The sequence below is a fragment of the Bos javanicus genome, chromosome 8, assembly GCF_032452875.1.
Source record: "Bos javanicus breed banteng chromosome 8, ARS-OSU_banteng_1.0, whole genome shotgun sequence".
Lineage (NCBI taxonomy): Eukaryota > Metazoa > Chordata > Mammalia > Artiodactyla > Bovidae > Bos > Bos javanicus.
The window spans coordinates 59072664-59144752 of NC_083875.1; positions in this window are offsets into that span (position 1 = coordinate 59072664).

Genomic DNA, 72089 nt, shown 5'->3' on the forward strand with positions numbered 1-72089 from the left:
CTCATTTGAAAAGACCCTGATGCTGGGAAAGATTGAGGGCAGGAGGACACAAGGACAACAGAGGATGAGATGGTTGGATGGCATCACTGACTGAATAGACATGGGTTTTGGTGGACTCTGGCAGTTGGTGATGGACAGGGAGGCCTGGCGTGCTGCGGTTCATGGGGTCACGAAGAGTCGGACACTACTGAGCAACTGAACTGAACATCAACATGGGAAATCCCAGATGTATTATCATTCATGGACTTTCAAACTGAGGTTGTTTGTTAGTAATTTAGTTAAAATTCCAAGTGTTTTCTTGTTGCTCTCTCTTCTGAGAGATCCCTCTGCAAATTCTGGGTAGGAGCTATTTCACCTATCCATCCAACAAATAGCAGATTTTCAAGTTGATGTTTAGTAAGCTGTGATTCCTTATTTCCAGGAAAACCTCTAAACCTTGATGAGGTGTGGTTCCATGTCTCATCAGTGTAGAAATAAGCCTTTCAGAGCATCTGCATCTCCCCAACATGTATGATCATTTCTTCATCTTCACTTTCAATAGTAGAAATTGAATTTATTACTTATGTTCACATGCAATGAATACAAATCATTGGTGCTAATGGGAGGTTGTGTTCAATTCAGATATAAAACTTGTTCAAGTATTAAACAAAATGGCTGGTTTATGAATATGTAGTAACTTATTTGAATATTTAACATTATGTCCCATTGGTGCTATCTCACTCATTCACACTGCTAGGTTTTGTTGTTTTTTTTTTTTTAATATAATTGGGTTCTTTCATCTTAGCACCAATCTATGGCAGTATCAGCAATCCTGAGGGCTGCCAATAGCACTTGAGTCACACTAGGGCATGCTAGTGAAGTTCACTCTGAAGAAAATGATTCTCACTTTTCCATGCATTCTGCATACTTTCTTTTGATTTCCACCTTGAGCCCACTGACTACAGAGTGTCCTTTCAGGATCACTTAGAAGACCAGAGAGACTCATCCATGTCCTGATTCCTTGACTTTGCTCCATGCTCAGCACTTATGTGAAATCTGTGGGGAGCTGACTAGAAGAAGCTCAGAAAGTGGCAGGGGGAGACAAGTGTCTGGTCTCCAGCCTTCTTTTCAGAATAATTACAAGGCCAAATGGAGACTGGGGAACTGGGTATCATCTTGCCAATGAGTCATCGTCTGAAAATGAGTACTCATATCCAGCATGGCAGACAAATGGCTCCAAAGAAAGCACTTTATATGGAGTGCTCATCTCTCTCTCCCATGCATGTCCAATCTTCACCATTTTGAAATTTCAGGCAACTGGACCCACACCAGAGTTAGAAGGTAAATAAGCTCCTGATCCACAGATTATTAAATTGTGTGAATACAAATGAGAGATCAAGGTGGGTGAAGATAGCTATCTTCATTTGCTTTCATCACTCATTCCTGATTGTAGTTTAAGATTTCCCCATGGAATGGATGAATGGCAGAAACCCTGCTGAGAAGAGCATTCAGGGTTCCAAAAGGATACAGAGTTTCACTAAGCTCCCCCAACTGCCTCTTCCTGCAGTCAGCATTGTTCTGATAATAAGGTCCAGGCGGTTTTTGTATCAGCTTGTAATTCAGGCCAGTACCTTAGAGTTCATGAGGTCAGTCTGAAGAACCATAGTCCTGCTGTCCTCTTTCCTTGGCCCATGTGGTTGATCCTATATTTGACCATGACACAGTGACAAATTGATTGCATGGTGGACCACAGTGACAAGGCATCCCAGGCTTTCTATCACCCATGACAGAGGGCTCACTGCCCAGTCAGCTGTCTCCAATTCAGCTTTGTAATTAATTTCACTTAATTGCTAAACACATTCCAAGTACTTTTACATCATTTAGTGTCCAGGCCGCGCTCAGATGATATAAGATCAAATGAACGAAATGCAAAAATTTAGATAAGTGGGAATTTATCATTCTGTGGGAGAAGCTCTTTGGTTATTTCATGGAATTCAGCAGTCCATTTTTACAAATTACTTTCTTTATCTCTTGAACCTAGCTAAGCATACCAATGTTTTCCAAGATGAAAGCTTTTTCTTGGGGCTAATGTCTTCAGACCACACATTTATATTGTTTATGTTGTCTCACCTGATTAGAGTTTTGCAAAGACGTAAGTTGAAAAGTAAGAATTCATAGGCATCTCCACCAAAGCTTCCTGGACTCCATGTAAGCACTTGCCACTGTTGGTAGAGCACTTCTCAAAGTATGCTGGGAGGCTCTTGTTGCACAGTTTTTCCAAAGACCAGGCAAGGGCCACATCATTTTAATAAGGGGAATGGTTCTTTTGAGCAAGTCCCAGATAAATTTAGTGATTTACGAAAGCTTTTATCAGTCTCCTGATGGCTTTTACAGAGTGGAACACTACATGACCCGTGTGATTTGTTTTCATTTACAAAGGTGCAGAAGCTTTGAATTTAAAAATGGAACGTTTTCTTCTTGTGCCAAATGTAAACAATTTAACATCCATTTCCCATCCAGCTATTTTACCAGTTCAAAAGAGTTTATATGAATCTTATCTGTATTATATTTCCTGCTGATTGGCAGTGCCTCCTACTTCAGCTGGGAAGCCAAAAATGTGCTGGCTCAGATTTGAACAGGAAAGGAATAACAAAGAAAACTGGGAAATAAATGTAATAAGTGGTTACGGGGTGCTGAAAACTATACTTATCGTTTCTTATTCTCACAGAGTTGGTGCTGCCATATTGATTTATGCCTGGGAAGTCTTTTATAGAAACACACAACAAAAGCTTCATATTATTTTGTCAACAAGAAAACACAGTTTACCTTATCTTCAAAGTCCCCATCTATTCCTGATTTGAACAGTTCCATACTCCTTGCTCACTGAGATCTCTGTGAGCCCTAGAGGAGATTTGCATTGGATACAGTAATTTACTGTAACAGATAAAAGTCCCCAGAATGTCACAAAGCTGGTTTTCAAGTCCAGTGGAATAATTCTGTGGGGACCACAAGGAGTCCAGAGAATGAAAAATATTGTGGCTCTTCCACACCAACTTAAAGTCAGTTTACTGAGCCTTTGAGACCTGCTTTTTTCTTTCCAGAATGTAAAAAACATTTATTTGGACTATTGTTTGAAAATCTTAACTCTCTCTTTCACATTCAAGGCCTGCACAATTGAAAAGGAGGGGAGGGAAAGAACAAAAATAGCTGTCTAGACTTTTCCTAGTGGAATATTATGTTTATATGTCCTAATAATACAATATGAACTGAGATAAAATGCTGGATCATAAACTTGGGGCCTATTGTAAGGAGGACAAGGCAAGAGTTATGGTTTTTGTTCAAATATTAAACATTAATTTTTTTCAAGATAATATGAGCAACAATTTCTATTAAAGGCCTTTCTCTAGCCACCCTTTCTAGAAATTTTCTCATTTGCCATTGGCTTTCCCACACCCACATTCCCTTATACTCCCCATCCTATACTCCACCCTCAATTTCTACTCTGTTCTCATGTCTCAATTTAACTGGACTTAACCAAATATGGGGGGAGTATGTTGTTTTTCATTAGTATCCTGACTTTCCTGTCAACATTGTGACTACCATCACTATCTAACAGTTGGATGCTCATATTAAAGATAAGACATAATGTAAGAAAATTTTGGTACTGAATAGAGAGACAGGGTTGTGCTTTCTGAGGCTCTCTAAGTAAGATGTACTTGATAGAAAGAGCATTACAGAAGTTCAGTTTCCAATCCTTGCATAAGATGTATAACCTCTCTGAGCCACTAATTTATTCATCATTCAAAAGAGAGCACAGAGCCTGGTAAACTGAAAAGTCCCTGATTCTTGAAGGTTTTTTTAAGCTTTTCATTTCCTAAAAGCTGACTACACCCCTAAAAATTACTTCCTGACATTAGATGGCTATTGCTATGAGAAACACAAAATATTTTACTAGAATACACATGTACTGATCTTCATATTGATATCTAACATTTGGTGAATGTTCTTGGTTTACCAAGCATTCACATACCAGCTAACTTCGCATTCATTAGCCAACATACAAATGACATGGGCATGCATCAGCTGCTACATGTGGTACAGTGACATTCTTAAGAGCAAATGGGATATTGCATATGATGACAAAATAACGGGTAAGCTAAAGCTCACCAATAATACATTAAAATTGGCATTTAACAGAAGTTTTCTAGTTCTTTTTTCTGGTTTTCTTTTCTTTATACACTGATACATGCCTTTTTTTTTTTTTCTCCAAACAAAGAATTACACTAATTTTGTGTTCCTGTATTTACATGTGTTTTCCATTTGAAAAGTCATCAGTTATTTGGACAATGATAACAAGATATTTCATTAAAAGTAATCTCCAAATATTGAACAACTCCAGAGGTGAAACTCTCATTAAGTTCATTTGATGATATGCCATGTATCCAGTTAAAACTGAAGGAGGAGACATGTCCTATCCCCAGACTCACAAACCCAGTCTCAGATAGAACACTTTGAGAAATGATTGTGTTTCAGAAAGGGATAAGTTTATTTAAAAGAATGTGTACATTTTGCTTCTTAGCAAGTCACCAGTGCTAGAGCAATAGTGTCTGGCTCAAATTAGATGCTCAAAGAATATTAAAGCAATGAATGGATTAATGAATAAGTTGCCTTTATATTAATATATGTTACACTGTGGTAACTGACTAATGAGTGGTGGCTGTTGGGTAGCTTACTTCACCAAAGATGGAGAAATAATATCAGTGGATCTCATAATATCTCTTTCTTTACCTGGTTGTTTTCTTCCTCAAGAGCAAGCCATTGGGCCTTTTAGGTACACACATTATTTAGACATATTTCAGACTTGAAACTATGCAAGATTCTGCCCTGAAGTGTCAATCCATTAGGTAGATAATCTAATGCCTTATTGACACCTGGTGGAGACAACTATTAGGTTCATTTACGCCAGACACTAGCCGGACTGGTGCCGTAGACACAGTTCAGTCACTCAGTCATGTCCAACTCTTTGCAACCCCATGGACTTCAGCAAACAGGTCTTCCGTGTCCTTCACCAATTCGGGGAGCTTGCTCAAACTCATGTGCATTGAGTCGGTGACGCTATCCAACCATCTCATCCTCCGTCATCCCCTTCTCCTCCTGCCTTCAATCTTTACCAGCATCAAGGTCTTTTCCAATGAATCAGTTCTTTGCATCAGGTGGCCAGAATATTGGAATTTCAGCCTCAGCATCAGTCTTTCCAATGAATATTCAGGACTGATTTCCTTTAGGATTGACTGGGTTGATCTCCTTGCAGTCCAAGGGACTCTCAAGAGTCTTCTACAACACCACAGTTCAAAAGCATCAATTCTTCAGCATTCAGCTTTCTTTATAGTCCAACTCTCACATCCATACATGACTACTGGAAAAACCATAGCTTTGACAAGATGGACCTTTGTCAGCAAAGTGATGTCTCTGCTTTTCAATATGCTGTCTAGGTTGGTCATAGCTGTTCTTCCAAGGAGCAAGCATATTTTAATTTCATGGCTGAAGTCACCATCTGCAGTGATTTTGGAGCCCAAGAAAGTAAAGTCTCACACTATTTCCATTGTTTCCCCATCTATTTCCCATGAAGTGATGGGACCATATGCCATGATTTTTGTTTTCTGAATGTTGAGTTTTAAGCCAACTTTTTCACTCTCCTCTTTCACTTTCATCAAGAGGCTTTTCAGTTCCTCTTCACTTTCTGCCATAAGGGTGGTGTCATCTGCATATCTGAGGTTATTGATATTTCTCCCAGCAATCTTGATTCCAGCTTGTGCTTCTTCCAGCCCAGCATTTCGCATGATGTACTCTGCATATAAGTTAAATAAGCAAGGTGACAATTAACCATAGACTAATTACTCAGCTTTTCTTGATATAAATGAAGAAATAGAGCCCACATGATCTCCAGGTTCCCTCGTGGCATTAATATCCTATAATTCTGCAAAAACAATAACTTTGCTCACAGAATGAACTTTGTTCACTGTAATAGACAATGGGTAACAGTGACAGCACTTCTCAGTGGTTATCTTTAAGTCATGGTATTACTGGTGGTTTTTAACGTAATAAAATTTTCTTTATCACATTTTTACAATGAACATACATTATTTGTAATCATATGAAACAATGTCCTTTCCATTTTGGAAAAAAATAATTCTAGAAAGGAAAATAAAATACAATAACAACAATAAAATATTAGTTTTTATATCCAGATCCAGAACCATGTTTTTCAGATGTTAGCCCACAGATTTATAGACCTCCCATCCTGGAGATTTCCTAACTCCATAACTCAGGTTGGAGCCTGCGAATTTGTTTTGACAAGCTTCAGTATCCCACTTTGAGGAACCTGGGTCTAACAGTGAAACATCGTATGAATATGCTTCATGGCTTATATTAAGTACTGAGTCAGTTCTACCAAAAATTATTCCTTATATTTGACTATCACAATTATAAGGTGGAATTTCTACACCAAAATCTATTTAACCTAAGAGGCATCTAGAACTAAAGAATTGTCCAAAAGCTCAGCTCCATTGAAAAGAAAAGTGTGGTTCTGCTGCAGATGGGACTTGAATGAACCCAAAATTATCAGCTCACCATCCGAGAGTTTAATACTTTTAAGCCCCTATCCCCCAGGGCCCTCCAAAACCATACACTGAGAAAATACAGACTGATATCTAAAGTCAGGGATGAATCAGTGGGGCAGTGGCTTGAAACAGGGTTTCTGTCTGGGTCTGTGGTGCTAGAATATGCTCTCAGTAATGACATTATAGGTCATCCCTTGGCAGTGGTTGAACTGGTTAGTGAACCAAACTACTTTATCACTGGATTTTATTTGAAATTTCAAAAAAGAAAAACTCACAGAGAAAGAGAAAGAAATGTCTCCTAAGAGCTCTCAATATTAACTTATCAAGGGTTAAATTCTGTGCAAATTATATGCATTATAACTAAAAGCATAATCTATCAAAATGAATACCAAAATTAATTATAATTTTATTTGATCACATTGCTTATGTTTAAATGATAGAAGAAAGTAAAATGAATCTTCCAATCACAGAATGCCTTAAATTTATGTCTTTATTCAAGAGGCTGCAAATAATACTAATATTTTTGAGTGTTTATTCAGTGCCTATTATGAACAGAAAGTTTGTGTCCCCCACAAAGTTCATACATTGAAGCCCTTAACCTCATCTGATGGTATGTGGAGATGGAACCTTTGGGCGGTAATTAGGGTTAGATTAGGTCATGAGGGGTAGATCCCTCGTGATGGGATTAATGGCCTTACAAGAAGAGAAAGAGATCAATTTCGTTCTCCACAAGCAGAAACCAAGCTGAAGAAAGACCATGTGAGGGCATAGGGAGAAGTCAGCCATCTGCAAGTCAGGCAGAGGGCTGTCTGTCATCAGGAACCTAATCAGACTGCAGCTTGCTCTTGGACTTTCCAGACTGCAGAACATTAATAAATTTCTGTCACTTAAGCCACCCAGTCTATGGTATTTTATAATGGCAGGCTAAGCAGACTAAGGCAGTGCTTAATTGCATTACCTGATTTAGCCAGCCCCACAGGGTCACTTTAAACAGGAGGCTCCAAAGCATCAAAATCTTGTTTTCAAGGTTAGTGTCACTTTGGCAAAAGCATCTTTTTATATTTTTCTGTGTGCTTACAGCTAGAGTTGACTCATTGGAAAAGACTCTGATGCTGGGAGGGATTGGGGGCAGGAGGAGAAGGGGACAACAGAGGATGAGATGGCTGGATGGCATCACTGACTCGATGGACGTGAGTCTCAGTGAACTCCGGGAGTTGGTGATGGACAGGGAGGCCTGGCGTGCTGCAATTCATGGGGTCACAAAGAGTCGGACACGACTGAGCGACTGATCTGATCTGATCTGAACAGCTAGAAAATTTTGTTAACATATTTCATGTGTGTGTGTGTGTGTACATACTTGTTAGCAAGCCCAAGCTTGTACTGCTTACTGACCACAGATCAGTAAATCAAGAGGTGAATTGTTGGGGCAAGAAATTGTGGCTATTAGGAATGCCAGCTGATGGAAAAGATGGTAGACTAGTATCAAACCTTCTTACCCAAGTTAGAACTCAGGCTTCTTTTATACTAAAAGGAGAAGGGGTGTGGTTGATCATTGCAGACCTTGGTGTCAGAATCCTTTGTTCTTGCACTGGTCCAAGGACAGGTCATGATGTTCCCGTAAACCTCCAACAGAGAAATGTTAGTCTCTGTTCTGCAACATTTAATCTCTATATGAATGGAAAATTGTTATATTTTAGAGGTCAGAGTCTTGAGAATGGGTTATCCTGTATATTTCAGGCTATAGGCAACAACTTGTAGCAAAAGCAATAGAATGCAAAGGTTAAAGTAAAAGAAAAAGATCCAATGTGAAGTCACACTCGTTCTTCCCTATTACATGCTCATCGAGGATATATAAGGGTGTGTTTGTAGGTATATGTGCCTGAGGACAGTAGACCCTTGGACCCAATACACTTAGTGGCTGCTGCTACTGCTAAGTCATTTCAGTCGTGTCCGACTCTGTGGGACCCCATAGATGGCAGCCCACCAGGGTCCACCGTCCCTGGGATTCTCCAGGCAAGAACACTGGAGTGGGTTGCCATTTCCTTCTCCAATGCATGAAAGCAAAAAGTGAAAGTGAAGTCACTCAGTCGTGTCCGACTCTTAGCGACCACATGGACTGCAGCCCACCAGGCTCCCCGTCCATGGGATTTTCCAGGCAAGAGTACTGGAGTGGGGTGCCATTGCCTTCTCCAATACTTAGTGGCTAATTTCCTCCATTTTTCTTTAAGGCACTCTCTGTCTCCTCATTATTCCAGAAGGGGAAAAAGAGAGATGAAGGAAGAGGGAGCAAGGAGGAAGAAAAAAGATAAGCAAGAATGAAAAGAGAGAAATAAAAGGAGAGAAAATTATGTGAAAGAGCAAACAGGGGTGTGGGATTTATAAAAGAAGAAAAGGAGGAGTGACTCTAAGATGCCCTGCTTTCCCCAGCTCTACCCTCTGCTCTTTTTCCAAATTCCCAGGCTGCAGCCAGACCAGTCCCCCATGCCTCTTCTATCCATTCCCTAACCCTGTGCATGAAAGCTGAAGCTTTCACCTCATTCTCTGAGTTCCACCCCCAGGACTCTAGCCAGAATCAGCAATAAAAGGAAATTTCCTGTTCTTTAGTATTGCACCAAGAGGCTAATTAAAGAAAACACAGAAATCTACAAGGAATTTCTGACACTTTCCAATTCTTTAAAACCATGGATGATGAGTGCATGGCTCCTTACAGCCCTTCATGAAGCGATCTACCACTTCTTCCCCCCTCCCAGCTCTGGAGACCTCCTTAAATTTATGCAGAATGGATAACAGCAGCCCCCTTCAAATTGAATTCAAAACTGCCCATTACATGTCACCCCATTATGCATTCCATTCTTTGCAAGGTTTTATTTTGAGGATGTACATTGCAGAGGAAAGAGAGGCCTTTAGGGTATAGTATATTTCAAAACACAATTAAAATAAACTCTTCAAGTGGAAATATAAAATGCATTTGTATTCTATTAAAGTCTTTGGCCTTATCAACTGGAGAGTGCTCCATATCAAGGTCATTAGTAACCAGCCTTACACAATGGGCAACAAGCATCAGCTGCACAAAATCAGACAGGGGCCCCAAACACCACAATAACTTCCTGTACCTGTTCTTGTTTGCTTGCTGAGCCTTCGAACAGTGGGAGTTGCTGCAATACATAAAAGTGTAACAGCCTAAGTCAATATTTGCCAGCCTAAGTGAGTGATTTTATTTAGTGAGATGACTGAACCCTTTTGAATGAACACTTTTCCTTGCAAGCATCCCAGGCAGGAACTGGAGGAAGGGTTCAGGGCAGAACCAATTCTGCTCTTGTGGTGGAGCTCAGGCTAGGGCTTAGAAGCTTCAGAAAATCTTTTTCTGGCCCCTTTCCTGCAATTCTCTGCATCCTTTGGCAAGGGATACAGTCCTAGTGGCATGAAGTCCAGTCTAGGGGCAAGGGAAAACTCTCACCTCTCGGCTGCTCTCTCTTATATCCATAGATATGTAGTCCTCATCACAGTCACCCAGAGGGCACTCATAGCCAGGCCCAGAGACTGACTGACTCAGTGTGTTTGGAATGGGGCCTGAGTCTATGTGTTTCTAATAAGTTCCCAGAGGATACTGAGGCTGCTGGTTCTGGGGCTACACTTTGAGAACCACTGGTCTAGACCAGCTCCGTCCAATAGAAATGTAACACTAACCACATATGTAATTTGAAATTTTCCAGTAGGCATGTTGAAAAAAAAATAAAAAAGAAACAGATGAAATTGTTTAATAATATATCCAAAATTATATTATTTCAAACTATAATCATATAAAAATTACTGAGATACTTCACATTAATTTTTTTTATACCAAGTCTTCAAGTTCCAGGATGTAATTTTCATTCACAGCACATCTCAATTCGGACTAGTTGCATTTCAAGGGCTCAGTAGCCACATGTGGCTAGTGGTTATTGCATTGCACAGCATGGTTGTAGACCATGCTCTGGGTGTACAGGACTCAGAGATCCCCCGACCTATACCATAAGCCACCTCTAGGGCCTGAGTGTCCCCACAAGTGTGCATCCTACTGTTGGAATCCAGCACATATCCCCAAGTTCAAGGGGACCCTGAAGAGAGCGAGATCGGGAGGTGAAGTGTATTGGAATAAACTTGAACATAAGAGCTGGGGTGTCCATGCATAGGAACATGAGGCACGTTGTGGTGTGGGGCAGAGTTGGGTGGGGAGAAAAATGGAGCAAAAGGGGCTATGTGTGTATAAAAGAGAGAAGATTGATTATATTCCAGACTCCTTTCAGTTAGAGGACAGTTCATTCCCTATATTATGCTTTCAATGGATTTTGCAGAAAGTTCTGGCTGCCACTGCATTTTCACTTTCTCACCTGTCTTCAGGACAATTAGCTTTGGGGTTTGGAGCTCTCCCAGGGCACTACTCATAAAAGGAGATGCTTCATATGCCTTCCTGCTGTAGGGCTCTCCTTCCTGGCGTTTTTCCTTTCTTTTATAAGTGACTTGGGGTCTGGCTTCAAGGAGTGATCATAAAGAGAATGATTACTTTACACTGGCTGCTATGAGGAAAGGATTCTGTGAGGAGGGATTTATACATGGAAATCAATAACCACATTGGAAGGCATCACCTTTTGCCCACATAAGTGCTGCCCACAGGGTCAATAGCTGGAATTAACCTGGATCCCTTTTTTATTATTATTATTTTTAATAAAGCTGCTTTATGATAGACTCTGATGTGAGCTCCCATGCTGCAACTGCACCAACATGAAGGGAAAGAACACACAGTTTCATTTAAGAATTGTTTTTCGTCCCAGTGGGTACCACTTCCTCACTCCCACCTCCCTCACCCTCCTAGTCTCCAGAGAGCCAGAGAGAAAAGAGCAAAATTAAGCCTTTTATGAACATAAACTGATACCAATATAAAAGAGAATGAGCTCATTGCCCTGGTTTTATAGGTTGTTTAATTTGTGAGATACAATAATGAAAATCAGGTTTTGTAGGAATGGCTGTACTGAATGCTCACTGGATGCCACATCCCATGCTTGGTGCTTCGCTTACCTCATTTAATTCTTTCAACTATCCTCTAAGATAAAGAAATAGAGACCCAGCATGGTTAAATGTCTCAAGGAGGATGTAAGAGATTGACAGGCTTCTTCCTACCAAAGTCTTTTTGACTCACTAAACTGTGCTGTTTAATGGAACAGAAAGGTTGAATTGAAGGATGCTTCTTTTTTGCCAGTGTATGTTCTCAGCTGCTCAGTCATCTCTGACTCTTTGTGGCCCCATGGACTATAGCCTGCAGGCTTCTCTGTCCTAGAATAGGTGTTAAAAGCTTCACATATCTGTGTACCTTATACCCAGCAAATCGCCATTCTTTCTCTTAACAATGTACAAAGATGGGGCAGTAAGAAAATGCGTCTGTGGTAATTCTCGAGTCAGTCCTTAAATCTTCCGTTTCTCTCACACCTCACAGCCATCAGCTCTAAGGATGATAATGTTGAGGAAAGCACAACCCTTCGTAAAGGAACGCTGACAAATCCAAAATGATACTTCCTAGCTGGTGAACTAGACAAAGTGCTAACCTACACAGAGTCAGTCCTTGGCAATGTAATAATTGCCATAACTCTCTTTAAACTTCTCTGGCTTTGGGGATCTTGCCACGCATGGCTGGGCTATCTTTGTTGGTTCAACTAAACAGTAATTTCTAACTCTCTATATCATGTTTGGTGCAGGCACAGTCCCATTGCAGGTATGTGTATTTCATGAGCCTAAAACAACAGCCTACATTATTTGAAAGCCTGGGAGGAAGGTTTCAGCCTCCCAGAAATATTTCAGTGTGTCTTTGACGGCAGAATAGTTCACAAGGGTAATGTATTCTGGGAGTCTGCTGGAATGCTCAGCTGACAAGAGCCCTGTTGAGACGATGTTCATTCTCCTGGGAACTTTTCTGTTTACATGTGTCTTTGCTCATCTTTTAGCAGAATCAGAAAGCTGAATGGAAACTGCAGTGTTTGAGAACACAAAATGGATTTTGACGCTTAAAAGAACTTTCATGCAGAGAAACCCAGAGTTAATTTTCACATGTAGGCTAGTTCTAAAACCCTGGAATTTGGGAGTTGTCTGGAACTGTAGGGATCATTTCCTCTTCAGGCCAATACAGTAACCACTAGCCACATTTGTCAATTTACAGTAAATGTAAAATAATTTGAGAAAGACTGGCCAAGATAGTAGAGTAGGAAGGCCCTGAGCCCAACTCCTCCTCCCACGGGCATACAAAATTGAAACTATTTATAGAGCAACCATAAAGACTAGCAGAAAAGATCTCCTACAACTAAGATATAAGGAAGGAAACACAGCAAGATGGGTAGGAATGCCAGAAAAGCACTGCCATCAAGACCCATACCCCTAGGTAGGTGACCCACAAAGAGAGGATAATTACAGTTGCAGAGGTTCTCCCCAGGAAGCAAGAGGTCAGAGCCCCACATTGGGCTTCTCAGCTGCACCAGAAAAATGAGCTCCCAGAACACTTGGGTTTGAAGGCCAGTGGGACTTACTTTGGGGAGAGATAGAGAACTATGGAAAATAGACACTCCACTCTTTTTTTTTTAAATTATTTATTTCAATTGGAGGCTAATTACTTTACAATATTGTGGTTTTTGCAGTATATTGACATGAATCAGCCACAGGTGTATATGTGTCCGCATCCGAGGCCCCCTCCACCCGCCCTCCCCATCCCATCCCTCTGGGTTGTCCCAGTACACTGGTTTTGAGTGCCCTGTTTCACGCATTGAACTTGGACTTGTGATCTATTTTACATTTGGTAATATACATGTTTCAGTGCTATTCTCTCAAATCATCCTACCCTCGCCTTCTCCCACAGAGTCCAAAAGTCTGTTCTTTATATCTGTGTCTCTTTTCCTGCTCACATATAGGGTCATCATTACCATCTTTCATAATTCCATATATATGCGTTGGTGTTTTTCTTTCTGACTTCCTTCACTCTGTATAACAGGCTCCAGTTTCATCCACCTCACTAGAACTGATTCAAATGCATTTTTTAATATCTGAGTAATATTCAATTATGTATATGTACCACAACTTTCTTATCCATTCATCTGCCTATGGACATCTAGGTTGCTTCCCTGTCCTAGCTATTTGGTACACATATCTCTTTCAATTCTGGTTTCCTCAGTGTGTATGCCCAGCAGTGGGATTGCTGGGTCATATGGCAGTTCTATTTTCAGATTTTTAAGGAATCCACCCCTCACTGTTCTCCATAGTGGCTGTACTAGTTTGCTTTCCCGCCAACAGTGTAAGAGGGTTCCCTTTTCTCCACACCCTCTCCAGCATTTATTATTTATAGACTTTTTGATAGCAGCCATTCTGACCAGCATAGACACTCCACTCTTAAAGGGCACACACAAAATTTCACATACTCAGAGATATAGGGCAGAAGCAGTAATTTGAAAGGAACTTGGGTCATACCCACTTGATGATTTTGGACAGCCTCTCGGAGAGGCAGGTGACAACTGGGACTCATTCTGGGGACATAAATACTGACAGCAGCCATTTTGAGGAGCTCATCCTACCCCAAGGACACTGGTGCTAACAAGAGCCATTCTGGAATCTTTCTTCTAGCTTATTCACACAGGGATCTAGACCTGCCCAACAGCCAGTTGGCATCAGTCCTAGAATACCAAAGGCCAAGTAGCGAGCTGAGAAAGAAGAACAAAACTGGAGATACCATGTGCCCTGATTTCAAACTATACTATAAAGTTACAGTAATGAAAACAGTATCGTATTGGCTCAAAAAATAGAAACAATGAATCAGATCAATGGAACAGATTACAAAGCCCAAAAATGAAGCCATTCTTTATGACCAATTAATCTATGACAAAGGGCTTCCCTGATGGCTCAGATGGTAAAGGGTCCACCTGCAATTCAGGAGACCCAGGTTTGATCCCTAGATCAGGAAGATCCCCTGGAGAAAGGAATAGCTACCCGGTCCAGTATTCTTTCCAGGAGAATTCCATGGACAGAGGAGCCTGGTGGGCTACAGTCCATAGGGTCATGATGAGCCAGACACAACTGAGTGACCTTCACTGTCAATCTATGACACAGGAGGTCTAAAACATACAATGAGGGAAAGACAGCCTCTTCAATAAATTATGTTGGGAAAACTGGACAGCTGTAGGTAAAAGAACCAAATTAGACTACTTTCTCATGCCATATACAAAGGTAAACTCAAAATTAAGGACCGAAATGTACATCCTGAAACCGTGAAAATTCTAGATGAAAACATGGGCAGTGTGCTCTTTGACATCAGTCTGAAATTTGGGGGGAGTATGTCTCCTCAAGCAAGAGAAACAAAAGCAGAAATAAACAAGTGGGTCTCCATCAAACTAAAAAGGTTTTGCACAGTGAAGGAAACAATTTCAAAATGAAAAGGCTACCCACTGCATAGGAGAAGATATTGCAAAAGATATGTCTAATAGAGGTTAGATTCCAAAATACACAAATAATTCATACAGATCAACATTTTAAAAAGTGAATTAAATAACAGTAGAGGACCTCAAGGCAATGGCACCCCACTCCAGTACTCTTGCCTGGAAAACCCCATGGGCAGAGGAGCCTGGTAGCTGCAGTCCATAGGGTCGTGAAGAGTCAGACATGACTGAGTGACTTCACTTTCACTTTTCACTTTCATGCATTGGCGAAGGAAATGGCAACCCACTCCAGTGTTCTTGCCTGGAGAATCCCAGGGACGGGGGAGCCTGGTGGGCTGCCGTCTATGGGGTCGCACAGAGTCAGACACGACTGAAGCGACTTAGCAGCAGCAGCAGCGGAGGACCTGAATAGACATGTTTCCAAAGAAGACATATAAATGGCCAATAGCCACATGAAAAGATGCTCAACGTCACTAACCATCAGGGAAATGCAAATCAAAACCATGGTGAGATATCACTCATACCTGTCAGAATGGCTATTATCAAAAAGACAATAAATAAAAGTTGTTGGTGAGGATTTGGAGAAAAGGGAACTCTTGTGCACTATAGGTGGGAATGTAATTTGATGTGGCCACCAAGGAAAACTGTATTGATATTCCTCAAGAAATTAAAAATAGAATTACCATTTAATCCAGCAATTCTACTCCTGAGCATTGATAAAAGAAAATGAAAATGCTTATTAAAAAAGATACATGCACCCCTATGTTCATCGCAGCATTGTTTATAATAGGCAAGATATGGAAGTGCCCATCAATAGATGAGTGGGTAAAGAAGATGTGATATACATATTATACATATATACCTATGTGTGAATACTACTCAGCCATAAAAAATAAAATCTTGCCATTCGTGACAACATGGATGGACCTAAAATGTATTATGCTAAGTGAAAGAGGTCAGAAAAATAAAAATACCATATGATTTCACCTATATGTGGAATCTGAAAAACAAGTAAACAAACAGCTAAGCAGAAATAGATTCATAGATACAGAGAACAAATAGGTGGTTGCCAGAGGACAGGGGAGGGAGAGAAGTAGGTGAGGCAAAGAGGTCTAAACTTCCTGTTACAAAATAAATGTGTCATGGGTATGAAATGTACAGTGAGGGAAATAAGGTCAGTAATTACATAATATCTTTGTATGGTGACAGATGGTAACTAGTCTTACCATGGTGATCATTTTGAAATGTATAGAAACATTGAATCATTGTTCTGTATACAAGGAACTAACAATGTCTTATATCAATTATATTTCAAAAACAAACAGAAAAACACATAGATCAGATTTGTAGTTTCCAGAGGCAGGGGATTAGGGGAGGGTGAACTTATTGAAGATAGTCAGAAGATAATAACTTCCAGGTATGCTGCTGCTTCTGCTGCTAAGTCGCTTCAGTCATGTCTGACTCTGTGCAACCCCAGAGATGGCAGCCCACCAGGCTCCCCCATCCCTGGGATTCTCCAGGCATGAACACTGGAGTGGGTTGCCATTTCTTTCTCCAATGCATGAAAGTGAAAAGTGAAAGTGAAGTCGCACAGTCATGTCCAACTCTTAGCAACCCCATGGACTGCAGCCTACCAGGCTCCTCCATCCATTGGATTTTCCAGGCAAGAGTACCGGAGTGGGGTGCCATTGCCTTCTCCAACTTCCAGGTATAAGATAAATAAATACTAAGAATGTAATGTAAAGTAAAACATGATAAATATAGTTAACACAGTTGTGTTACACATATATGAAACTTTTCTAATGAAAGTTTTTAAGAAAGTAAATCCTGAGAGTTCTCATCACAAGTTTTTTTTTTTCCATTTTTTAAATTTCATTTCTATGTGAGATGATGGATGTTCACCAAACTTATTTCATGACATAGGTTAGTCAAATCATTATGCTGTATACCTAAACTTATACAGTACTGTGTCCATTATATCTCAATAAAGCTGAAAAAAAAAGATCATCCAGAATAAAAGTAAAAGAATAATTTAAATCAAGTTAAAACTAAAAATTAAAATAAGTTTCTCAGTCACATTAGTCAGTCATCAGCCACATATGGTTAAGTGGCTACTCTATTGGACAATACAAATATAGAACCCTTACATCATTGCCGAAAGTTCTGTTGGCTAGCACTGGCTAGACTACTCTCCCCTCATTTTATAGAAAATGTACTGAAGTCAAAGTCAAGTGTCTTGCCCTCTTTCAGATAGTGGTTTGACTGCAATTATAAAAGATCTAGTTTGTCATCTGCTGTCCTTTAATACTATCAGGCCATTTACCATCTCTGATGAAAGTATCAAGCATTATTCTAATAACATCCAGAACAAATACAAGTGAATAAAAGTAAGCAGTGACACAGGAGGGAAGAAGGGAAAGAGTGATACCTTTAAAATCCTATCTAGCGTCTCAAGTTGAAGAGTAACATATATCGTGGAAAAATTTAATTCTTCTAATTTGGCATCTTTCTCTACATGGCTAAAAGCAATCATATGTCTGAAGTGGACACATTTTATTTTTGTCTGCTCAACACCCCTCATATTAAGAGAATCTGTCTCTTCCTTCAGCCATTACTTCCATTCAGTTCATGTAATGCTTCAATTAATATTATTAGAATAGAAATTAGACCTGGACCTGACCAAAGACATTAGTGGAAGTGTAAGCAGAGATCAAATTGCCAACATCCGCTGGATCATAGAAAAAGCAAGAGAGTTCCAGAAGAACACCTATTTCTGCTTTATTGACTATGCCAAAGCCTTTGACTGTGTGGATCACAATAAACTGTGGAAAATTCTGAAAGAGATGGGAATACCAGAACACCTGACCTGCCTCTTGAGAAATTTGTATGCAGGTCAAGAAGCACCAGTTAGAACTGGACATGGAACAACAGACTGGTTCCAAATAGGAAAAGGAGTACATCAAGGCTGTATATTGTCACCCTGTTTATTTAAATTATATGCAGAGTACATCATGAGAAACACTGGACTGGAAGAAGCACAAGCTGGAATTAAGATTGCCGGGAGAAATATCAATAACCTCAGATAGCAGATGACACCATCCTTATGGCAGAAAGTGAAGGGGAACTCAAAAGCCTCTTGATGAAGGTGAAAGTGGAGAGTGAAAAAGTTGGCTTAAAGCTCAACATTCAGAAAATGAAGATCATGGCATCCGGTCCCATCACTTCATGGGAAATAGATGGGGAAACAGTGGAAACAGTGTCAGACTTTATTTTCCTGGGCTCCAAAATCACTGCAGATGGTGACTGCAGCCATGAAATTAAAAGACGCTTACTCCTTGGAAGGAAAGTTATGACCAACCTAGATAGCATATTAAAAAGCAGAGACATTACTTTGCCAACAAAGGTCCGTCTAGTCAAGGCTATGGTTTTTCCTGTGGTCATGTATGGATGTGAGAGTTGGACAGTGAAGAAGGCTGAGCGCCGAAGAATTGATGCTTTTGAACTGTGGTGTTGGAGAAGACTCTTGAGAGTCCCTTGGACTGCAAGGAGATCCAACCAGTCCATTCTAAAGGAGATCAACCCTGGGATTTCTTTGGAAGGAATGATGCTAAAGCTGAAACTCCAGTACTTTGGCCACCTCATACGAAGAGTTGACTCATTGGAAAAGATTCTGATGCTGGGAGGGATTGGGGGCAAGAGGAGAAGGGGATGACAGAGGATGAGATGGCTGGATGGCATCACTGACTCGATGGACTTGAGTCTCAGTGAACTGCGGGAGTTGGTGATGGACAGGGAGGCCTGGTGTGCTGTGATTCATGGGGTCGCAAAGAGTCAGACACGACTGAGTGACTGATCTGATCTGATTTGATCTGAAGCATAGCTAATCTTAATAATCTCCAAAGATGTCAAGAGGAAGAAACTCATTGCTGCTATTTCTAAGTTGGAAGAAACGAATCCTAGAATTGTTAGTATCCATCTTTGGTCCCTCATTGTCCTCTCATTGGAAAAAGCAGAGACAAAAGATGGAGAAAGAAAGATGTCTGATGTCATTGTTTGGACATCCAAATCCAGTCTTGAACTTTGCAGTTACCTGAACCAATAAATTATTCCCTTCCCTCTTTTTTTGAGCCTATTTTAGTTTGGTTTATATTACTTAGAATAGAAAGAGTCCAGATTAGTATAAACACAGGTTCTAAAAATCACTTTTGAAAGATTACCACCATGACCTTTGCAGCCATTAACAGAATGTGGACTTCCTTAGGCTGAAAATAAATGCCTCTGGAAAGTTCAACTTTTCTCAGACTTCCAGGCATCTCTGGCCTCCCTGATGGGATCCATTTCTAGGTAGATAATCTTCACACACTGCTTCCTCTGCTTTCTTCAGCACTCTCAAGCTCACAGACCACCCATTTGTAATGCTCTGTGCTAGCATTCTACACTGACCTTTTCCTAACCTTTAATTTTCTGAACCTATCTCATGAACAGTTCAGCCCAGGTGTGAGCAATAGGAAACAAAGATTTATATGCCACAGTATATTTTATATTTAATAACTGATCTGTCATGGCATTTATCTATATAAAAAGTTGGATAATTCATGAGTGGGCTGGCAATAGCAGCCTCCACTGAGTTATGCTTCCTGTTCTAACTCAAGAAGATGGAAAACTTGGTAGATACTCTCACATGCACAGAAATCTTCAAATATGTTTTTTTATGTGGGAAAATGAAAAGTAGGAAATGTTGGCTCATGGGAACACATTCTATTGTGATCTTGTAGCAGAGGATACATGACTAGAAGGCTGCTAGTGTAGTTCTAATAGTTTGCTTTAGACCCTACTGCAAAGGCTCACAGATATACTAGTGCTGAAGCTAGAATTTGCCCAACGCCAAACCCCCAATTCTTTCTATTTGTTTTTTTCCAGGTGTTTTATAACCATGTACTTTGGAGGACAAAACAAAGAGAAACTGACATTTTGGTTAAACAGATATTGTGTAGTTTGTATGCCAGGTCTCAGTTTTATAAAATAATATCAGAGACTAATAGATAATAAAGCAAAAAAAGCTAGTCTCACATTTGTAGCTTCACATTCTTATTCTTCTATCATTAATCTATAAAAGTGTCAAATATTATCTATTTGGTACTGTCTAGTCACTCTGTGTTTTGCTTTATTTATGTTTTCATTCACAAATATAATTTTCGTGTACTAGTTTCAGAAAGTTCAGCAACCCACTCCAATTCTAGGATAGCTAAAGATTATGGTGTGTCATGCCTACCATCTGAGATTTAAAAGCACCGCTATATATCCTGGAGTCATCTGCATATCTTCCATAAGTATCTGGGAGAAGAAGTAAAAGTTTGAGGAAGTTTTAGGAAACAAATCCCGACTCTCAGAGAATTAAAGATCTTAATGGACTAGGATGTAGTTACATTCTTAACACCATGATTTTCTTCTTTTCCAATACCCAGTGTGCTTGAATTTTCTCGACTTTTATTAAGCATACTTACAGGCTATAAGTCTCTTGAGGGCAGGGACTATGAAGGTTTTCTTTAGCACAGTGTCCCAGGCCCTGCTAGTACTCAGTGCCTGGCCAAGTTCAGTTCAGTTCAGTCACTCAATCGTGTCCAACTCTTTGCAACCCCATGGACTGCAGCACGCCAGGCCTCCCTGTCCATCACCAACTCCAAGAGTTTACTCAAACTCATGTCCATTGAGTCAGTGATGCCATCAAACCATCTCATCCTCTGTCATCCCCTTCTCCTCCCACCTTCAATCTTTCCCAGCATCAGGGTCTTTTCAAATGAGTCAGATCTTCACATCAGGTGGCCAAAGTATTGGAGTTTCAGCTTCAGCATCAGTCCTTCCAATGAATATTCAGGACTGATTTCCTTTAGGATGGACTAGTTGGATCGCCTTGCAGTCCAAGGGACTCTCAAGAGTCTTCTCCAACACCACAGTTCAAAAGCATCAATTCTTCGGTGCTCAGCCCTTTTTATAGTCCAACTCTCACATCCATACATGGCTACTGGAAAAACCATAGCTTTGACTAGACAGATCTTTGTTGGCAAAGTAATGTCTCTGCTTTTTAATGTGCTGTCTAGTTTGGTCATAACTTTTCTTCCAAGGAGCAAACATCTTTTAATTTCATGGCTGCAGTCACAATCTGCAGTGATTTGGGAACCCAAGAAAGTAAATCTGTCACTGTTTCCACTGTTTCCCCATCTATTTCCCATGAAGTGATGGGACCAGAGACCATCATCTTAATTTTCTGAATGTTGAGTTTTAAGCCAACTTTTTCACTTTTCTCTTTCATTTTCATCAAGAGGCTCTTTAGTTCCTCTTTGCTTTCTGCCATAAGAGTGATGTCATCTGCATATCTGAGGTTATTGATATTTCCCCTGGCAATCTGGATTCAAAGAGAGGCACAAGTTGTTGGAATGAATGTATGTTTAATGCACCATTGGTTTCATTGTGAAGTTCTGGCACATTCTCCTTACCACTGCTTAGAGGTTAGAGAATTAGAGTTGAGAAAAAAAGACAACATGTAACTCTGAGCTAGGTCTCACTTTGAAGACTATGTTGCTCACTCAGGGAATCCAAATCAGTTGCCTCATATCTTGAACAGAGAAAAGTAAGGAGATTGTTTGCCCTCAGGGTTTCACTGGCAGGACTAGTTTTCCAGAGATGTATGTCAAGTGAGGAAGAGGAGTTTGGAGACTCTGGTAGTTCCTGCTACTTCTGGGTCATACCTATAGGGTGATGCCGGGATAACAAAGTAGAAGATTGTGAACAGAGCTGCAGTAAGGAATGCTCTCTTTTTCGAAGTAGTGTCAGAGCAAAGAGCACCCTCTGGAAGCTCTCACTTGGAAGTCCAGCATCTGTACTCTGGCATTTTTCCAGGGGTGACCATATCTGAGAATAGCTTCAGGTCAAAATTTTCAGCAGTTCCTGGAAGAAAGGTTTACTGGGGAATGCAAGGCAACTGTTATGGAAACAACAGGGTTCTGTGTTGGCAACACTCTGAATGGTCAGACGAGGTCAGCTTGAAGGTCTGTACAGACATTTTGCCCTCTCGTGAGTGAACACGAGCTGCAGACAAGTAGCTTCACTCCTTGGGAACAAGTTCATGGTCTTCTGTAGTCTTGTGTTTCTCACGTAATAGAGGATTCTGTTCCTTAATTCAACTAGAGATTGGTTGTCCTGCTGTCAGAATATTTCCTGCACTTGCCTTGGGGGTACATTTTACAAGTAAGCTGCTTGTCAGAATGTTGAACAGGATAAGGAGTGGGAATACTCATAAGCTTCCAAGAAATGGGTTTATAACTTTGCTGTACTCACTTGCCAATGAATTGGGGAAGTAAGGCAGAAATCCTTCTTAAGATTTTATTTCATCAATAAATACAATCCGTGAGAAAACATTAGTCCCATTTATTTATAACATTTGAAAGTCACTCATGATATATCCTAAATAACTAAAATATTTTAATGGGCAAACTACCTTAGACAAAGTCTACAATTACCCCAGTCCTCATTTTTTCAACTCAAATGCCAGCTCGTTTGCTTATTATTTCTGTGATTATGATCAAGTCACTTAACACTATCCGAGCCATTTGTATACTCATTTATCCATTGAGCTTTTCTTCATTCAAGTATTTTTTGAGAACCTACTATGTGACAGTAGGGGTTATAAAAGAGCTCCTAATACCTACTTCACAGAGTAATTCCAAATAATAAGTGAGAAAGTTTAGAAAATCTCCTAGCATAGAGGGGTAGTTGATAAATTTCTACTGTATATGAATATGGAAACAAAACATATTAGAGAGTTAGGGAGAGAAAAGCCTATTTCAGAGTTCAGCTAGGTGCTTAAATCTTGTATATTGTTACTAAAGACTTTAGAGGTGTATCTTTTTTCCCTCAACAATAGAACAGAGATATTAGTCTATGTACTTGCCCAGAGGTCAAGTAAAATGATGTTTCAAATCAGCATCCCCCCATGCACAAATATTTCCTTCCTTTTGCTTTGGAGTCAAGTCCATGATATGAACCATATTCAGATAGAGCCTTCTTGGAAGGATAGCCACACTTTAGGGAGCATGCTGAGAGGTGCTTTAACCTCAGGTTTATAGGAAGGCTTCCCAGGCAGCCTCTCTGAAACAGTCCCAAGTGACTGTGTACACACAGTCTGTGTAGAAAGACACCCTTCTAACTTCTCCCCAGTCACTTCATTAGGTAGTTCAATTTACACTACATAAATAGTGCTGTTGGGTTACTGGAAGAAATTATTTATTTCTATATTATCTCTACTTTGAAAATTTAGAATGAAACCGGGATAAAAATTTTCAAATTACCAAGAAGTAGGCAGATATCCCAGGGCCACAATGAAAAGCCAAAAATTTTTCATTGACTGCTTTGCTTGGTGAATCAATGGAGGTTAATTAAATGTCCTACTGAGAAAGGGGAATTTGGTGTATTTTATAAGGCTGACTAATCCTCCAGTGAGTCAAAGTGAAGATTTTTCTTGGAGAAAGCTGCTGACTAATGTGAGGTCGGTGAACCCTTTGGAAGAGCCTTGAGCAAATGCAGCTGGTATGCAACTGAGAAGCCATTTATTAACCAGCAGCCTGGGGGCCCTGGTGAGGGGAGATAAATTTAGGGCAACTATGCATTTTTCTTCCTGTGCTTTCCCAAGAATCAGCCTTTGCATCATTGTTGAAAGTAGGAAGAATTGTATATTTTAATCAGTTTCCACATAATCCTGCACTTTGCAAAAATCGACAATATTCTTTAAGCCAAAAGCTTTGTATTCTTCATTGACCTCATAGAGAATCTTCAGAAATATATCCCTCATTCTGCTTTTTGTCTCACCTGGCCTGGTTGGGTGCCCCTGTGAACATAGATAGCTTTAGATCTTTGCCTTCTCTTCTTCAATGAAATTTTGTTTCCTAAGAAGATAAAGGGGATTCTTCCAGGACCCATGACTCTTCTTATCATTTCTTTTTGTCTTTGAACAATGGCTTGAAAGGAAGATACTTTATTAAATGTGAAGTGAAGGAAAATTTCTTGATCAAATTTCCCAATTTTTTCCCCTTTTAAAAGTCTACATGTATAAAATTTTGCTAAAGGTCTTAGAAATACATTTTCAAGGAGAGGGAATTATGAAAACATTTGACTTTGTAACTCATTTTAAAAGGTTAAGAAGAATTTGGCTCCATCCAGACAGAGCTCAGTAAGAATAGAATAAAGTCATCTTTATTCATTTAGAGAGTAAAAAAGAGAGTGAAAAAATAATAAGAGAGAAGGTCCAATATTTACCAATTTAAAAAGCCAGTGGTATGTTTAAAGGCAGATTCCAGGTTTACTGAGTGGGTTAAGGGGCTATAATTATGAAGTATTGATATTTAGTATTAATTTAAATACCAACAATGCTGATAAGAATTGTAATGTGAGACAGCTACAGTATACTGCTTGTTTGCTTTAATGGCAAAACCAATACAATATTGTAAAGTTAAAAAATAAAATAAAATAATTAAAAAATAATAATAATAATGTTTTAGTAAATCCAAACAAGGAACTGCCATTCCAACATATTAATTTTTCTTAAAATTGTGGAAGCCATTTTGAGCCAGTTTTTAAAGTCTATAAATTTGAAATGTACCTTTGGAAATAAAAATTCACCTGATCTAGATGCAACAGCCTAAGAAGATTAGCTCCAAAAGTGACTTCTTAAAGTTACAAATTTTTCACGGGATGTCTAAGCTCTGAAAAACAAAGGTTTACAGTTACCAAGCCAATGCCAATTTTTTTTTTAAGTCATCTTGAAAAGGGTAGGAAAATTTTGTGGCATTTTTACTCATTCTTGCCCTGGCAAAGCCATTTTTCTCTTTTTCCCTTTCATGACAGTGGTTTTGGTCTTTAAGCAGCAGAATCCTGATTCTCAGTTCCTTACCTCAAACCAGAGGAAGGAGAGCAGAATTTATTTGTAAATCATTTGTATATGTCTGTTCTAATTTAGTTTGGGAGGTATCCAAAGGACTAACATAAGGTGTTTATCTCTCTTTTGCCCACCCTGGAACTTAGGCAGTAAAAGTGGTAAGCACTATTCAGTAAAGCTGCAGAGTGATTATAACCACATAGATGCCTGGGGCATGAAATTGCATGTGCAGATGTACAATAGACTATCTAATGCCTGGAGGAGAAGCTGGGGTGAGACTTTTCAGGGAATTAAAACATTCAAAAGCAGCCCTATATATAGGGGAATTTAGAAACCTATGCACATGCCCAGGCAAGGTGCATGCTCAAAAAATACCGTAGAAGACCTTAAGCTTTCACCTCAGGATTATCCCTACATTTAGAACAAACCTAGCTAAGTTTTGAAGGATTGTTGTAGAACAGACCCAATCTGCAAAGACTGGAGAGTTCCTGGCATTCAAGGAAATCTTTTTTAAAACATTTTCTGAACTTCATAGAGACTTCAGTGATCACACATGACAAGGAACAGTCTTTGGTTATAATAAAGTAGCTCGGAGAAGTCTCCAACAAATGGACCACTGTTGTATTCAACAATTAAAAAAAAACCTAGGGAAGGGGAAGAACCTGATTTCCAGAGTTTCCCACATTATAATAGTCAAATGCCTAACTTCTAACACACACACACACACACACACATACACACACACAAATCACAAGGCATACAAAGAAACAGAAGCATATAGAGCATTCAAAGATCTAAATAAATTGACAGAATCTGTTCCCAAGAAAACCCAGAAATCAGACTCACTAAACCAAGACTTTAAAATATGTCTTAAATATGCACAAAAAGCTAAAGAAAAACAGGAACAAAAAACTAAATGATAGCAGGAAAACAATATATGAACAAAATAAGAATATAAGCAAAGATAAAAATTATTAAAAGGAAACAAATAGAAATTCTGGCGCTAATGAGTATAATACATGAAATAAAAAATTCACTAGAGGAGTTCAATGGCATATTTGAATAGGAAGAAGAAATAATCAGCTATCTGAAGACAGGAAAATTGAAATTATTCAATCTGAGGAACAAAAAGAAAAAGAATAAAGAAAAGTGAGTAGCCCCCAAAGGGCTTGTAGGGCAGCATGAAATGGGCCAACATACATATTGTGTAAGTCCCAGAAGGTAAAGAGAGAACAGGACAGAAAGAATATTTGAAGAAATAATGGACAAAACTTACCAAGTTGGATGATAGACATGAATCTACAAATCCAAGAAGCTCTACAAACTCCAAGAGTGATAAACTCAGAGACTCACATTGAAACAATTATAGTTAACCTGCCAAGACTAAAAGGCCAAAAGAGAATTCCCAAAGCAGCAAGAGAGAATCAACTCTTCACAGAAGTGATCCTCAATAAGATTATCAACTGATTTCTAATCAGAAACCTTTAAGTCCAGAAGGCAATAGAATGACATATTTACAATGCTGAAAGGAAAAGAAAAAAAAAAAAAACCCTGCAAACCAAGAATTTCATACCTAGCAAAATTATCCTTCAAAGTGAGTGAGAAATTAAGACCTCTCCAGGGAGAGAAAAGCTTAGACAGTTCATTACCATTAGACCTGCCTTATAAGAAATGATTTTTGGCAAATGAAAGGATGATAGATGGTAACTTGAAATCATGTGAAGAAATAAAGATCTCCAGTAAAGATAAATACAAGGGCAAAAATAAAGATATTATTGTAATTTTCTTTAGTACTCAAAAGCAAATGCAAAAATTTATAAATCTATGTTATTGGGCAAAGAATGTATAAAGATGTAATTTGTGATATCAATAACCTAAAGGGCAAGGGAGATGGAACTGTATATAAGTAAAATTTTCCACACAATTGAATTTAAGCTAGTTTTAGTTTAAATTATAATGTTATAACTTAAGATTGTATATGTAAGCTCCATGGTAACTACAATTCAAATACCTATATAATATGCACAAGTGGAGATGAGAAAGCAACCAAAGCATATCACTATAAAATATCAACTAAATACAAAGGAAGGCAATAATGCAATAAGGGGGACAAAAGCTATAAGACATACCAAAAACAAATAATGAAATGACAATGATAAATCCTTCCCTATCAGTAATTAAGTGTATGTGGATTAAACTCTTCAACAAAAAGGCAAAGATTGACAGAATGGACAAAAAACATAATCCAACTGTATGCTGTCTGAAAGAGACTTATTTATGTCTAAAGATACAAATAGTTTAAAACTGAAAGAATGGAAAAAAAAATATCCCTGCATGTATAACAAGAAGAACAGAGCAGCTAAATGAAAATGAGACAAAATAGATTTTAAGTTAAAAACTGTTGTGAAAGACAAAAGACATTATATATTGATAAAGAGATCAATTCATCAAGAATATGTAACAGTTATAAGCATATATACAAACAACAGAGCCCAAAAATATGTGAAGGAAACATTGATAGAAAATAGACAGTTTTACAATAAGAGTTAGAAATGTAAATGCCCCACATTTACGAATGGATGAAATAACTAGATAGAAGATCAATAAGGAAATAGAGGAATTGAACAACAGAATAAACCAATTAGTCATAAAAATATATACAGAATCTTACAACAGCAGAATACACATTCTTCTCATGTGCACATAAACATTCTCCAAGACAGACCATGTTGTTTTTAGATCACAAGTTTTCAGTTCAGTCACTCAGTTGTGTCTGACTCTTTGTGACCCCATGAATCACAGCATGCCAGGCCTCCCTGTCCATCACCAACTCCCGGAGTTCACTCAGACTCACGTCCATCAAGTCAGTGATGCTATCCAGCCATCTCATCCTCTGTCGTCCCCTTCTCCTCCTGCCCCCAATCCCTCCCAGCATCAGAGTCTTTTCCAATGAGTCAACTCTTTGCATGAGGTGACCAAAGTACTGGAGTTTCAGCTTTAGCATCATTCCTTCCAAAGAAGGATGACTGAGTCAGAAAGTGTTTAATTTATACCTGCAATTGTTCCCTTTCATTGCTAGGCAGTAGGATTGAATCAATAAGGCAAATGTGATTTTAATTGGTTCTGAAGATCACAGAAATTGCAGAATAGTTTCCATTCTCATTTGTCTTTAAGGTCTTGTCTTTCTATTTGCTCTTGTGACTTTTGTGAACCATTGGTTGTGTTTGAGTACCTTTTTATTTTCCACATATTTGTAGATTTTTCAGCTTCACTTCTGATATTGATTTCTCGTTTCATTCCATTGTGATTAGAAGATTCTTTGTATGTTTTCAATCTTTTAAAATTTGCTAAACAAGTCTTATGAATGAAATGAGAAATCAATATCAGAAGTGAAGCTGAAAAATCTACAAATATGTGGAAAATAAAAAGGTACTCAAACACAACCAATGGTTCACAAAAGTCACAAGAGCAAATAGAAAGACAAGACCTTAAAGACAAATGAGAATGGAAACTATTCTGCAATTTCTGTGATCTTCAGAACCAATTAAAATCACATTTGCCTTATTGATTCAATTCTACTGCCTAGCAATGAAAAGAACAATTGCAAGTATAAATTAAAGACTTTCTGACTCAGTCACCCACGAGGTCTGTCTTTTGACATTCTTTATTCTTTTCTAGGAACATTTTGAGCAAAGACACATGGACTACCTTCACATATGATTTGTGATTTTTAAAAAAGTTAATTAAATTAAGTGTTTTAGCTAATTTCCATGAATGTCTCTTTAAGGAACCATATCTCCCACAATTCATTCCTTTGGGTTTGTTGTCCACTCCCACAGTGAATAATGTAGAAAGGCAGCAATAGTTTCCATGTGGCTAGATTTTTTTTTAAGTGAAATATTTTATATTAAATTATAAAAAGCAACATAAAAACATTAAGAAGAACAATTTGAGTTTCTTTTCTTGGAAGTTTGTATCTGACATTTTAAAGTGTACTGTGGTATCTAGCAGAGAAGGCAATGGCACCCCACTCCAGTACTCTTGCCTGGAAAATCCCATGGACGGAGGAGCCTAGTGGGCTGCAGTCCGTGGAGTCACTGAAAATAGGACATGACTGAGTGACTTCACTTTCACTTTTCACTTTCATGCATTGGAGAAGGAAATGGCAACCCATTCCAGTGTTCTTGCCTGGAGAATCCCAGGGATGGGGGAGCCTGGTGGGCTGCCGTCTATGGCGTCGCACAGAGTTGGACACGACTGAAGTGACTTAACAGCAGCAGCAGCAGTGGTATCTAAAGCAGTCTGCTTATAAGTGAGTTTTGAAGAATTGATTGTAATTCTAGTAAAAATAGTGACCTTCTGTTTGTTGTAACAAATATTTCATGGCGTTAGTGGTAAAGAACCCACCTGCCAATGCAGGAAACCTAAGAGACATGAGTTCAATCCCTCAGTTGGGAAGATCCCCTTGGAGGTGGGCATGGCAACCCAGTCCACCATTCTTGCCTGGAGAATCCCTTGGACAGAGGAGCATGGCCAGCTAATTCCATTGGATTGCAAAGAGTCAGACGTGACTGAAGTGACTTAACATTGAGCAGCTACTAGATGTCAAGAATAGTACTAGGCATTGGATGTATTAAGGAGCAAGCGATTAGAATATAGTGTCACACATTTTATGACTTGTCAAGTATAGAGAAATATCATAATACAAAGGAGGGACCATGTATAACCAAGAGAATGTGATAGAAGTGACTCTGTGTAACTTCTGAATCTATGTCATAAGTAATCATGCAGCTCCATTTCATTGGCTTGGACTTCAAGGAAAGTCCTGCTTCAAGGAAAGCCAGCTTCAAGGAAAGCTTCAAGGAAAGTCCTGCTTCAAGGAAAGTCAGCCACCATGTAAGAAATTTGACTATCCTAAGATCTCCATCGGAGAAGGCAATGGCACCCCACTCCAGTACTCTTGCCTGGAAAATCCCATGGACGGAGGAGCCTGGTAGGCTGCAGTCCATGGGGTCGCTAAAAGTCGGACACGACTGAGCAACTTCACTTTCACTTTTCACTTTCATGCATTGGAGAAGGAAATGGCAACCACTCCAGTGTTCTTGCCTGGAGAATCCCAGGGACAGAGGAGCCTGGTGGGCTGCTGTCTATGGGGTCGCACAGAGTCAGACACGACTGAAGCGACTTAGCAGCAGCAGCAGCAGCAAGATCTCCATGCTCTCAGAAAACCCAATGTGGCTGATGGAAAGACTACATAGGGAAAGAGTGATGGAATAAGACCACTCCCAGCTGCTCTAACCACTGTCACCTGGACGCCAGTCACATGCTAGTGAAAAAGCTATCTTAGATATTCCAAGAGATGTCATACAGAAAAAGACCAAGACCCAAGACCTCAGGCATGTGATAGACCCACATGAATCCCAGGCATCACAGCACAGAGACAGGATAGGCCCCCTGGGCCCTGTCCAGATTCCTGCCTGACAGAATAGCAGTGTTTTATGCCACTGAAATTTGGGGAGGTTTATTACATATTCAGAACAACTTTTAAGCATTAGTTTCAAAACAGTCTCATCATTTCATGCCCAAATATGTAGAGATGGGTATTCATAGAGCACTAAGAAGATTTTGACTTGTAGTTCTCTCTTAGGACAGTCACTTGAGCCTTTTTATCTTCCATTCTAACACCTGTAAAATGGGATTAAAAATGTCTAACCTAAGGGTGGTTGTGAACCTAAAAATAAAATGTTGAATGCAAAAATACTTAGTGAACTGAGCTACTGTACAGAATTTCTAGTGTCAGTAGCGATACAAGTGGTGGACAATCGGGATGTGCTCAGTGATGATGGCGCTGACTGTGGTTCAAGAATAGGCAGGTGGCAGTCATTGCTGTCTGGAATCATGTGAGTAACAAGACATCTTCAAAAACATTCTTGAGTTTCAGAATTGTAAAGTGTTATGTGAGGAATAAATGGAATCAGTCCTTGCCCTTAAAAAACTTGACAAAATAATTTGAAAAATAATATTCAACTACATGAAACAGTATAAATTTAATAGAAGAATAAAATAAAATAGACTTTATAGTGTGGGCTCCAAAATTGCTGCAGAATTTGAATCCATATGGCTTTATAGAAGAGGTAGGGTTTTCCCTAGAAACAGGGGATGGATATTCCCACTGTTTCTCTGGGTACAGGGAGGAAGGGGGTTTTCAGAATGAATGGGGGACATAAATAAGGGAAATGCTAAGGGGAGAATGTTGGAGCAGATATGGCTCAAGGTCTGTCCAACTGAAAGCAGGAGTGTTCCCAGGGATACCAAATGTTCCAGGGTCAACTGCCTGCTCTGTGCAGCTTTCACGGGGAGCCTTCTTTGATCTGGTTTCAAGGACTCAGTTCATTTTTTGCCTGAAACAAAACAGCAGACACTAGTCACCTTTCTCTACTCAGGTGGACAGCATTAACCCTCACCTTTCCAGGTAGGGTTTGCATTCCTATAGATCATTTCTTGATCAGTGGAGAAACGAGAAAATGAGGGAGTCAAGCATCTTCCCTTCAGAAACAGTGTTACAAAGAGTAGCTGAATTCCCAGGGTTCCCTCATGGAAAATGTATAGAATCCAGTCAGTGTGGCTTATCACTGGTGATTTGGGGGAAATAGCTCCCAAATTGTATTTAGGATTTTATGTCATTTCTCTTCCCAAAGCAAGAGTAGTGATGATGGCAGCAGAACACTCCAAACTCCCCCTAATCATCCCATCCTCCCCTTTGCCCTGATTCTTCTCTGTTTAATGAAACTTGCAACCAAGAATCTTGGGAGCCTGCAGCCCAAGTACATATCATAAGACTCTCTCAGACAAAGAGCAGTTTCCAGGTTACTCTTTCCCTTTTCTATTTGCTTTCAGGGAGTTTTCCTACCAGCCTCTCTTTTGCCCCCACTGTTCATGATTTCAAATCATAACCTCCCCTCTCAGGCCATAGGCAGAGACTGCTTCTCTGCCTCCTCAGTTATCTGAAGATGACACAGCCCTTCTCTAAGAGCTCTATTTTTACCACAAGGGAAAGCAGAAGAGGGGAGATGGAAAGCAGGGAGAAACAGCCATCTCAAAAAGTCATCTTTTTAAATCATGGGTCTATATGTGGAGCCAGTCCTTGTACATTCTCTAGATTGGAGCTCTACCCATGCTAGGCACAACCAGAGACACTCACAGCTTTTTGTCTTTTCCCTAGAAAGAATCCTGGCTTCATTTATGTTAAAATGCTCTGTTAAAGTGCATTCCTCTGACTCATTCCTCTTTGAATCTTCTCTGTCCTCTGAGTGACACTGAGAAGGACTCTGCCTTAGAGCTACCTCTGAGCAAGAGTTGGCAATAATCATCATTAGAGCTGCCATTGTCTAAATGAACATCTTACTATGCCAAGAATCTATACTAGGTTCAAATTTAAAATAATAGGAAAAACTAACAAACCCATGTGCCATGTATTGGGAAAAGCCTTTCTCACATATTGTATCACTTAATAGTTCTGCCACCCCATAATTTAAGAATCCTTGTTCCATTCTGCATATGGTAAAACTCAGGCTCAGAAGGTAAAGTGGTTTGTCCAAAATTCCATGATACCCATTCTCCCACGTCCAAGGCCCATCGTTTTACCTGCAGACAGGGCAAGGGCTTTTCACTGTTCCTTTCAAGTCTCTTTCTCTTCACCAGGAAGTCATCTAAAAGAAGGAATAGCAGCACGGTTCTGTCCCTATGTGCGTGTATGAAGTGAAGTGAAGTGAAAGTCACTCAGTCGTGTCTGACTCTGCGACCCCATTGACTATACAGTCCATGGAATTCTCCAGGCCAGAGATACTCACTCCAGAATACTGAATTGGGTAGCCTTTCCCTTTTCCAGGGGATTTTCCCAACCCAAGGATCGAACCCAGGTTTCCCGAATTGCAGGCGGATTCTTTACCAGCTGAGCCACAAGGGAAACCCAAGAATACTGAGTGGGTAGCCTATCCCTTCTCCAGCAGATCTTCCTGACCCAGGAATTAAACTGGGGTCTCCTGCATTGCAGGAAGATTCTTTACCAACTGAGCTATCAGGGAAGCCACGTGTGTGTATGCTGCTACTGCTAAGTTGCTTCAGTTGTGTCCAACGCTGTGCAACCCCATAGGCGGCAGCCCACCAAGCTCCCGAATCCCTGGGATTCTCCAGGCAAGAATACTGGAGTGGGTTGCCATTTCCTTCTCCAGTGCATGAAAGTGAAAAGTAAAAGCGAAGTCGCTCAGTCATGTCCGACTCCTAGCGACCCCATGGACTGCAGCCTACCAGGCTCCTGCATCCATAGGATTTGCCAGGCAAGAGTACTGGAGTAGGTTGCCATTGCCTTCTCTGTTTCTAGGTCTAGCCTCTATGATTATAATTCACTCAATAAAGATGATGGTTACTTTAATACTCTGACCTAATTAATATTCTGATCAAATTAGTACTATGACCTAATTAAAGAGTCTAATGTGTGTGTATGCTGCTGCTACTGCTGCTAAGTCACTTCAGTCGTGTCCGCCTCTGTGTGACCCCATAGACAGCAGTCCACCAGGCTCCCCCGTCCCTGGGATTCTCCAGGCAAGAACACTGGAGTGGGTTGCCATTTCCTTCTCCAATGCATGAAAGTGAAAAGTGAAAGTGAAGTCGCTCAGTTGTGTCCAACACTCAGCGACCCCATGGACTGCAGCCTTCCAGGCTCCTCCGTCCATGGGATTTTCCAGGCAAGAGTACTGGAGTGGGATGCCATTGCCTTCTCCATGTGTGTGTATAGAAACTGCTAATTCTTTCTTCCTTTGTCCCTGGCCCAGATCCAGTCCCATCCTATTCACACCGCCGCCGCCGCTGCCGCCAAGTCACTTCAGTCGTGTCCAACTCTGTGCGACCCCATGGACTGCAGCCTACCAGGCTTCTCTGCCCATGGGATCCTCCAGGCAAGAACACTGGAGTGGATTGCCATTTCCTTCTCCAATGCATGAAAGTGGAAAGTGAAAGTGAAGTCACTCAGTCGTGTCTGACTCTTAGGGACCCCATGGACTGCAGCCTACCAGGCTCCTCCATCCATGGGATTTGCCAGGGAAGAGTACTGGAGTGGGGTGCCATTGCCTTCTCCCTCCTATTCACACAGTAGCCCACAAATGGCCTCTATCCCTTCCTAACACAGACACAAAAATGGAAGAAGTGCAGGTCCAGACTATGTTGGTAGTCAGTTTCTCAGATTACAGACGGGTCTTAGTAATTGGGGCTCCCCTGGTAGTTCAGCTAGTAAAGAATCTGCCTGCAAGGCAGGAGACCCTGGTTCAATTCCTGAGTCAGGAAGATCCTCTGGAGAAGGGATAGGCTACCCACTCCAGTATTCTTGGGCTTCCCTGGTGGTTCAGATGGTAAAGAATCCTCCTGCAATGTGTGAGACCTGGGTTCGTTCCCTGGGTGGGAAAATACCCTGAAAAAGGGAAGAGCTACCCACTCCAGTATTATGGCCTGCAGAAGTCCATGGACAGAGGAGCCTGGCAGGCTACAGTCTATGGGGTTACAAAGAGTCAGACACGACTGAGTGACTTTCACTTTCAGTTTCTTAGTAATTGGGGCAAAGGGGAGAGAAAGAAGAGGGGAATTCCTACTGCAGGTGGGTTAAGAGGAAATAGGCTTGTCATGGTGCTCTGGCTGCCACTGCCAGAGTCATCATGAGGATGAAATGGAGATAAAAGGTGTATAAAAGCTTTTTAAACTCTCAAGTAACATAGAGCCATGATAGTATTATATATCCCGTATTTCCTTAATTTTAAATGTTTTTCATATTTTAAGATTTCTGAAAAAAATGTATCCTGTAGTTTATAAATATATTATATATTTTGAACTGTGGTGTTGAAGAAGACTCTTGAGAGTCCCTTGGACTGCAAGGAGATCCAACCAGTCCATTCTAAAGGAGATCAGTCCTGGGTGTTCTTTGGAAGGAATGATGCTAAAGCTGAAATTCCAGTACTTTGGCCACCTCATGCAAAGAGTTGACTCATTGGAAAAGACTCTGATGCTGGGAGGGATTGGGGGCAGGAGGAGAAGGGCATGACAGAGGATGAGATGGCTGGATGGCATCACCAACTCGATGGACGTGCATTTGAGTGAACTCTGGGAGTTGGTGATGGACAGGGAGGCCTGATGTGCTGCGATTCATGGGGTCGCAAACAGTCAGACACGACTGAACAACTGAACTGAACTGAGAATATATCTTCCCCACTACAAAAAGGTGCTGTTAATTCAGGGGTGGATTTTACAATGGATGACTTTTTAGAATTCAGGACATTCCACATAACTTAGTTTGACATTCCCAAGTTAGGGACTAGAGATGATGCTGAGACTGTTCTTTGCTCAAGAAGACCATATCGCCCTGCTTGAACCATATAGTATGGGGAAGTCTCTAGCTATTGTCATTTCAAACAGGAGAATTGAAACTGAAAGTGGGGATGAATTGCATAACAGGACAAGGCAGGGAAGGATGAGACTTATCTCAGGCCCTAACACTTACTATGACAAAAGTAGAAATGGAAACCCCTGTGGTCCTCCCCCTCCCATCTCTTCTCACTCCAGCTTGGTCATATAAATGAAAAGCCTTCACATACATGTTTGGACCCACAAGCCAGCACATATAAACTATATCCATTTGACCCTAGGGGTCACTATTCATCCCCCTCTAGCCTAAGTGTCCTATATCAGTGGCATGACCCACGCTTGAACAGATCTGTAGAAGAGGTTCACACAGGCTCTGAAAGCATGGTTATGGCTCTTTGGGTGGGAATTTCATAATCTTGGTACTTGGAGCTTTTTTTTAGGTTCTAGATTCTAAAAGAAGGATTAGGTGGGCATATCCCTGTGACCTGGTTCTGACACCAACTGCAAGTTCATTGGCTCCCAAGACCACCTGCAGTTTTTATCATTCACTAGAACTCACAGAACTCACTGAAGCTACTATACTAACAGTTATGGTTTATTACATTTAAAGGATTCATATTAAAACTTGCCAAGGAAAGAAACACACAGGAAAAGGTCCAGCAAGATTCCAAATGCAAAACGTCCAGTTATCCTTTCCAGGGAAGTCATGGGCAGCATTAACTCTACTCAGTACTCAGGTGTGACAATATGCAGAGTATTGCCAACTAGGGAAGCTCCTCCAAGCCTTGATGTCCATAGTTTTCACTGGGGCTCAGTCATGTTTATGCTTGACTTTACATATGCCTGAGGTTAGTCTCAAGTTCCTGCAGAGGCTGAGCTGATACCTATGGTCTTCATCTCCTTTGGAGGTAGAGAAGATACCATGTGACCCAAATCCCTCATCATAAGTCACATTGTTAGATCATCTAGTATGGCCCAAGGGCCCCAGATAAACAATGACACACTTCCTTAAGATTAACTCCCAGGATATGAAGCTGAAGGCTAAAAATTTCCTTGGGTAAGATTAATTCTTTATTATACAGCCCTACACTTCTGGCTTATGGGGACCAGGGTTACCAGAAAAGGGTAGGACACCAAATTAAATTTGAATTTTAGGTAAATAATATTTTAGCATAATAAATATGCTCCCTGGTGGCTTAGATGGTAAAGAATCCACCTGCAATGCAGGAGACCCAAGTTTGATCCTTAGGTCAGGAAGATTCCCTGGAGAAGGGAATGGCTACCCAGTCCAGTATTCTTGCCTGGAGAATTCCATGGACAGAGGAGCCTGGCAGGCTACAATCCATGGGGTTGCAAATAGTCGGACACGACTGAGTGACTAACACTTTTGCTTTTCATATGTCCCAATACTATATTGAGTATACTTAGACTAAAAAAAATTTTGTTGTTTTTTCTGAAATTAGAACTAAATGTTAAAATATAAATACTAAAAAAAGTTTATATTTTATTGGTTTAATCTGGAAACCCCAGTGGGCAGGAGCAAGATTAGAGGAGGGCCAGCATAGTGTCTTCTAAAGCATGGTCTCCTAGCAGTCTAAGGGCTAGACCGGGTGGCTATTTGCGTCTTTTCTGCAAACTAAAGCACAGCTGAGGATAGACAGCAGCTAGTCCCAGGATCTCTAGCCAGAAATGACAGTTTAGAGCAGAAAGAGTTAAGAACATAGCTGTGGCCAAAACAGCACCATGACAAGGAGTAAAGGTCCAAATGACTACAGCAGAGCTGATCACTCCAGACCCGGCAGGCTGCAGAAGCCTGTTACCGTAAGTCAGTTTTGGATATCCCAGACTCACCCCTGCCAACAAACCTGGGCTTGAGTCTGACTCCAAGGACTGAGATATACCTGGTTTCCATCCCAGTTTTCCTAATGATTAGCTGTTGTCCTTGAACTTTATTCCTTTGAAATTGTGGTTTCTTCTCTAAGTTCAGAATACAACACACTTCATAAATTTGTTGGAGAGAAATTGAGTTAACTTAGATAAAGCATCTTGCAGGTATAGTTCTTTAAGAAAATTTGCTTCCTTTTCCTTTTTTTTTCCTTAAATGAATTATTTATTTTATCATGAAATTATCCAATTTTAAGACACCAGCAAGAGAAACTCACTAGTGAAATGGGCTGATTTTTTTTTTTTTTTTTTTTGGCTAAGAAAGTAACATATTGGTTAGTTACATTCCCCAGCCCTTTTCCAAGTCCTCTGATTTGCAGCCCCTATGGACTTGAAAGAGAAAACTCACAAGCATAGAGAAAACCATATCCATATGAAAAAAAAAGCCACCAACATCCCACACATAATTGTGTTTCTTAGAAACCACTCCCCAAAACACCAACCATTTAACATTGTTTGTGCTATGGTCTTTGTTCCCAAGCAGGAGATGAATTCTAAAAGTTCACATGTTCTTCATCAAGAGTAATCTTTGGCCCCAAAGGGAAAGATCTCAAAAGCATTTGAGTGAATACATTCCTCTCACTAATGTAACCAAAATATTCCAATGTTTTCCCTTAATACTCTCAATTTACAACTAGCAGACAGATGCTTCTTCTCAGAGGCCTTCATAAATCTTCCCATATGAGATGAAAATGAAGGATTTATTCTTGCCCATCTTTTAATTTTACTCAACACTCAATGAGTTATTCTTACAGCTGGCATTTCAAATGTATTAGTAGAATTTATCACTCAAAGGCTTATGCAGGGACTAAATTACACTAATGAATTGACAATGAATTTGAAGCTAACATGAGGCCAAATATTTTCTGGCTTCGTTTCTGTATCTCAGCAAATGGCTTAATTTGCTCCCTACTTATCCATTACTGCTAAATTGTCTTGCTATTATTGTAGTAAATGGCCGAAAACCCTGGCTTGCCCTAAGGCTCAGGCTGAATGGAGTGGAATGAGGACATCTACTTAGGAAAGGTAAAAACCTGCCATTCACTCATCTTTGCTGAGGTAGAGAAGGCAGGAGAGATTATAGTCCAACCCACCTTTCAGTACCTCTCACACAGAGTATACTTAACAACTGGCACTTCCAATGTATTAATGGAATTTATCACTGAGAGGCTTATGAAAAGGTTTAATTACACCAATGAACTGACTTTGCATTTGAAGTAGAACATGAGACCAAATATGTTCTGGTTTAGGAGTTTTTTGTATCTCAGAAAACTACTTAATTTTCTTCCTACTCACCCATTATCACTAAATTGTCTAGCTATAATAGCAATGCCTGCTAGAGTATTATAGTTAAGAGTCTATGCTTGTTTTCATTATAAGTGCCTATTTTCTGAGATTCAAACTACGTAGGGAACTATAGAAGTCTCATAGGTCTCTCAAACTTTACTGGAATTGCTCCAGTCTTAGAGATTTACTTTTGTGCACATTAAAAATCAAGCCGTTTGAGGCACAGGGACCAGGTATTTTCCAAAACAGTTGACTTTTTGCCCACTTCCAGTTATGGGCTAGCTTTAATTTTAGACAGAAACTTTGTGGATGTTTATTTTAGCATCTTTGTATCTTCTTCCCCATTTTCATTGCTCTTTTGTTCGTTAGCAAAGGCTCTTGTATCTCATATATGACTGTGAAGATTTTGTTCCCAGATAATCAGTCACTGAATGAGATTTAATTACTAAAAAGAGTAAGAGAATTTTTTACAAGGTTCCATCTGTGAAACCCAAATGAGCAAATGAAACTTATAAGGTATAAAGCATTCTGTACTTCTGTGGGAAACTCAACTGTTTCTGATGGAAATATAATGGGGCTGAATAAATGATCAGCCACAAGCCCTTAAATTGCATAACATGTGTAGTAAAAAGATTAAAATCTTCTGAATTCAGAATTAAGTCTAGGAGAGGGAAAATCAGAAAAAAAGGAACCTGTTATCTTTGTTCAAATTTCCGGAAGTTACAAGACAATGTGAATTCTCTCTTCCTGTTTTGTCACCTTTCATGCCATAGTAGGCCTAGTAGACTCCTCTGTGCTACTAGGGGTCCTATCCCCATATCCTACCCATTCCTGAACATACAGACTAGTTGTTCCTATCCCCTTTTTCTCAAAACAACTTCAGCCAGAAATCTCCCAGACATGGCCTTAGAATTCAAGTCTTCCTCAGTTCCCACAAAACAACTTCCCTTCAAACAAAACACTGAGAGGGTAGGTTACATCATCACAGATTTTCCTCATCATGAGGCTCCCAAAGCTTGGATCCAGCTTCTTACCCCAGCTCAGTTCTTACAGAATTTGCATTTTAGTGGGTATTTTGATGATAGTACCTATTTCTTCTCAGTCAAATACATATTCTTGAACATCTTACCACATGCTGTAGGACACATTCAAACTCATCTCTCTTCTGTTAATTGCCCCTAATTCAGCCGTCAGGCCATTCACCCCCACACAAGAACCTAACATAAAAGTCATCTTCCATTCCTATCATTCATCCTCTGTGTTGAAAATTCTCAAGGAGAAATGAGAAAACCAATTAACCTATGTTACACAGAGGCTGTCTTCATGTAATGCCAAGGATCAAGTTGTCCTGCATGAGAAAAGGTCTTCTCTATGTTTCCTGTACATTCTGTAGCACTACATGATGTTCTTGGCTTCCATTGATTTTTCTCTCTGAACATGCCCCAAAACACTGAAAATTTTTAGATTCAACAGAAAGAGAACATATATGAATCTACCCAACCAGTTACTTTTCCTTTTGATAACCTTGACTCTCAGAATAACCTTGCAATTCCCATTTCTCCAGGGTTCCAGCACAGAGCATGTTACATATTTTGGACCCCAGATATCCAGTACTGCTTTAGCTTCACCTTCCATTGAGAAACCTTCCAAGCATTCACAGTAGCTTCACCTTGCACATGTGGACAGTGGAAGGTCCTACCCGTGCACTCTGCTTTAAATTAATATCTTTATTTGCTGCCTTAGTTGTTGTTGTTGTTGTTTTACATAGAAAGATATGCCTTTTCCTCTATGAGGTTATATTAAACAAATGGTATAGTGTGCCAGTCTCAGGTACAAAATGATTCCACGTTTACATGTACCAGAAATGAAAAGCAGAGCATAGCCATGTTTGTGGAGTCTCTCTGACTCTGGGAGAAAGCTCCCAAAGTCAATTTCTCAGAGATGCTGGCTGAATAGAGGCATTCAGAGTAAAACTAGGCTGAAAATAAAAGGGTTAGTTGCTGAGTAATGTCCAGCTCTTAGCAAACCTGTGGACTGTAGCCCATTAGACTCATCTGTCCATGAGATTCCCTCAGGCAAGAATACTGGAGTGGGTAGCCATTCCCCTCTCCAGGGGATCTTTCTGACCCAGGGATTGACCACAGGTCTCCTGAATTGCAGGAAGATTCTTTCCCATTGGAACCATCAAGGAAGCTTCTAAAACTAGGCTGAGTGAGTGACTGAAGTCGCTCAGTCGTGTCCGACTCTTTGCGACCCCATGGACTGTAGCCTACCCCATGGGATTCTCCAGGCAAGAATACTGGAGTGGGTTACCATTTCCTTCTCCAGGGGATCTTCCCAACCCAGGGATCAAAGCTGGGTCTCCCTCATTGGAGGCAGACGCTTTAACCTCTGAGCCAGCCCAATTGCCTGTTTTTTGTTATTTTTTTAATATTCTAAATACATTTAAAAGTGTAATTCCTTACAAGAGTCCATCTATGATTTGGAATATTTCCAGGGTAGAAGAAAAATGTATTATTTGGGCCTATTTAAATCTCAAAATTTGAGATTACCTTACCTTTCTGGGAAATGAAATCATATCATCTCTGATTCTGGCCTACATGGCAACTGGGGAAAAGGTATGTGAGCAAAGAAAAACCAGAGGGTCAGAAGTGATAAACTGTAACCAGTGAATTTTCCTTTAAAGTCTAACTGGATTTTTTTTTTTTTTTAAGGCAAGTTTACTCTGTATTTTGAAGATGTATCGGGCAGAAAGGATGTCAACTGCCCATTCCCTTAGCCACTTATACATTTGAAAATAGTATTCTTACATTCACAGGTATGAAATAACACCCCTATTCCTTATGATTATACAGTGGAAGTGAGAAATAGATTTAGGGGATTAGATCTGATAGACAGAGTGCCTGATGAACTATGGATGGAGGTTCGTGACATTGTAAAAGAGACAGGGATCAAGACCATCCCCAAGAAAAAGAAATGCAAAAAAGCAAAATGGCTGTCTGGGGAGGCCTTACAAATAGCTGTGAAAAGAAGAGAAGGGAAAAGCAAAGGAGAAAAGGAAAGATACAAGCATCTGAATGCAGAGTTCCAAAGAATAGCATGGAGAGATAAGAAAGCTTTCCTCAGTGATCAATGCAAAGAAATAGAAGAAAACAACAGAATGGGAAAGACTAGAGATCTCTTCAAGAAAATTAGAGATACCAAGGGAACATTTCATGCAAAGACGGGCTCGATAAAGGACAGAAATGGTATGGACCTAACAGAAGCAGAGGATATTAAGAAGAGGTGGCAAGAATACACAGAAGAACTGTACAAAAAAGATCTTCACAAACCAGATAATCACGATGGTGTGATCACTTACCTAGAGCCAGACATTCTGGAATGTGAAGTCAAGTGGGCCTTAGGAAGCATCACTATGAACAAAACTAGTGGAAGTGATGGAATTCCAGTTGAGCTCTTTCAAATCCTGAAAGATGATGCTGTGGAAGTGCTGCACTCAATATGCCAGCAAATTTGGAAAACTCAGGCCACAGGACTGGAAAAGGTCAGTTCTCATTCCAATCCCAAAGAAAGGCAATGCCAAAGAATGCTCAAGCTACTACACAATTGCACTCATCTCACACACTAGTAAAGTAATGCTCAAAATTCTCCAAGCCAGGCTTCAGCAATACATGAACCATGAACTTCCAGATGTTCAAGCTAGTTTTAGAAAAGGCAGAGGAACCAGAGATCAAATTGCCAACATCCACTGGATCATCGAAAAAGCAAGAGAGTTCCAGAAAAACATCTATTTCTGCTTTATTGACTATGCCAAAGCCTTTGACTGTGTGGATCACAGTAAACTGTGGAAAATTCTGAAAGAGAAGGGAATACCAGACCACCTGACCTGCCTCTTGAGAAACCTGTATGCAGGTCAGGAAGCAACAGTTAGAACTGAATATGGAACAACAGACTGATTCCAAATAGGAAACAGAGTACGTCAAGGCTGTATATTGTCACCCGGTTTATTTAAATTATATGCAGAGTACATCATGAGAAACGCTGGGCTGGAAGAAGCACAAGCTGGAATCAAGATTGCCAGGAGAAATATCAATAACCTCATATATGCAGATGACACCACCCTTATGGCAGAAAGTGAAGAGGAACTAAAGAGCTTCTTGATGAATGTGAAAGAAGAAAGTGAAAAAGTTGGCCTAAAGCTCAACATTCAGAAAACTAAGATCATGGCATCTGGTCCCATCACTTCATGGCAGATAGATGGGGAAACAGGGGAAACAGTGTCAGACTTTATTTTGGGGGGCTCCAAAATCACTGCAGATGGTGACTGCAGCCATGAAATTAAAAGACTCTTACTCCTTGGAAGGAAAGTTGTGACCAACATAGATAGCATATTCAAAAGCAGAGACATTACTTTGCCAACAAAGGTCCATCTAGTCAATGCTATAGTTTTTGCAGTGGTCATGTATGGATGTGAGAGTTGGACTGTGAAGAAAGCCGAGCACCGAAGAATAGATGCTTTTGAACTGTGGTGTTGGAGAAGACCCTTGAGAATCCCTTGGACTGCAAGGAGGTCCAACCAGTCCATTCTAAAGGAGATCAGTCCTCGGTGTTCATTTGAAGGACTGATGCTGAGGCTGAAACTCCAATACTTTGGCTACCACATGCAAAGAGTTAACTCATTGGAAAAGACCCTGATGCTAGGAGGGACTGGGGGTAGGAGGAGAAGGGGACAACAGAGGATGAGATGGCTGGATGGCATTGCCGACTCGATGGACATGAGTTTGTGTAAACTCTGGGAGTTGGTGATGGACAGGGAGGCCTGGCGTGCTGCGATTCATGGGGTCACAAAGAGCCAGACACGACTGAGTGATTGAACTGGACTGAACTGAATTCTAATGGCAGATTATGCCAAAGACAACAAGGTAATGTCACAGTAATGTACAATATACTTTGCCACAGCAGACCAACATAAAACATACCCATGATATGTAGATGAAACCAAAGGGAAGCTAATGTTTGAACTTTGTTTTTTGAATTTTTGCTTCTTTCTTCATTGGGCTTGAGTTCACTCTCTGGCAAATTATAGTCATGTTGTATATATGTTGGTGGTGGAATATTCTTAATCACGTGCTGGCAAAAGCAGACCCTTTCTACTTCTGTTCTTCCCCAGGCAGATGTGTTAACCATCTGAAGACACTGGAAAAGAATAACATATGGTGATTATGAGGTGATGGTGGTGGTTTAGTTGCTAAGTGGTGCCCAACTCTTGTGACCCTATAGACCATAGCCTGCCAGGCTCCTCTGTCCATGGGATTTCCCAGGCAAGAATACTGGAGTGGGTTGCCATTTCCGTCTCCAGGGAATCTTCCCAACTCAGGGATCAAACCCACATCTCCTGCATTGCAGGTGGATTCTTTACCACTGTGCCACCAGGAAAGCTCCTGGTGCTTATGAGGAGAGGATCTTAAGACATAAAGATCTGGACTTAAGTCCTGGTTCTACCTCTGCCTCTTATAGTTGTATGATACCTAAGGAATCCTTAATCTCTCTAAACCTTGGTTTCCTCCTCTATAAAATAAAGAAAATAATATCAATTTCATGTTGCTGTTGATATAATCAAATGAGATAATACACATAAAGCATTAACCATACATCTGGCCTATAGAGAATATGCAATAAATGCTGACTTGATATTACATCAAAGAACCTACCACTTTCTTCCTAATTTCTTTATGTAGCTATTTTCACCTAAGCCCCACCTCTAGACTCTTAGTTCACCTCTCAGTTCAGTTCAGTTCAATCACTCAATCGTGTCCGACTCTCTGCAACCCCATGAACTGCAGCACACCAGGCCGCCCTATCCATCACCAACTCACGGAGTTCACTCAAACACATGTCCATTGAGTCGGTGATGCCATCCAGCCATCTCATCCTCTGTTGTCCCCTTCTCCCCCTGCCCCCAATCCCTCCCAGCATCAGGGTGTTTTCCAATGAGTCAGCTCTTCGTATGAGGCGGCCAAAGTATTGGAGTTTCAGCTTTAGCATCAGTCCTTCCAATGAACACCCAGGACTGATCTCCTTTAGAATGGTCTGGTTGGACCTCCTTGCAGTCCAAGGGACTCTCAAGAGTCTTCTCCAACACCACAGTTCAAAAGCATCAATTCTTCCGTGCTCAGCTTTCTTTATAGAAAAAGAATGTATGGTCACACCCATACATGACCACTGGAAAAATCATAGCCTTGATTAGATGGACTTTTGTTGGCAAAGTAATGTCTCTGCTTTTTAATATGCTATGTAGGTTGGTCATAACTTTCCTTCCAAGGAGTGCTGCTTCTGCTGCTAAGTCGCTTCAGTTGTGTCCGACTCTGTGCGACCCCATAGACGGCAGCCCACCAGGCTTCCCCGTCCCTGGGATTCTCCAGGCAAGAACACTGGAGTGGGTTGCCATTTCCTTCTCCAGTGCATGAAAGTGAAAAGTGAAAGTGAAGTCGCTCAGTCGTGTCGGACTCTAGCAACCCCGTGGACTGTAGCCTACCAGGCTCCTCCGTCCCTGGGATTTTCCAGGCAAAAGTAGTAAGTGTCTTTTAATTTCATGGCTGCAATCACCATCTGCAGTGATTTTGGAGCCCCCAAAAATAAAGTCTGACACTGTTTCCCCTGTTTCCCCATCTATCTGCCATGAAGTGATGTGACCAGATGCCATGATCTTAGTTTTCTGAATGTTGAGCTTTAAGCCAACTTTTTCACTTTCCTCTACTAAGAATCAAATCTTTTATACCTTTGTATTTCCCAGAGAATCTACAACTTACCTTTGTTAAATAGATGAATGGTAGAGATTTTTAGCTAAAGATTATGTTTGGCTCTTGAAAGTCATAATCTCCTCATATTACTCTGGTGAGGCAGATAGGAAGTAGACATCATGTTTCAAAATGCCAGTGAGAGACCAAAGAACCACAGAGTGGTTAAATGATAGGACTAACCACCTACCAGAGGATAATGACTGGTATTTGTTTATTGATCTATGAGCTCTGAGAAAACAAAAATAAAAGCAAGATAAAATCTTGGTAGTAAAGACTGTACTGAATCTGTAAAAACCAAACTGTCAGTCAATCTGGTTGAATCAGTGAAACAACAGTTTGCAAAATGTCAACATTTTGTGTGTAGCTTCTAGTTGTTGACAGAATTAGACTTTATAAGAATTGTTAGTCAGCTCTTGGGTATCCACACATTAGGCTCTATTTTGAGCCTTTGGCCTAATTGCTAAAGCTAAATTCCTAAGTGAAATATTCTCATTATTTCAAATTCAGAGCATGGGCAAAAAGTGCCTGTAATTTGATAAAAATGGTGAGTATATTGTTATTGTTTTACAGTTGCTAAGTCATGTCCAACTCTGTGCAGCCCCATGAACTGCAGCACACCAGGCTTCTCTGTCCTTCACTGTCTCCTGGAGTTTGCTCAACTTATGTCCATTGAGTCAGTGATGCCATCCAACCATCTCACCTTCTGTCACCTCCTTCTCTTCCTGCCCTCAATCTTTCCCAGCATCAGGGTCTTTTCCAATGAGTCAGCTCTTTGCATCAGGTGGCTAAAGTATTGGAGCTTCAGCATCAGTCCTTTCAGTGAATATTCAGGGTTGATTTTCTTTAGGATTGACTGGTTTGATCTCCTTGCTGTCCAAGGGACTCTCAAGAGTCTTCTGCAGCCCCACAATTTTAAAATATCAATTCTTCAGTGCTCAGCCTTCTATATGGTCCAACTCTCACATCCATACATGACTACTGGAAAAAACATAGCTTTGACCATATGGACCTTTGTCAGCAAAAATGATGTCTCTGCTTTTTAATATGCTGTCTAGGTTTGTCATAGCTTTTCTTCCAAGGAGCAAGCATCTTTTAATTTCCTGGCTACAGTCACTGTCCAAAGTGATTTTGGAGCCCAAGAAAATAAAATCTGTCACCGTTTTCATTTTTCCTCATCTATTTGCCACGAAGTGATGGGACTAGATGCCATGATATTCATTTTTTGAATGTTGAGTTTTAAGCCAGCTTTTTCACTTTCTTCTTTCACCCTCATCAAGAGGCTCTTTAGTTCCTCTTGGCTTTCTGCCATTAGCATGATATCATCTACATATCTGAGGTTGTTGATATTTCTCCCAGCAATCTTGATTCCAGCTTGTGAGTCATCCAGCCTGGAATTTGGCATGATGTAATCTTCATATAAATTAAACAAGCAGAGTGACAGTATACAATTTTGATGTACACCTTTCCCAATTTTGAACCAATCCATTGTCACAGGTCCAATTCTAACTGTTGCTTCTTGACCTGCATGCACGTTTCTCAGGAGGCAAGTAAGGTCGTCTGGTATTTCCATCTCTTGAAGAATTTTCCAGTTTGTTGTGATCCACACAAAGGCTTTAGCATAGTCAATGAAGCAGAAGTATATGTTTTTCTGGAATTCAGAATGTTGCTTTTTCTTTTATCCAATGGATGTTGGCAATTTGACCTCTGGTTCCTCTGCCTTTTCTAAATCCAGCATGTTCACCTGGAAGTTCTCAGTTCATGTACTCCTGAAGCCTAGCTTGAAGGATTTTGATCATTACTTTGCTAGCATGTGAAATGAAAGCAATTGTGTGGAGTTTCAGCATTCTTTATCATTGACTTTATTTGAGATTGGAATGAAAACTGACCTTTTCCAGTCCTATGGCCACTGCTGAGTTTTCCAAATTTGCTGGTATATTGAGTGTAGCACTTTAACAACATTATCTTTTGAGCTATTTTATTTACAGTTCAAATCAAGTGATGGTCATTTCATAGTTTATGTATAAGATAATTTTAAAATGCTACTTTTCTAGATCTTCAGGCCTCCGAAAATTCTCACCCAATGGAATGTGAAAACTTAATTTTTCTCAGCATTTAACATCCAGAGGATTTGTGAGAAACATACCATAGTACCATGACTTTTCATTTCTTCACGGCTTATGTAAAAATGAGGCTGTCTACAGCTGAGTATGTGTGAGGGTTTTTTCTTCACTCTCTATCTCTAAGGGAATTGTTTTTGAAAAATCATCTTTAATTTAGAGAAGTATTGTACATAAAAGAAGTGTATACACTGCCATCTGCTAAAAAGTGTCAGAAGGCTCCCCATGGTGAAGCTCACAGCATCCTGTGGTTTTCAACTCATTACTTGGGGGATTCAGTGAGGTTTCTCCTAAACACTGTCAAGGCTTTGCTGAACATTTGGCAGCACTGAGATTACATTAAGCAGCTCATTTTGGTTATAGCCTGAAAAGACTTCCTGTTTTCATAAGGTATCCTTCTTTCTATGGGATGGGGTGGAGGAAAGAGGACTGCTGCTCCACAGAGGGAATGAGCCCTTGTCCCAGACATGGCTAAGGAGTCCTAATAGGAGGGGGTCCTGTTTCAAAGGACATTACTTAAGAACACGACTGCAGTTCCTTGGTAAGAGCTCTACTAAAGAGAAAGGTGAACAGAGTAGAAGTTAGAACTACTAGTTCCATTCCCTGATTTTTACCATCAACATCTGCTTTACTGGGAAAGGTTATAGACTTTTATAGAAGTATGCATGTACTTCCTGGACATGCATGCTTGTGTACACACATACTCACAGGCACATACATTCAGATGCACAGCTAGAATAATCTTCCTTAAACATTACTTTTCCCATCTTTTGTTCATAATCTTTCAATGACATAAGCTTTCAAATCAATACTCTTCAAGCCATTTTCTCAGTTTTTTCTCAGTTTTCTCCCCAACCTGCCCATCTCCCTCCCCATTGTACCAGTTCTTCCCATCACCTCATTATTCTCAAACATGGTAGTTCTACTCGACATCCAGCTAATCCATTGTACATATGCCCTTTACCATGCATCTAGTACCTATCTATTTCATAACCCAATCATTTTCACATTATTAAAACTACAAATCCCTTCAGAATGTGGAATTGTAGATGGAAATTAATAATAAGCTGAGCTGTTTGGAGGGGTCCTCTTGTCCCTGCTTCCCCAGGTCTCCCTTGCCCTCCTTGCCATTTTTTGGTGATACCTGAGTCACCCCAGTGAAGGTTAGCTTCTACCAAACACATTTGAAACTACCTGTCTAATGTCTTTCTGCAGAAGTCTTTTCAAACACCAACCACACTCACTTCCTCTGTTTAAGTCCCACTCATCCACACTCATGGATTCAGATTGCCCCTGGACATTACCTTCCCTCAGCATTTGTTGCTTTACTTTGTACAACGAGTGACTTCATATCAAACTCCCCAAGGACAAAATGGTTTCACTTGATCCCTCCCACTTGTCTCCAATCCACACCACATGCACAGAGACTGTTGTAGCAACAGTACTCCACTGAATTAAGAGCTGTAGCAGTCTTCTGTCTCTGGGCTTTCCATTTATACATTTTTATGATGTGAACAATGCAGTACACCAAAAGTCGTGGCTCTTGCTATCACAAGGAGGCAGTGATGCTAGTTGTGTTTGGACATTTAAATCTTGACTGCTGTCTTAATCCTGAAGTGTCTTGTTATCAGTGACTACAAAAGCACATAGAATGGTATTTTCAATTACCCTGTGAATATCTGGAGTCCAAAGCTGAAGTCAAATAAGAGAACTAACAACCCCCAAATTTAAAAAGAGCCACCAACAACTGGGGACTCCTACTACCAGTGCTTACTAGGAGTCAGCTTAAAACTGCTGGGTGCTACATCCCCATCTTTCATTTCAGCTCTGTTTTCCTATATACAATATAAGCAGCAGGCTGGAGGAGGGGACTGAGAGAAAGTACTGAGGATCTGAGTGGTGGCAACAGTCTTGTTGCCATACAGTGTTTTTGTGTTAAGAAGTTTGTTTTTTGTACTTCTTTAAAGCCACGTGTGAGGAGCCCTCCAAGAAAAGAACTTGAAACAAATAGGGGATACTTGCAAGCATGAGACCACACATACCAATCTCCTCTTGGACATGACTCAGGTAGTGAACTTGCTGCTCTGCCCTTCATTTCTATGAACTAGAGAAACCTGAATTGAAGGGTTACAGATTGAAGAGGAAAGAACGTAAAGGAGCAGCCTGACTTCCCACTATTGGGATTTGGAGTGAGGCCTGGGTTTCCTCTGGTTTAGTGGATGCCAAGAAGGCTATCTGCACTAGGACCATGATACTAGGCAAAAAGTGTGATGACCAAGCAGTGGAACTCCAGAAGCAAGCAGCTGTCAGGTGTACTGTCGATAGAAGGAGCTTGCTGGTGGACTGAAAGTAGAGGAAGACATGGAGATGGAGGTGGAGTTGGATCCCCTACTCCAGCAGGAAACTGCAGAATGAGCCCCAAAGGGCCCTGCTAAAACTTACTCATGCACCCTATGTATTTGCGTGACTACTCACTGAAGCCTTCCATAACTGGGCAGTGTTAGCCAGAACCAGGAGCCCACAGGGAAAGGACCATAGCTATGGATGCTTAAGTCAAGAAGCAATTATTCTAGTGTTCCTCCTAGACTTCTTTATTACAGTAATCTGGTTTTGATAAGGGAATTACAGGTTTGAGCTCAAATTAGGGTATATTTAGTGCTAGAGATAGCTGTAAGTTTGAGGGGAGTGGATAAGATGAAATGTAAGAAAAAAATTGTAAGCTGGACTTAGATGAAAGGGCCTGGAAAGATACCAGTATTCTCTAAATGTTGTTGAGGGATGTTCAGGGGCATTTGCTTAGAACATGGTTAAGTAGTGGTTGGAAAAATTAGTGTTCAGGTTATTACTGCCACTGAGTTAAGGCTGCTGGATAAAAAGTTACTTATATTCCTTTACAGTGAAAAGAAGGAAGCCAAATTGTAAACATTTTTGTATAAAAATTTTAAGAGAACTCCAAAGAAGCTGTAAAAGACCATGTTTGGTAAGTGCCACTTTTGGCACTTACTAAATCTATACTTAGCGTTCCAAGGGCTGTCTTGCCTTGACAACCTGTATGTACACATTGGCCATCTGTATAATGTCACTTTGTCCTGATGCACAATTGGCCTTCTTGAAAGTTAACTTGTTTTTCAAGAGAGGTGCTTCCTTCAGTATGTGAAGTAAATTCTTATTGATTAACATTCTTTTTGAAATAGTTGTTTTATTTATAAAAATATAAATTTTAATTTCATATTTTTATAATTTTTGAGTTGTAAATTACAAGTCCCAAGAGCTCAGATAGCATAAAGCAAAAAGTTACAGTCCATTCTGTGACATATTCACTCTTTATATGTAACCATTGTTAACAGTTTCTTGTTTATCTTTCCAGAAATTCCCCATGCCTCTCTGAGCATGTAAGCCTATGTGATTTGTTTTTAGCAAAAGTGGCACTTACTAGACATGGTCTTTTACAACTTGCTTTTTTACGTTAAAAATGTCTTATATATGCCTTTATGTCAATACACATTGATTCACCCCATTCCTTTTAAGTACCACATAATATTCCACTTTATTTTTTGCCTCATACGTTAACAATTTCTCCATTAATGGGCTTCTAGCTCAATTACAGTTTTTTTAACATCCTATCACATAATAAATCATTGATTGTCCTGGTACTTGTTTGTCTACTTCAAACAGGAGAGTCATTTAATTGTAAATTTACAAACTGATGTTACAATAATATTCAGAATGCACCATCCTGTTACCTAATTTAAAATACTCAATGAGTTACCAGAGAAGATTAAATTATGCCCAATATAGCTGATTAATATTAAGTAATTTTATAATTTTATTTACTTATTTTTGGCTATACTGGGTCTTCATTGCTGTGCAGGCTTTTCTCTAGTTGTGGCAAGCAGGGTGGTTCTCATTGCTGTGGTTTCTCTTGTTACAGAGCACAGGCTTCTGGCACACACAGGCTTCAGTAGTTGTGGCTACCAAGCTCTAGAGCATAGGCTCAGTAGCTGTGGTGCAGGGGCTTAGGTGCTCTGCTGCACTTGGGATCTGCCCAGATCTGGGATCAAACCCATGTCTCCTGCATTGGCAGGCAGATTCGTTACCACTGAGCTAACAGGGAAGCCCCAATATTAAGTAATGTTAAAACATTGCCTTCTAATCCTCAAAGTTGACAGTTTCTATACAGTTAAAGCACCTAGACTTCTTATTTAACCAGTACACTCCATAGTACCATACTTGATAACATAATGTACTGAGTGTATACACATAACTTACTAACCAGAGATATGGTGAGAATTAATAGGGTAATATATACAATCTCTCTGTGAGGGGTGATCGCAGAAGCTAACATAAACAGTGTGACTGTTTCCTTTCTGGTTCATTCAGACTCCATAGATGACAAAGCAAAGACACGACTACAAGGTTTATCTTGTATTTGTTTGTCATCCTTTAAAGTAATCTCAACCTTTACCAGTTTATCTGAGGTCAAAATATCTTCTGTTTTAACAAATCAGGGTAAAGGGCAGAGAAGGCTATAACCGAGGTTTGTCTGAACTGTCTTTAATATCTGAGATCATGTAATTCCCACCCCCCACCCAAGATAAATGTTTCTGTCAACATGAAACTCTTCTTCTGGTTTTAAGTCACTCACTGCCACGTTACTGCTGCTCCTGCCCACTCAGTATAGCTGCCCACCCTCGACCTGGGCCAGCCCCTGCCAGAAGCCCCATCCGTCCTTGGATGATAACGATGTCTGGAAATGAGACTTACCCCTGGGCTGTTTATACTCAGTAGTAGAAGTTGAGAAATCTCATAACAGAAGCCCCTCTTCTGAGAGGTGTGTCTGTGTGAGCATACGTGTATGTATAAAAAGACATTTCAGTTTTCAATAAACTGTTTACTGTTCAAACATTAAATAAATGTAGAACTGTTTTAATCAGCTGAACAAATATTTAATGTACACTCTAGCATAAGAGCTATGTTTAAAAATATCTTCTATACTGCTAAGACACAGAGAATTTATGGAAACCAGTGACCTGAAAGGTAAAACAAACATTCAGGGGGAAAAATGAAGTATATAATTTTAAATTTAAACTTATCTCTCTCCTGTTTTATTTGCACCCAACTGTGCTGTGTGTGTGTGTGTGTGTGTGTGTGTGTGTGTGTGTGTGTGTGTGTGTTTTAAGTCCTGCGAGGTGCTGGTTGGATTACAAATACACTTATATTTTCTAGAACAGCTAGTGTTTGGGTGACTACTAAACTAATTTCCAGTAAATTGTTATGAGAAGGTAAAATAAGGCAAAGTTCATGTTCTGCCCAGGACTGTTTCTGGTGAAGTAAATGTTTGTTTGCTCTTTAGGTTCCAAATACTGGAGGTCATTCATGATAGTAGTAGCTAAGTTGTCTGTCCACAGCTGTTTGAAAAGATTGTCTAAAACTTCAACAGGAAATGCTAAGTTTTTGGAAAACATTTAATCCTCTGTAGAGTCTGTGTAAATATCATGGAAAGTTGGCATAAGATGTATATTTTTAGAAAAATAATCTCTTACACAGATACATGGGAAATAAAATGTTTAATAAAATGTTTAATGAAAAAATGTTTAATAAAATGGATGTCATCCTCTTTACATTAATTGCATTTTTAGTTATATTTGCAAAAAAGAATAAAAAATAAGGTCTTCACGTGGCCATGCTTTTCAACTCTTACTGTCCTGCTAATTTAGTTTGGTGAACAGACATCTAATCGAGGGCATCTTCTCTGCCTGAATTGATTTGGAGAGAAGAATTATAAGGGATGTGCAGTACTGGGTTGTTCATGGCCATTATTTCTCTCAACATTTGATGATAGTTTAGATATGGCAGTGTGGCCATGCTGCTACATGGGCACAAACTCATGGGCTATTTCAATCAAATAATATGCCAACCCCACATCTTTATAAGAGTCTTTAACAGCAGCTTTCTGCCCAATTGATCAGATTATCGATGTTGTCAATTACATTCAGCATTAAAGGATTTAAAACAACAAATTTATTGGCTGTCATATACATACATTTCTTAATGCAGATAAAGCTTCTCAATCTCTTCCTAGTTTACAATAGATATTTGTTAAATAAAAAACTTGAAGTTTTCAAGAAATTTTGAGACATAACACTATCTACATGTTTATTAAGAAAGTTTTCTGTCATTGGTTCCAAAAGAAATTCTTCAATTCTACTTGAAATCCAAGTCATTTCTGGCTCCATCTAGCTCAGTGACAATTGAGCCTTCCATCCATAATCTCTGATAAAGTCATCATGTTTCTGAGAAGACTGGGAAAATAGCACTTCAGAGCCTAAGTTCAGCTGTTCAGAACCATAATGAAGAGGAACTGGAAACTGAGAATTAAAAAGAGAAGAAAGGAAAGGAAGCTACTTAGCAATCAGAAAAAACAGTGTTTATGAGATCATTAGAAACACATTTGAAGTGCTTTTTCCTAACTAGCTTTAGCAAAAAGGAAGTTGTCAACTTAAGTCAATGAATATAACCCTGCATCCACATGACTCTGAAGCAATTAATGCACCTTAATGCCATAATGAAAAGGTTGGAAATTCTAAAATGCCTCCTCCAGATTTGGGGGTGCCTTTCCATGAGGGGGCTTTGATGTCTCTGATGCCAGACAAAGCTGGCTCTTGTGTCAACAGCAAGATGGTGTGCTTGGCAACGGATCCACAGGCATAACACAGATATACCTGCCCTCCTTCTCAGTGGCCTCTGAAATAACTACTGTATTTGAGCTGAGGAAAATAGGAAATTAGAATGTTTGCTTATTTAGCTTCAGGTAGAGCTTTGGCTGCAGCAATCTCTGAAGCATTATGAAAAATGTATGGTATTTCCCAGTGCATTTTTAGATATATTATACATAAATACAGAGATAGCAATGAAAGGGTCTCCATATTGATGTGGGTTAATTCAGGCTATTTTTCTCTCACTCTTAGCTTGCTATACCTGATTTGAGGGTATGGTATTAACATTCCATCATACCAAGGTGACTTAATTCACGCTTATTTTCCTTCTATATCCTAGTTTTCTATACCTGATGTATGGGTACGTTATTAATATACCATTCACATAATGAGGGCTTACTTGGACCGAATATGGAACTTAAAGGTGGAACTCCATGTGCTTTTCAATCCTGGTACTTTTACATTCCAGCCTGGGAGAATGGAATTCGATTCTATTCAGTATTTACTTAGCAATTTCCTGGTTTTAAAATTCATTGCAAAACAATGAATGCTTCTTCAGATTTCCCCTCTACCCTGCTGTTTTATTTAGTGTTATCATTTCACTTTCTCTCCATACTGCAAGCCATACAGATAAGACAGCCTATTCATATAATAACAATAATTATCCACTGTCACTGTTGTTTCCCTTGGTTTCTTATTTTTTCAATGAGGTTTGAACTTAAGGTGATCTGAGCCCAGAGGGTTGAGAGCTGCTAACAGGAGCTGCTATGCATTAGACATTAGGAACACCCATAGCACCCAGCAGATGGCCTTGACTTGCAGGCAGATGGAAGACAAGTGACTTGCCTGAGTCTCCCAGAAGTTAAGGCCATAGCATCCACCATGGAAGCACAGAGGACTGCGAATCTTAACCTCACACACTCGGGAGGGAAAGCAACTGCTCTGGAATGGAGACCAGGAGAGAACAGGCTTAGCTGCGAACACCACTTCTTACTTTATAATTCAACATACTACAGATAAAGACATTCTTCCTGGTGTTCCAGGCATTCCTGCAACATGCCTGGGAAGCTGTGTAAAAAACTGCAGTTTCCCAGGACTGTCCCAGAAGGCTCGCCCACTCAAGAGACCTCCTCAGTTGCCCCTTCCCAGGTCCTGGAGCTTCATAGCTGCACGCACCACTGCCTGTGGTCAGGTTTACTCAGCAGAAGCCCTACTGTCCAAACAGAGTGAGTTTCTAGTCAGAAACAAGCATAGCCACATGCTGGTAAACACAAGCAAATCACCCCACAGAGCCCCTTTCTTGCGAAGAGCAGTGCAAATCCAAGGGTCAGCGGTCAGGAGGAATATCACCAAACAAATGGAAGCTGTATTTGCTCCACCATGAAACATGAGCAGCTCGTGTCTCTGGGAGAATTTACTGTAGCATGTCCAAAATAAATGGACATGGGTGAATGGGTGGGGTTGGGGTGGTATTCCTACTTTAAAGTCATCCCAGCTGCTCCTGGAGAAAGAGATCCTTCAGGATTTCTCCCCACAAGAAAGGACTTAGGAGCTTGCCATTACTGGATTAGCTGTCTTTATCTACTTGAAACTGGAAGAGATGACAGCACTTCTGTTTGTTTTCTGTTGCTGCTAAGCAGTTGCACAGGCCTGTAACAGCCACAAGAGTCTACTTCAAGATGAAACAGTGATAGAAACGTACTTGCTTTTGGACCAATGTGAGGAGAATGGACTTTTCTATGATTTTGCTTAAGTAGTCAACATTTCCATTTGATTTAAAGGTCAATGTGCCCACCAGGTCACAACAGATCAAACTATACCTACCTACCCTTGACTTTTTTCAGAAGCCAAGAGGTCGCCTCAACAGAGGAAGACATAGCCTCCAGAAATTCACTATTATTTCAAGATCAGTGGTTATTTCTTCAATAGATAAGATCAGGTCTACAACTATTTATTTTTTAAACCATGATTAGGCTATGAAAGATGATGAAACTAAAGAAGGAAGAATGGGAGAAGAAAAGGATGAAAAACAGCAGATGTTGGGTTGATTTTTATTTATTTTTTAAGTTTGAACTTCATTTGAACCAGGTTGATCTGGAATTTCCAATGGCTGGGCATCACAGTAAGCAATGATGTCCCCCACACTGGAAAATCCTAATTTTTTCTAAGGATTTAAAAATACGTTTTACAGCTCTGCCTGCAGAGTAAGATAAAAAGAAAACTGAATTAAGGGCATTTTTAGTTGACAGAATTTTTACTTTTTTACTTATGTAACACCGAAATCAGATTGATTACATTCTTTGCAGCCAAAGATGGAGAAGCTCTATACAGTCAGCAAAAACAAGACCAGGAGCTGACTGTGGCTCAGACCATGAACTCCTTATTGCCAAATTCAGACTTATATTGAAGAAAGTAGGGAAAACCACTAGACCATTCAGCTATGACCTAAATCAAATCCCTTATGATTATACAGTGGAAGTGAGAAATAGATTTAAGGGCCTAGATCTGATAGATAGAGTGCCTGATGAACTATGGAATGAGGTTCGTGACATTGTACAGGAGACAGGGATCAAGACCATCCCCATGGAAAAGAAATGCAAAAAAGCAAAATGGCTGTCTGGGGAGGCCTTACAAATAGCTGTGAAAAGAAGAGAAGTGAAAAGCAAAGGAGAAAAGGAATGATATAAACATCTGAATGCAGAGTTCCAAAGAATAGCAAGAAGAGATAAGAAAGCCTTCTTCAGCAATCAAGGCAAAGAAATAGAGGAAAACAACAGAATGGGAAAGACTAGAGATCTCTTCGAAAAAATCAGAGATACCAAAGGAAAATTTCATGCAAAGATGGGCTCGATAAAGGACAGAAATGGTATGGACCTAACAGAAGCAGAAGATATTAAGAAGAGATGGCAAGAATACACAGAAGAACTGTACAAAAAGATCTTCACGGCCCAGATAATCATGATGGTGTGATCACTGACCTAGAGCCAGACATCCTGGAATGTGAAATCAAGTAGGCCTTAGAAAGCATCACTACGAACAAAGCTAGTGGAGGTGATGGAATTCCAGTTGAGCTATTCCAAATCCTGAAAGATGATACTGTGAAAGTGCTGCACTCAATATGCCAGCAAATTTGGAAAACTCAGCAGTGGCCACAGGACTGGAAAGGGTCATTTTTCATTCCAATCCCAAAGAAAGGCAATGCTAAAGAATGCTCAAACTACCACACAATTGCACTCATCTCACACGCTAGTAAAGTAATGCTCAAAATTCTCCAAGCTAGGCTTCAGCAATATGTGAACTGTGAACTTCCTGATGTTCAAGCTGGATTTAGAAAAGGCAGAGGAACCAGAGATCAAATTGCCAACATCCACTGGATCATGCAAAAAGCAAGAGAGTTCCAGAAAAACATCTATTTCTGCTTTATTGACTATGCCAAAGCCTTTGACTGTGTGGATCACAAGAAACTGTGGGAAATTCCGAAAGAGATGGGAATACCAGACCACCTGACCTGCCTCTTGAGAAATTTGTATGCAGGTCAGGAAGCAACAGTTAGAACTGGACATGGAACAACAGACTGGTTCCAAATAGGAAAAGGAGTACATCAAGGCTATATATTGTCACCCTGATTATCTAACTTATATGCAGAGTACATCATAAGAAATGCTGGACTGGAAGAAATACAAGCTGGAATCAAGATTGCTGGGAGAAATATCAATAACCTCAGATATGCAGATGACATCACCCTTATGGCAGAAAGTGAAAAGGTGAAAAGTGAAAAGTGAAAAGCAAAAGCCTCTTGATGTAAGTGAAAGTGGAGAGTGAAAAAGTTGGCTTAAAGCTCAACATTCAGAAAATGAGATCATGGCATCTGGTCCCATCACTTCATGGGAAATAGATGGGAAAACAGTGGAAACAGTGTCAGACTTTATTTTTGGGGGCTCCAAAATCACTGCAGATGGTGACTGCAGCCATGAAATTAAAAGACTCTTACTCTTTGGAAGGAAAGTTATGACCAACCTAGATAGCATATTCAAAAGCAGAGACATTACTTTGCCAACAAAGATTTGTCTAGTCAAGGCTATGGTTTTTCCTGTGGTCATGTATGGATGTGAGAGTTGGACTGTGAAGAAGGCTGAGCACCGAAGAATTGATGCTTTTGAACTGTGGTGTTGGAGAAGACTCTTGAGAGTTCCTTGGACTGCAAGGAGATCCAACCAGTCCATTCTGAAGGAGATCAGTCCTGGGATTTCTTTGAAAGGAATGATGCTAAAGCTGAAACTCCAGTACTTTGGCCACCTCATGCGAAGAGTGGACTCATTGGAAAAGACTCTGATGCTGGGAGGGATTGGGGGCAGGAGGAGAAGGGGATGACAGAAGATGAGATGGCTGGATGGCATCACTGACTCGATGGACGTGAGTCTCAGTAATCTCCAGGAGTTGGTGATGGACAGGGAGGCCTGGCGTGCTGCGATTCATGGGGTCACAAGGAGTCAGACATGACTGAGCAACTGATCTGATCTGAATAAGATTTTTGCAGTCATGAGAGGTCTCAAGTAGGTTTTGGAGGTGAATAAGTTATAAGATATAAATAGATTAGTAGTATGGTGAAAACCTTGACTCAAAAAACTTTATGACATTTTTCCAGATAACATTACCTAAGAATCTTTTCTCTGGGAGAGAGAATTTCCAGAGAGCACACACAATGGCTACAAATATATTCCATGAGGTAGAGGGCAGCTTGTGCCTCGTATATCAGTGCCCATGCAGAAAACCATGTGATAGACCCAACTTGAACAGACATCAAAACAGGACAGGCTTCTAGAGGCAAGGAGACTTCATCTGGTCTAGTCTGGGTACCCCTTTAAGCCATTGATCTCCAACTGTACTCAGTAAGTCTATCTTAGGAAAATCAGGAGTTATTTTCTAAAAGTTACTTCCCTAAACTCCACCTCTTGTCAGGTATTTTCATCCATGTGGAGGCAATTGTATGATTAGCAGGTACCCAGTTTTTACTATAAAGATCTGTACACAATTTGGGGATGACTTTAAACAGAAAATATGTGTTTCCCAAATGGGAACGTCAGCTTCTCACAAAACTGAAAAAACAGCACTCTTAATAGGATAGGAAGATTTTCACCTAACAGAACACGTATATTTAGGTTTGTTTGCATATTTTTCAAGACCTGTGATTTCAACCAATTAGCTATTTTCCATCAAGAAATACTATAATGGTAGATACATAATGGCAGCCAATCATTTTACAAAAAGGAATGTGCTGATTTGAATATACACATACAGTTGTTCTTTTCTGTGTAAAACATTCTATGCCAAAATGGCTAAACTTTTTTTTCACTAATTTTTATTGGAGTATAGTTACTTTACAATGTTGTGTTTGTGTGTATATATGTGTCCCCTCATTTTTATATTTCCTTGCCATTTGGGACACCACAGAGCACTGAGTAGAGTTTCCTGTGCTGTGCAGTCTGTTCTCATTAGTTATCTATTTTATTCATAGTATCAGTAGTGTATAAATGTCAATCCCAATATCCCAAAGCATCCCATTGTCCCTTTCCTTCTTTGTATCCATAAATGTTCTTTCAGTTCAATTCAGGTCAGTTGTGCAGTCATGTCTGACTCTTTGAGACCCCATGGACCACAGCACGACAGGCCTCCCTGTCCATCACCAACTCCCAGAATTTACCCAAACTCCTGTCCATTGAGTCAGTGATGCCATCCAACCATCTCATCCTCTGTCATCCCCTTCTCCTCCTGCCTTCAATCTGTGTCATTATTTCTGCTTTGCAAATAAGTTTGTCTGTACCATTTTTTCTAGATTCCACATGTAAGTGTTAATCTATGATATTTGTTTTTCTGAGTTACTTTACTCTGTATGGCAGCTTCCAGGTCCATCCACATCTCTGCAAATGGCACTATTTCGTTCCTTTTCACGGCAGAGTAATATTCCAATGGAATATTGTATATTCCATTGCATATATTGCATTGTATATATCACCACATATATCTTTATCCATTCCTCTGTGGATGGACATTTAAGTTGCTTCCATGTCCTGGCTATTGTAAATAGCGCTATAATGAACATTGGGCTGCATGTATCTTTTTGAATTATGGTTTTCTCTGGGTACATGCCCAGGAGTGGGATTGTTGGGTCATACAGTAATTCTATTTTTAGTTTTTTGAGGGATCTCCATGCTGATCTCTATAGTAACTGTACCAATTTAAACTACCACCACCATTGTAGGAAGGTTTCCTTTTTTCCATGCCCTCTCCAGTATTTATTGTTTATAGTTTTTTGATAATGCCCATTCTGACTTGTGTGAAAGTAGCTGAACTTTATAAACTTTTTTCCTTTACTATCATTAAGTGCTTGCACAAAGAGAGAAAAATATACAATGTAGATGTGGAGCCAAATTATGAACTAAATAAAGACATAACAATTTAACTAAATGAAGACATAAGCAATCATTAGCTTTTTAAAAGAGAAGTTAAAATCATTTTGGGTAAATTACCTTTGGATTATCAAATAAAATGTTTCATGATTTTAATGAGAGCATCAATATGTGAGTGAAACCACAAATTTTAAAGTTGTGATCCTCTAAGGCTTTGCTGAGGGAATTCCATTTGATAATGTGATCTATCCTCTTAATTTATAGTCACTTGGGATATACTAATGAAAGACTTACATTCATTAATTCATACAACACATATGAAAGTCAGGTTAGACACCAGGTGTTGTAAAGGAATCTGCAGTCAAGTGGACAAAGTGGGCAGGTAAACATTAATTATACCTGAAGTGATCAGTTCCCCAAAAGAGGTCATAGAGATATTATGAAACATAGCAAGGAGGAATCAGAGAAGGCTTCACAGAGGAAGTGCTCTTTGAGCTCAAGTGTGAAGGACAAGTAAATCTTAAACAAAAAAATGTGCAAAATACCAACCACATTGGCTGGTTCAGTGCATGGATACAGTTAATATAAATCCTTTTGTCCTCTCTCCTGATATTCTTTCCAGTTATAGATTTTTATTATTAAAATATCTCTAAATCTCTTAAACTTCAACCTTGCCTGTTGCATTCTATAGTTAAACCCCCTGAATAACCAATATGAAGGTTGAGACACAATCATCTAAATATGAATATTGACTTGGTTCATTCATACATGCCTGTTGTTTAGAAGTTGTTCATTATTACCGTCTCTCCTGTGTAAACTTTAGATAGCTGGTATATTGTACTTGGTTCTGGGTACCAAATTCTTATAGAGACATGAGTAAACATAAGTCTATAGAGGAAGATCCCCTGAAGAAGGAAATGGCAACCCACTCCAGTATTCTTATCTAAGAAATCCGATGGACAGAGGAGCCTGGCAGGCTAACACTGTCCAGGGGTTCACAATGAGTCTGACATGACTGAACGACTAAGCACGAATGTAACGTTTCCAAGTGATACACCCAAGAGTAGTAATAGAAGTTGCAAGGTGATAAAATTTGACTCAGTTTAGGGAAGAATTTTCTGATGTTCTGATACTTCCTATCAAACTTAAGGCAGACAGCAATCTGGTGGGAACTTGGTGAGTTATATTCAAATGTCATGTTATTAGCTGGACAAATATATAGAAAAGTCTATTTCAGTGTTCAGATTATCTGATTCTATATCTAATATAAGCTTCTGGTTTTTTTTTTTTTAATTTAGCTTTTTTCCCCCCAGAATAACAAATGATTCACAAAATTATTAGATAAGTCGTTCCTTGAAATTTGGGGCCACAAGTCATATATCTAACACTCCATCATGCAAGACATAGAAACATGTTGATAACTTGACTAATCATTTCTTAATATTTGTAGTGTAAATGAAGGCAGAAAATCCTCTTGATATTAATTGACAGCCTTTGAAAATACCCCATATGTTTGGAATAGAATCAGGGCCCTTGCGAAGATCAGAAAGCAATGTCCTACAGTGAGAAAACTGATACCATGAAACAGCAGTTCTCTTTGAAGCTCAGAGTAGAGGTCCACTGAGGAAAGTTAAACACACAGAAGTCAAGATTTGCTAACTATGGGGGTAAAAAGTCAGCACCTGGAACCATTTCAAGCAAAACAGTAATTTCTAGCAGCGGTGAATTGTCAAGAGTGGGTCAAAGAGAACTAATGAAACCATCCTTTCCTCCCCAAATCTCTTGTCTTCTGTAGCCCTCATAGCAACTGCGTAGTAGGATCAGAGGACTCCAGAGGCCAAAGGGCATTTGTCTAAACATCTGTGGAGTTCAGGGACATGTTATCATTGGAAACTACTCAATAACACAGTGTGGACCGTGGACAGAATTTGCTGGACTTAGTTTCAGGGAGATAGTCAAACAGTAACAGCAACTGAAAGTAAACATTACAAACATGCTTTTTTAAAGGAGCCCGTTAGTCTGGGATTTCATTTACTAAATCATCTGGACAAACTCTCCTGACACAATCCCTCTGCCCAGCCCCAAACCATTCCACACACCAAGTCTTTTTTTTTTTTTAATTCTCATAAATAAAATTAATTATTTTATAGTGAACAACTCAAGGGCATTTAGTACATTCACAATGTTCAATAATCAACATTTTTATGTAGCTCCCAAACATTTTTATCACCCCAAAGAGAAAGTCCATACCCATTAAGCAGTCATTCTCCATCTCCCTCATCTCCCAGCCCCTGGCAACCACCAATCTGTTTTCTGTCTCTACACATTTACCTGTTCTGGATATTTCATGTAATTGGAATAATACAATATGTGACCTTTTGTGTCTGTTTTCTTTCACTTAGCCAAGTTTTATAAAGAAAAAAAAATTCTATATGATTTTTACCATGCTTTATTTTGTGGTTCAAAAACTTTATTTTGGATGTCAATATTTATACTCTTTGTACATCTCTCTACAAAATGTGTTTACTCCTCTCACATATTATTTGATCCTTACAACAGTCTTATAAAGTAGGCAGTAATGACCTTATTACTACTATTTCACAAGTGACAATATTGAGGCAAGGAGAGCTGGTCCAGCATCCCACAGTAAAATTATCCAATGCTTTCCAGTCTGCATGTTCTACTGCCTTTTCTAAAGAATTGCACCACCCAGCTTGTAGCAGACCTCTTGCAAACATAGAGTACTTACACCTGTGTCTTTAAAATCTCAAAAGCATATTTTAAATGAATAAATGAAAATAGTGTTTGGATACCCTATTACAATTTGCACTCAGTAGAGATCTATTTTGACACATAATATTTATGTAGGACTGGAAATAAACTGAGCACATAAAGCCACATCTCCACTTGGAGTCACATGGAAACCAGTTCAACCCCATGTCTTTGGACCTTGGATGGTATCTAAGCCTTGGTTTTGTTGTCTGTAGAGTAAGAAGGTTCGATATAAATGACCCCTAACGCCTCTTCCAGATCAAAATGCTAGGCCAACCCCAGGTTGAACTCAACACTGAACTGTTTCATCTACACAAGGTCAGTAACTATTTGAAATCAATCAAAAGTTTTATTCATGACTATTACCAACAGCCATCCCTTCTTGCTGAATTTTTTCAAGAAATTGAGAATGTTCTTGATCAAACTAGCTATTTCAGATTTTATTGACTAAACAATACCTATATAAATAGTTTGCAAAGAGATCTAATTAATTTGGTGATGGCCAACTTCTTGACTTTCTGAAGTAGCACACTATTTCAGACATTTCTCTGTATTTAAGCTGCTCATTCCGTTGCAGAACTGCCCATATTTATCACTTTTGAAATTTGCAGTCAAAACAAGACTGCCAAACAGCATCTTTAGCATGTTCATAGACACACTTTTTTTTCAGCCTGGTACTCAAAACCAACCATTTATTTGCCATCAACCAAAAATTAACATCTGAGTCTTATTATGCCATCTCCATAGATTTTTCCATGGTCAGGTTTTATTTTTAACTGTGGCTTCAGCAATTCACCCAGGATTGGGGAGTAGTCAATTTTAGCAGGTCTAGACTGCCATCTAGAGACCAGAATTTGCATTCCAAAGTCCTGGTCCTCAGTGAGCTTGCTCTTTAACAAAAAGTAGCAATCTGCTGAAAAAAGAAGCTCCAGTTTGCTTTGGCAAAGTGGGAGATGCCCCCTGAATCTAGAAAAGAGAAAGGCCAGAGCAAGGAGCTTGAGGTGGTCCAATTCTGAAAGTCTCCCAGTTACTGAAGAATTAGGTGACCATGGGAGACATTAATGACAATGAGTAAGCAGAGTCCTGCACCCTGAGACAAGAGTGATTCTTTAATTTGCTGTTATAAGCGAATCCCTTTTGCTGGAAGTGGAAACTGCACTGCAGGCCACTTAGGATTTTCCAACTTGCAGCATCAGCCAGAAAGGAAAGAGTCCTCCAGGGCAGTGAAAGCTGCAAAAGCCCTTCATTTTATGTGAGAATCCAGTCTTTATAGTCCTCATAAAACTCAGATGTGGTTTCCCTTTTTCTGCTTGAGTGTAACTTGGTTTCTATATCCCAGGCACACTTGCTATCATCTTTTGCTTATTGTTCCTGCAGCTTTGAAGGACCAGAAGTGCCTGTATTTATGGAATTTATATCTAAAGATCGTACTGTTTCTAGTGTTTCATTAGGAAGTGCGTAGTTTAGAAATCTCCCCCCTCCTACTTTTTCCCCAAAGTTGTCCTTCAGGGCCCTGTGCTAAGGCCATCTGTTTCATCAGACAATCCTTTGATGGATGTGAAGAGGCTGGCTGGAGAGGTACAGAGCTGAGACTGAAGTGGCTGAGAATTAATTAACTGCATATCCATTTGGTAACTGTGCCCAGAAGTTCAACTACGGGAATGTTTTATAAATCAAAAATAACAACTATTATAGTTAACCTCAAAAGCATAGGCCACAAGAGTCTCTGCTTTGCCAATGCTAATTAAGTGGTCAAGTCTCTCCAACAGAATGTCACCCAAGAGTCTCTCAGTTCATGATGAGAACTGAAAAAATATATATTATCTTGAAAAAATTTTTATAAAAATATAGGATAAAGTGCACTATACTCATCTAAAGTTCCAGTGATGTAATTTTTGGCTAGATCTCAAGGAACTTTTAAATACAAAAATTACTTTTGTTGCAGGTTATATTAAACAGGAAAAATTACTTTTGTTGCTGCTGCTGCTGCTGCTGCTGCTAAGTCGCGTCAGTCGTGTCCGACTCTGTGCGACCCCTTAGACGGCAGCCTACCAGGCTCCCCCGTCCCTGGGATTCTCCAGGCAAGAACACTGGAGTGGGTTGCCATTTCCTTCTCCAATGCAGGCAAGTGAAAAGTGAAAGTGAAGTCGCTCAGTTGTGTCCGACTCCTAGCGACCCCATGGACTGCGGCCCACCAGGTTCCTCTGTCCATGGGATTTTCCAGGCAAGAGTGCTGGAGTGGGGTGCCATTGCCCTCTCCGGCTTTTGTTGCAGGTTATATTAAACAGGTCTGGAAAACAGGCATTTCAGTATGGTGTGGTAGAAAAAACTTGAGTTTTAGAGTCCAAGCCACTGAGTATTGAATCTCTGCTTACACTCATCAGAGACCATGGGGAAAGTTTCAATTTTCTATTCTAGAACAATTAGGGAAAATGACATGAAAAGTTACTATGAAGATTAAACAGAAAAACATCTGAAAGCCCCCACACATAGTAGATGCATAATAAATGCCCATGCTATTTTTTTTGTTGTTGTTTTAAGTCTTACATCTGCCTTTCTTACTCCATTGATGCTCTGCAGCTGGAAACAGGATGTTAATCATAATATTGGGTCTGATAATTTTGCATCATCCCTAGAACACTAGAGCTTCTAAAGCAATGCTTAAGCTTGAATGTGTGTATGCAACATGTGTAGATCTGGTTAAAATGCAGATTCTGATTCAGTAGGCCTAGAGCAGGGCCTGAGATTGTCCATTTCTGGCAAGCTACCAGGGTATGCTAAAGGCCTGAGGACCACCCTTTGATTTGCACACCTCTAAACCAAGGATTGGCAAACTATTTACTGACTCTTGGTGAACCTCCTGTGTTTGTAATCAAGTGTTATTAGAACACAACTACACACATTTATTCATGTAATATCTAGGGCTGCTTTCCAACTACAATGGTAGAATTTACTCTCTGGCCCCTAAAGTTTCCCCACCCTCTCTAAAACATTCTCTCTCTTGTTTCAGACATGTAAATGAAGTTAATCATTGACAGAAGCATGTGGAGGGCTGGGAGGGGAATAGAGGGCAGAATAAGAGGAAAGGACGGCTATTTGCATCAGCTCCCTATTGCTGCTGTTACAACTGGCCACAAAACCAGTGGCTTAAAACAACACATATTAATTGTCTTACAGTTCTGTGGTTGGAAGTCTGACAAGGGACATTAGCAGGGCTACAATCCTTCTGGAGGTTCTAGGGGAGAATCTCTTTCCTTACCATTTCCAATTCCTGGAGGCTGCCTGCATCCTTTGGCTCAAGGCCCTTTCCTCCATCTCCGAAGTCGGCAATACTGGTGTCTCTCTGACTCATCTCTGTCATCACCTATCTCTGACCACAGCTAGGGGAAGTTCTCTGCTTTGAAGAATGAATGTAATTAAATTAGGCCCACCAAGATCTAGATAATCCAGCCAAATCCTCCCATCTAGAAGTCTTAACTTGGTCACATTTCCTATGTGACATAACATACTCAGAGGTTCTAAGTTTTAAGGTATAAGCATCTTTGGAAATTCTGCCAACCGTACTACCTTAAAGCACATTCTTCAAAGTGACAATTTTCCAATCATCTTACTGCCATAATATGTTATCATAGATCATAGTAGTCTTTGCTGCTGCTACTGCTGATAAGTCGCTTCAGTCGTGTCTGACTCTGTGTGACCCCATAGATGGCAGCCCACTAGGCTCCCCTGTACCTGGGATTCTCCAGGCAAGAATACTGGAGTGGGTTGCCATTTCCTTCTCCAATGCATGAAAGTGAAAAGTCAAAGTGAAGTCGCTCAGTCGTGCCCGACTCTTAGCAACATAAAAAGATGTTAGGCCATATGACTGAAAGATAATAGAGAAGGTAGTCCAAGGGTTTATTTTTATGTGCTTCTTTTACCACCAAACAAGGATGTAGACTCACTACCCAAGGACACCTTGTACATCTCTGCAGACAGTTCGTGCCCAGCTGCAAAGGATGCCCTGAAGTAGGTCAGTCCACAAATTACACAAGCTTACACGGCAGCCTTACCCCTCATAACCCAGCCACCTGCCCCTGAGATGAGAATGTGTCTCTCGCTGTTGTCCATGATTAAATTAAATCTTCGCAATTATTTTCTTTAGCTTTCACTGTTCATAAAACAATATGCCCACATTAATGTCTTTTGATAAAATTAATCACTGATGAATTAAAATCAACTTGCAAGCAAAATAAAGTAGAAAACTAATACCTTAATAGCTATGGAAAGAAAGAAAGTGACGTCGCTCAGTCATGTCCAACTCTGTGACCCCATGGACTGTAGTCTACCACACTCCTCTGTCCATGGGATTTTCCAGGCAAGGGTACTGGAGTGGGTTGTCATTTCCTTCTCCAGAGGATCTTCCAGACCCAGGAATCGAACCCAGGTCTCCCGCATTGTAGGCAGATGCTTTACCATCTGAGCCACCAGGGAAGTTCTAATAGCTATGGAGTGAAGCTTAAAAATAAACTCTAGTCACTCAACCTTGACACAGTAAGATTAAGCAATCCAGAACCCAAGACTGCAAGAAGGAGGAGAAATGCTGACCTGTGGCACTGGGCAAGAAAGCCAGGAATGGAATAAAAGGAAGTGAAGGGAACTCTCACTGGAATACTTTTTTCAGTTGCATCTGAAGCCCCATGAGGAAGGTTTCAGATATGAATCACTGACAGCTGCCTGCTAGGCTGTTACGCTTAATCCTTTACATTCTGAGTATGTCATGGTACTCCATAAAAAAGCTTATTGCCTAAGCTGTTCTCACTCTCCTAAGTTCATTCTCTTCAACAATGCCAGAAATATAATAACAGGTAAGCAACCAAGAAAATAAGTGACCAACTATTGTATAAGATTGCATTTTGCTAAAGGTCAAGACAAATTATCATGAAATCCTTAAAGATGCTGTTATGTGGTTGCTGGGGGACAAAAGGTTTCTTTTCAGAAGAGATTCTTAGAAGCAGAGGTTGCTGTGTTTCAATCCTCAGCTAACTTTTAGTTAATGACTCTTGCCTTTTCTCCTACCGGCTCTGCTTATTAAAAGGAGAATGCAATCTGGAGTGTGTGCTGTCAGAATGAACAGCAGGGTCAGTCACTAATCCCAAATTGTATGCCCCCAGGATGCCTGCTACAGAATGAGGAAATGCTTACATTTGATTAACCTTCCAGGTAGAGAAAGGGAGGCAGCCAGGGGTCTGCAGCTACATGACATGGTATAATGGTAGTTTTAAAATATGGCATTCCTAGAGGATGTAAGAAAAGTCACAGCACAGGGTGCTGACTTAGTGTAATGAGTGAAGATTATGTCTACAATAGCAAGCAAGCTTTGTGGGGAAGAACATTGCCAACCTGGGCATTCATTTTCTTCAAAATATTTATAACAATATGCACTAATCCCTTATGTCTGTGTGATGCTTTATGGAGTACAGAATGCTTCAAGGGCACCACCCCATTTGATCTTCACCACTGTCCTTGGTGACAAAGGGTTAGAACTGAGAAGCACTTTTCAAATTTTTTTTAAAAAATCCTCCTCATTAGCTGTCAATGCACTATTTCTTGCCCTGGCCTTTTCTTTAACAATTTCTTTAGATACAATGAAGAGGGAAAAAATACCATTGGGTGAGTCAAGGGGATATTGGGTGGATAGGGAATAGATAAAACCATGTAGTTTGGAAGGATATCTCCTGAAAATATGAGTGAAAGAAGGCACAAGGTCTCTTCTATCTCTGGGGCTCCAAGTACAATAAGGAAAAAAAACTATCAAGTTTATAAAAAATAGTTTTATTCTATTGCTAAATCTAGCATTATATGCTAATTAAGTCAACAGTCAAAATTTGATATTTTTGTGAATATGAGGCCCAGACCAATGGCACCCCTAGAGACCTAGCAATAGATAATAGATGCTCTCGCTATGCTACTGCAAGATGACAGTGGACTAATTAGAGGCAGTTCTTTAATCTCTTAAGAAAGGTATGCTTTTGTACTTATTTCCCCTCAGCCTTTGATTCCATATCCATGCATTGAACAAAATCCTATTTGCTTCCAAGATCAAGCTTAGATACCATATTCACCATGAGGTCTTCTTGACAGCACTTTTTTGTTCTGTCTGTTCCAGTGTGTCAATTATGACTACCATGTTATGTCATATATGTGCTTTCCATGCTCTCTTTCCTAGCAGAGTCTGAGTTCAGAGGAGTCAGGGGTGGAGTAAAACACCACCACCAAATATGAAGGTACTCATATTTGCTGAATAAATGGAACGATAAAGCAAGAAGAGTTACCATAAAATAATCAAGCCCAGTGGCACCAGATTGGATCAAATACATGTTAGGAAACCTAAGAAATATATATTTACACTGGGCAATTTTTCAAGTACAGTTATTCCTGACTCTTTATGCTGAGTTCTCATCATTAGCTTGATGTGATCATTTTACCACACAACTGATGTAGATGACATATGTAACTAATGCATATGTTTATAATTGTTTACTCCAGCCAGTTGTGCCTGATTTATAAAACAGAATTTCTTCATTCTGAGTAAAATCTGATGAGAGGAATTGCCCCCAGCTTAAAAGTCTGAAGTTTCTTCTCCTGCCTCACATTCCACAGATTAATACCAATAAGGTGTATATCCCAGAAATTCCTTTCCACTTTAAAGTCAAAAGCCCCTGAGTCTTCTAAAACTGGGCTCCTTAAGCTAATGAGGCTCTGAATTCTCACCCACTTACCAACAGATCTTAAACCTGTGACAGCAGATGAAAACTCACACTTCTATACTTTGTTCACTCAGTTCAGGCACGCATTCTTAAACCCACCCTTAGTTATAAATAGAATAAAAAATGCACCTTATTGATGCCAAATTGGATTTTCCAAACCTGATGAAGTGCCTGTGATTACAAACCAAACCTTCACACAAAAACCTGGCACAAACCAACCTTCTTTCAGAAGTTTCTAATTCCTTTGTGTGAGAACATTTTTAATAAATATGCCCAAGTAGACTTTATTCTAGACAGAAAGCAATTGTGATAAGAAATAGTAGTGGGCACTTTTGCTTGAGTTGAGGTTGTAATTTCAAATGGAAATACAGCATGAATTCTTTGGAAAGGAGAACTTGCTGGAACGTTAACTTTTCAGTCATCAGAGGGCATTTCTGGATGTTTGTCTTTATCTCTAATTTTCTGCACAGCTATTTGTTACCCTGATAACAGTGTGTTTTATGGCTGCTCTCCATTAGCCAGTGCTATAGGTTTATGAACCATGCAGAGAAAGTGGAGGAGTTGCTCAGCCTCCTTGGGAGTTATTTTGTTGTTGATTTTCAAAGGAATTCAAATCTTTGTTCAGGCAAAATGGAAAGGGGGTTGTTTTGTTATTGGCTAACCCCAAAATGTAGCAGTTGGCTGGACTCAAATCATGTCTTAAGTTTGCACAAAATGATAAAAAAAAAAGCAGTCCTAGCTATTCAAATAACTATGAAATTGTCATGACTTATTTCTTAAAAGAAAGAGGAAAATATAAGCACGTGGAAGAGCATTGTTCCTCTCCTTTAAAAAAAAAAAAAAAGCCTTGAAATATGTTTTAAAATATTTTATGAGGTCACACTAAAAAAAGAGTAATTGGAAGAAAAATTCTGCTTGTCTAAGCGAAGAGCACATTTGTAGCGGTAGGGTAAATGTTTTATCGATTGAGAAGCTGGGAAACTCAAGTCATTACTCACCATGGGCTAAAGAATAATTGCTAATGCTCTGGCGGAAAGATTAAAAACAGTTTCTGGAAGTATTTCTTACAATGATCAATGGTGTATCATCCCAGGCCATTGGATCTTCAATAACATTTTTTCCCTTTTGGGATACAATCAATTTTTATAATATGATTCATTTGCCAGTGGGCATGCTTTCTTCATACGATGAAAAGGCACTTATGCATCTTATATTGTTGAAAAGTAATCTTATACAGCCCAAGATCAGGCTGTGGTATAGAAGACTCACTGGAATCCATCTCTATTTTAAATGGGTTTGGGAAGTCATCTAGGGTGGGGAAGTGGGGGATGGGAGAGAAGTTGTTAGCCTCTTTATTATTGCTTTGTTAACCCTTTGAGAATACATTTAGTACACACTAACAGCAGTCAAGCTCATCCAGGCACAGGGTGGTGACTGAGGGAGCTATTTTAGATTTCAGCATATGCCACAGTGAGTTTAACTCATTTGCAACACTGATTACCCTGGTGGAGCTCTCAGGTCAAGGGTTGCCTTACAGCTGTCTGCTGGCTGCACACATCTGACAAGGTCTTCAGCATCCTGTGGCAAAGCTCAACTTTGGTCCACTGCTGCTGAATCCATCAGTTTATCTGCGCTTTAATAAATAACAGCTTCAGCCATGAGAGGATGTGCTTACTCCAAAATTTCTCCTGGGAGAGAAAGTGCTGAAAGCTGAGGCACAGGACCTTTCAGACTCCACTTGCCATTAGACTTGTGTTGAGGGAAATTCGTGGCCTCATCACCAGGATCTGCCAATTGTAGAGGCCAAAAAAAAGAGTAATAGAGCCAAGCTTAGGAAATGGTCTTATGTTCTTTTGAAGGGTGACATGAACCCCGCCTGGACTTTTGTTTGAATCTGAGTACAATGGCTTTTATGAGAT